We start from the raw sequence: 68,685 nt of genomic DNA, 5'->3' as shown, positions 1-68,685 counted from the left end.
TTGATAGGTGATAATATAAATATTATCAAATAATAACAAATAGGCTGGGCGCAGTAGCTCATGCCTGTAATGCCAGTATTTTGGGAGGCCGAGGTGGGCGTATCACCTGAGGTCAGGAGTTCGAGACCAGCCTGGTCAACATGGTGAAACCCCCTTCTGTACTAAAAATACAAAAATTAGCCAGGCATGATGGTGTGCACCTGTAATACCAGCTACTCAGGAGGCTGAAGCAGGAGAATCGCTTGAACCCAGGAGGCGGAGGTTGCAGTGAGCCAAGATCGCACCATTGCACTCCAGCCTGGGTGACAGAGCCAGTCTCCGTCTCAAAAAAAAAAAAAAAGTTCCATCCCAATAACACTTCAAAAACACTTTTGAGTTCTGACTTTATTTCTTCTTATTTTCAATGGAATTCCTTCTACTGTTTTCACATTTACCATTCACGGATATTTGGACAGAATTACACGGCCACAGGCCAACCACTATGACCGTGATTCCCTTTCTAAGAATGAGGAAGGGGGGCCGGGCGTGGTGGCTCATGCCTGTAATACCAGCATTTTGGGAGGCCAAGGCGGGCACATTACCTGAGGTCAGGAGTTCGAGACCAGCCTGGCCAACATGGAGAAACCCCGTCTCTACCAAAAATACAAAAAATTAGCCGGACGTGGTGGTGTACACCTATAATCCCAGCTACTCAGGAAGCTGAGGCAGAAGAATCGCTTGAACACAGGAGACGGAGGTTGCAGTGAGCCGAGATTGCACCACTGTACTCCACCCTGGGTGACAGAGCAAGACTCTGTCTCAAAAAAAAAAAAAAGAAAGAAAAGAAAAGAAAATGACTTAATGGGTACAATGCACATTATTTGGGTGATGGATACCCTGGAAGTCCTGATTTCATCACTATGCAATCTGTACATGCAACAAAATTACACTTGTACCCCGTAAATGTTTACAAAGTTTTTTAAAAATATAGAAAAATGAAAGGCAAAAGTAAGCATGCTTTCTTAAAAATAAAAAGTAGTCAGACTGAGCCTGACATTACTAAGGGTTCTAATATTGATTATTATTATTTACTTATTTATTTTTTGAGATGGAGTTTCACTCTTGTCACCCAGGCTGGAGTGCAGTGGCACAATCTTGGCTCACTGCAACCTCTGCCTCCCAGGTTCAAGCGATTCTCCTGCCTCAGCTTCCTGAGTAGCTGGGATTATAGGCCTCTGCCACCACGCCTAGCTATTTTTGTATTTTTAGTAGAGATGGGGTTTCACCATGTTGGCCAGGCTGGTCTCAAACTCCTGACCGCAGGTGATCCGCCTGCCTCGGCCTCCCAAAGGGCTGGGATTACAGGTGTGAGCCACCGTGCCCGGCCTAATATTGATTATTAATGATTGTTATCATAATTGTTATTTTCATTATTGGTGTGTTGTTATATTTATATGTACAAAACAGCACCAATGGAGAACCCACATTCTTTTCAGGAACATATGAAAAATCTACAAAAATTGACCACTTCTTAATCCACCAAGAAGGTCTCAAAATATTCCAAAGATTTAATATAATGAAACCATATTTCGTGACTGCAAAAATTACATAAAAGACCAAAAATTAAACTTTTAAAAAACACACATTTTTAAAACAACAACAAAAATCTGCGTAACTTTTGAGTGACTGTTAAAAAAAACACAGAAGTTGTGACATATTTAGAAATGAACAGACAATGTTATTCATATCGAAACTTAGATGCAATAAAAATCACACTTAAAGTGAAATGTGTATTGTTTTAAGCACATTTTTTTGTTTGTTTTAGAAATTATGAAGTTTGGGGCCGAGCGCGGTGGCTCACGCCTGTAGTCCCAGCACTTTGGGAGGCCGAGGTGGGCGGATCACAAGGTCAGGAGATCGAGACCATCCTGGCTAACACGATGAAACCCCAAACCCCGTCTCTACTAAAAAAATTTGCCAGGCATGGTGGCAGGTGCCTGTAGTCCCAGCTACTCGGGAGGCTGAGGCAGGAGAATCGCTTGAACCCGGGAGGCAGAGGTTGCAGTGAACTGATATCACGCCACCATACTCCAGCCTGGGCGACAGAGACTCCATCTCAAAAAAAAAAAAAAAGAAATTACGAAGTTTGGAGAATTAATCACTGAACATGCAACTTGAGGAGCTGGAATGAAAAAAAAGAAGTAAAGGGCAGAGAGGAGGAAGCCAGCCAGCAGTAACGCAAGGGAGAGAGAAAAAATGCCTCCCTAAGGGCTCGCCGCACTCACCAAGCTGCATTATCTCAACAGAAAAGGAAAATAAAGACCTCAAAGGTGGGAGAAAAAACACAATGGTGTACTAAGTTTCTATTATCATAATTACATCAGACTTCTCATCAGTCAGTCTGGAATTTAGAAGACCAAGGAGAAATATATTTGAAAATACCCCATGGGCCGGGCTCCTGACTGTAATCCCAGCACTTTGGAAGGCAGATGCGGGCGGATCACCTGAGGCCAGGAGTTCGAGACCAGCCTGGCCAACATGGTAAAACCCTGTTTCTACTAAAAATACAAAAAAATTAGCTGGACCTGGTGGCTGGCCCCCATCATTTCAGCTCGGGGGGCTGAGTAGGAGAATTGCTTCAACCTGGGAGGTGGAGATTGCAGTGAGCGGAGATCATGCCACTGCACTCCAGCATGGGCAACAGAGTGACACTTGTCTCAAAAAAAAAGAAAAAGAAAATAGCCTATGTACTTCTATGGAGAGATCCCAGAGTGTATTCTTAGGGATTAAACGACATCAGGATGGTGTCTATATTGTGCCAAGAATTGGGGGAATCAGAATATGCATTCATATTGACTCATATTGACCCAGAAACAAACACTGGAAGGATTAATATGAGAAAGTTAAAATTGTGGCTCTCCCACATTTTCTTCCCCATCCACCCACCTGGACAAGCTGCAGTCCTAGAAGTCGCCTCGACTGCTCCTCTTTCTCACCCTCTCCCTTGTTCTACCTTCAGAATCTGTCCTCATGCAGACACGGCTTGCCAGCACCACGGCGCCAGGCTTACCCTCTCTCCCCTCGTCCAGGGAACATCCCCTAGCTGGTCTCTCCACGCTCATTTCTTGCTACTCAGCTGCCCCTCTCCATATTGTAACCAGAATGATCTTTTTTTTTTTTTTTTTTTTTTTTTTTGAGACGGAGTCTCGCTCTGTCGCCCAGGCTGCAGTGCAGTGGTGCGATCTTGGCTCACTGCAACCTCCGCTTCCTGGGTTCAAGCGATTCTCCTGCTTCAGCCTCCCAAGTAGCTGGGATTACAGGCACCCACCACCACGCCTGGCTAATTTATTTGTATTTTTAGTAGAGATGGGGTTTCACCATGTTGGCCAGGATGGTCTCGATATTTTGACCTCGTGACCCGCCCGCCTCGGTCTCCCAAAGTGCTGGGATTACAGGCGTGAGCCCCTGCGCCCGGCCCCAGAGTGATCCTTTAAAAGCATAAATCGGATTATGTTTTGTTACCATTGAAATCTCCAGTGACTTCACAGTGCACATGGCCCAAAACCCAAACTCTGGGACACTTACTCATCTTTCCAATTTCACGTTGGTCCCTGTGCCCCTCACTCCCTGCCCTCAGGCCACATGACATTCCTGCTGTTCCTTGAAGACACCAGGTCCCTTCCTGCCTCGGGGCGCTGCGTCTCTGTCTGGATGCACCGACCTCCTGCTTCGCACCACAGTCTCCAGGTCTCTGCTCAGCATCATCTCAGCAAGAAGAGCCTTCCCAGACCACTGTGTTGAAAGAAGTCCACTCTCCCTGACACCCATCCCTTCGCTAAGATTTGTCTTCATTTCCTCTTGACGTTCATCCTCCTTTCTAATTATCCACTCATTGACTTGTATGCTGTCCCTCTCCTGCCGTTAGAATGGAGACTTCACTTGGCCAGGAACCTCTTCTGTCTTGATCATCATTTTACCACTGGTACTTAGGGCCTGGCACATAATAGATGCTCAGCAAACACTTGTAGAATGAAGAGCAGTGAATTAGGAACATATTGTCCACCACTTAATGGACACTTAAATATTAAATAAACAATGCCCTGCTCCCCACCCGCCCAGTGCAATGGAATACTGTGTGGTCATTAAAAATGATGGTGCTGTTTAACTTTCATTGACATGGAAGATGCTGAGGATTTTGTTGAGTGAACAAAACAGGAAAAAAAACATGTATATAGAGGCCACATGTAAGTTAAATTACGTATGCATATTTACACACATGTTTATGGAAGGAGAGATTTGTAGGAAAATATTAATCAAGATGTTTGTAGCAATTAATATTAGGTCAAGGGAGTTTAAATGGCTCTTCGTTTTTTGAGGTGTTTTTATTTGGATTTTTAAATTGAGTATGTGTTAGCCTTATAACTGAAAAAAATTAAATTATTTATACCTGAGGGAAAAAAATAAAATGAAATAAAAGTGCCCCCTTTAAGGAGCTGAGAGTATTGGCTTAGAAAGAATAGCCAAGGTATCGAGATCTCTTTCCTATGACTGATACCTCCTCATTTTTCCCTCCTGAGTTTCAGTCACGCAAGATGAGGAAGGCCTACAGTCTCCTGTGCAGCTTAGTGTGTGCAGGGAATTAGACTGCCTTGTACCCTTACAAATTTGCTAAGATAGATCTTATGTTAAGTGCACTTGTCATCATAAATTGATAGATGATAATATAAATATTATCAAATAATAACAAATAGGCCGGGCGCAGTGGCTCATGCCTGTAATGCCAGTATTTTGGGAAGCCGAGGTGGGCAGATCACCTGAGGTCAGGAGTTCGAGACCAGCCTGGCCAACATGGTGAAACCCCGTCTGTACTAAAAATACAAAAATTAGCCAGGCATGATGGTGCGTGCCTATAATATCAGCTACTCAGGAGGCTGAAGCAGGAGAATCGCTTGAACCCAGGAGGCGGAGGTTGCAGTGAGCAGAGATCGCACCATTGCACTCCAGCCTCGGCAACAGAGCGAGTCTCCGTCTAAAAAAAAAAAAAAAAAAAAAACACAAAACAAAAAAAACACCTATCCCAATAACACTTCAAAAACACTTTTGAGTTCTGACTTTATTTCTTCTTGTTTTCTTATTTTCAATGGAATTCATTCTACTGTTTTCACATTTACCATTCACGGATATTTGGACAGAATTACACGGCCACAGGTCAGCCACTATGACCATGATTCCCTTTCTAAGAATGAGGAAGGATGTGGTCAGTGAGGTTTTTTCATATTATTTTACTGCTTTGCAAGATGACACTTTTTGTTCATTTTATTTCTTACATTTATTATTTCAGATGCTATTGTGAATGTATAAACTGATTATCCATTTATGTATGCATGCATGTATGTATTTATCTATTAATTTTGAGATGGAGTCTGGCTCTAAGCTGGAGAAGTTTTTCTTTTTTTTTTTTTTCTAGTATAGATCAGGTTTCCCCATCTTTGCCAGGCTAGTCTCGAACTCCTGACCTCAGGTAATCCACCTGCCTTGGCCTCCCAAAGTGCTGAGACTACTGGCATGAGCCACCGCACTTGGCCTCTCCATTTAATTATATATTTAACTTCTCCTCAGCATCTTTTGTAATTTTTAGTATCCACATCTTTCACTTCTTTTATTACATTTCTTCCCATTCATATTATTATTTTGGAGGCTTTGTAGATGAAATTGCTCTCCTCATTTCATTTTTAAATTATTGTTCATTAGTATACAGACACATGATTGATTTTGGTGAATATATCTCCTATCCTGCTAGGAATGTGTTGTAGTTTTCAACTCCAGAGCTTCCATTTAGTTTTATGGTTTTCTTTTTTTTTTTTTTGAGACTGAATCTTGCTCTGTCTCCCAGGCTGGAGTGCAGTGGCGCGATCTCAGCTCACTGCAAGCTCTGCCTCCCGGGTTCATGCCATTCTCCTGCCTCAGCCTCCCAAGTAGCTGGGACTACAGGCGCCCGCCACCACGCCCGGCTAATTTTTTTGTATTTTTAGTAGAGACGGGGTTTCACCGTGTTAGCCAGGATGGTCTCGATCTCCTGACCTCGTGATCCGCCCGCCTTGGCCTCCCAAAGTGCTGGGATTACAGGCGTGAGCCACCGCACCCGGCCTTAGTTTTATGTTTTAATAATTTCACAGGATAGCATTGTGCTCACTGGTCACTTCATGTAATTAATATTTCTATTAGCCGGGAGTGATAGCACATGCCTGTAATCCCAGCTACTCAGAAGGCTGAGGTAGGAGAATTGCTTGAACCCGGGAGGCGGCAGTTGCGGTGAGCTGAGATTGCACCATTGTAAGCCAGCCTGGGCAACAAGAGCGAAATTCTGACACACACACACACACACACACACACACAAATCCTAACCTCGTGGATTTATTGGGGTCTGGATTGCCATCCTTCAGATTTCTTGCTCTAGCCTAATGACTCTGTTGTTGTTCATTGCAAGTTTTATTTTTTATTTTATTTACTTTTTAGCAGCTTTATTTAGCTATAATTGTTCTACTAAAAAACCCTCTCACTTAATGAACACAATTAGATGAATTTGGACACATGCAATAACCCCTTGGAAGACATTCGCGTGCATGCGTTGTTAGCTTTCTACTTCTCACAAGAACGTATTTCAGGCATTTCCACTCCACGCTACACATGGGGAAATAGAGGCTCACAGAGGAGAAAGGACGTGGTTCAGGTCACACCTGTCCCTTGTCCTCCAGGCTGAGGAGCAGAGAGACCACCCACCTTGGGGCTGCAAGGGTTTGACACGTGTCTTCAGCGCCCTCTTGTGGTCTCAGTGGAGAAACTCCCTGTTTAGTTCATTTCTTTTCCATCTGTCATTCATTTTTCTTATTCAGTATTTGTTGGTCCTCTCCTGTGCTCTAGAGGTCCATCAATATACAAAACAAACATCCTTGCCATCGAGGAGCTTTTTTTTTTTTTTTTTTTGAGACGGAGTCTTGCTCTGTCTCCCAGGCTGGAGTGCAGGGGCGCGATCTCGGCTCACTGCAAGCCCCGCCTCCCCAGTTCACTCCATTCTCCTGCCTCAGCCTCCCTAGTAAGCTCCATCTTGGCGCGCGCCACTACGCCCAGCTAATTATTGTATTTTTAGTAGAGATGAGGTTTCACCATGTTGGCCAAGGTGGTCTTGAACTCCTGACCTCGTGATCTGCCCGCCTCGGCCTCCCAAAGTGCTGGGATTACAGGCTTGAGATACCGCGCCCGGCTGTTTAAAAAAAAAAAAAAAATTATACTTGGCCTGGTTTTGAGACCACAAGAAAGGGACGGTGCATCTCCTACTCCAAGCTTCTGGGACACACCTCTCTCTTCCTCCCTCTTGGCTTTCCCAGGCTGCTGCCAGGATATCATCCAGAGTTCCTTTCTCTTTTATCTCTCCATCGTTGCTGTTCTTGGCCGCTTTCTCCCAGGCCTCTGCCCTTCCCGCTGTTCCATCCAGAACCAGCCACATAATTGGTGAGGTCTATTGCAAATGAGAACTCGAGGTCCCTTCTTCAAAACGTAAGGAATTTCAAATTGGTGACAGCTGAACATTAACAGAAGTGTGGCGGCCGGGCGCGATGTCTCATTCCTGTGATCCCAGCACTTTGGGAGGCCAAGGCGGGCCGATCACCTGAGGTTAGGAGTTTGAGACCAGCCTGGCCAATATGGTGAAACCCCATCTACTAAAAATAGAAAAATTAGCCGGCATGGTGGCACACACCTATAATCTCAGCTACTCAAGAGGCTGAGGCAGGAGAATGGTTTCAACCCAGGAGGCGGAGAATGCAGTGAGCTGAGATCGCACCATTGCACTCCAGCCTGGATGACAGAGCAAGTCTGCATCTCAAACAAACAAAATTCCATCCCAATAACCCTTCAAAAACACTTTTGCGTTCTGACTTTATTTCTTCTTGTTTTCTTATTTTCAATGGAATTCACTCTACTATTTTCACATTTACCATTCAGGGATATTTGGACAGAATTACACGGCCACAGGTCAACCACTATGACCATGATTCCCTTTCTAAGAATGAGGAAGGATGTGGTAAGTGAGGTTTTTTCATATTATGTTACTGCTTTGCAAGATGACACTTTTTGTTAATTTTTATTTCTTATATTTATTATTTTGGATGCTACTGTGAATGTACGAACTGTTTCTCCATTTTTGTATGTATGTATGTATTTATTTATTTTGAGATGGAGTCTGGCTCTGTCATCCAGGCTGGAGTGCAGTGGCGCTCTCTCGGCTCACTGCAACCTGTGCCTCCCAGGTTTAAGTGATTCTCCTGCCTCAGCCTCCTGAGTAGCTGGGATTACAGGTGCGCACCACCATGCCTGGCTAATTTTTGTTTGTTTGTTTTTTAGTGGAGACCAGTTTCCCCATGTAGGCCAGGCTGATCTCCACCTCCTGACCTCAAGTAACCTGCCTGCCTTGGCCTCCCAAAATGCTGAGATTAGAGGCGTGAGCCACCATGCTCGGCCTCTCCATTTATTTAGATCTTTAACTTCTCAGCATCTTTTGTAATTTTTAGTATATACGTCCTTTATTTCTTTTATTAAATTTCTTCCCACTCATTTTATTACTTTGGAGGCTTCGTAAATAAAATTCCTCTCCTCACTTCATTTTTAAATGATTGTTCATTAGTATACAGACACATGATTGATTTTGCTGAATATGTCTCCCATCCTGCTAGGAATGTATTGCACTTTTCAACCAGAGCATCCATTTAGTTTTAGGTTTTAATAATGTCACAGGATAGCACTGTGCTCACTGGTCGCTTCATGTAATTAATATTTCTATTAGCCGGGTGTGATGGCACATGCCTGTAATCCCAGCTACTCGAAAGCCTGGGGTAGGAGAATGGCTTGAACCCAGGAGGCAGAGGTTGAGGTTAGCCGAGATCGTGCCATCGCACTCCAGCCTGGGCAACAAGAGTGAAACTCCGTCTCAAAAAAAAAAAATACACACACACACACACACACAACTTCGTGGATTTATTGGGCTCTGGATTGCTCTCCTTCAGATTTCTTTCTCTAGCCTAATGGCTCTGTTGTTGTTCAGTGCAAGTTTTATTCTTTATTTTATTTACATTTTAGCAGCTTTATTTAGCTGTAATTGTTCTACTAAAAAACCCTCTCACTTAATATACACAATTAGATGAATTTGGACCTATGCAATAACCCCTTGGAAGACATTCACGTGCATGCATTGTTGGCTTTTTGCTTCTCACAGGAACATATTTCAGGCATTTCCATCTCCACGCTACACATGGGGAAATAGAGGCTCACAGAGGAGAAAGGACGTGGTTCAGGTCACACCTGTCCCTGGTCCTCCAGGCTGAGGAGCAGAGAGACCACCCACCTTGGGGCTTCAAGGGTTTGACACGTGTCTTCAGCGCCCTCTTGTGGTCTCAGTGGAGAAACTCCCTGTTTAGTTCATTTCTTTTCCATCTGTCATTCATTTTTCTCATTCAGTATTTGTTGGTCCTGTCCTGTGTGCCAGACACTGTTTGAGGCTCTAGCGGTCCATCAACATACAAAACATCCTTGCCATCGAGGAGCTTATATTCTTTTTTTTTTTTTGAGATGGTGTCTCGCTCGTTTCCCCAGCTGGAGTGCAGTGGCGCGATCTCGGCTCACTGCAACCTCCGCCTCCCGGGTTCAAGCGATTCTCCTACCTCAGCCTCCCAAGTAGCTGGGATTACAGGCATGCACCACCACGCCCGGCTAATTTTTTGTATTTTTAGTAGAGATGGGGTTTCATCGCATTAGCCAGGATGGTCTCCATCTCCTGACCTCATGATCTGCCCACCTCTGCCTCCCAAAGTGCCGGGGATGACAGGCCTGACCCACAACGCCCAGCCGAGGAGCCTATATTCTTGCAGAAGGAGACAGACAGTAACCCTTGGGCATAATAAGCACATTCACAGCCTACTAGAAGGTGAAAATGATTTGGATAAATGAGAAAGTGCAGCAGTGGTCCAGCGGTCTGGAGTGTGCAAAGGTCAGCAGTGTGGTGGATGCAGACTGAGAGCCAGGCAAAGGGCAGTGGCCATGAGTACCCTGAGTGAGCTGGAAGGAAACACGAATCACTCCAAGTAGAACACCCCTTCACTGAGGATTCTTCTTCCCAAACTTCCTCTAGAAAGCTGAGCTGCCTCTCACCACAGGGAAGGCTCAGCGCATTAGACTTCGAGCATCCTCAGCAATTCCCTGCCCACCTCTTTCTAGGAGTCAGGATTCCTCCATCCTGATCTAGACCAGCATCTGGTGACCCCTAAAAACTTGTCCTGGAAGCCTCACAAGGCTCTTCACACTCACAGTTTGTGATATGATGACCGCAGAGTTGTGCAGTGCACAACCTACACAGCTGGACATGATGGGCCTGGTGCTCTTCCTCTGTGCTCCCACTGCGCTCTGTGCTGACTATGTCATTCCACTGGGTGGTGCCATGTCAACTTCTCTCCTCTCCTCTCAATACCCTGTAAGCTCTTTAAGGATAAGATAGGATCAAAGTTCCATCCATGTCCCTGCTACTCAGAAGAGGGGCTGAAACATTTAAAAGGGAAACGTTAGAACCCCCTCAATAGCACTAGACTTAAGAAAACAAATTGCTGGGTAGTGATGATTCGATTGCTGTAAAAGTCTGAATAATTACAAAAAGATTCTAGGAACTGGTGTATAATTATGTAGGGGCGCTGGCAGTATATAGTCACTGAAATCAGCTAAGGAATCATGGTGCAGTCTCAGGAACCAGCTGAGCACAGTGGCTCAGGTCTGTAATCCCCGGACTTTGGGAAGCTGAGACGGGTGGATTGCTTGAGTCCAGGAGTTCAAGACCAGCCTGGGCAACATGGCGAAACCCCATCTCTACACAAAGTTAGCTGGGCATGCTGGCACACACCTGTAGTCCCAGCTACTCAGGAGGCTGCGGCAGGAGAATTGCTTGAACCCGGGAGGCAGAGGTTGCAGTGAGCTGAGATTGTGCCACTGCACTCCAGCCTGGGTGATACAGTGAGCCTCTGTCTCAAAAAAAAAAAAAAAAAAAAAAAAAGAAAGTTGGGAATGTATCCAGATGAACCAAAAAACCTAAAACCTTTCTTTGACCTTCCCTGTTCTTCCAGATACCTTCTCTCTCTCTCTTTCCCTTCACAGAGGACACCCTGGGTTATCTGCTGACACTCTGCCCTTCCCAACCTCCAATCTCTCTCTCTCTGGCCTTCTCCACTGCAATCTCACCTCTCCCTGCTCACCCCATTTGCGTCTGCTCTCACCCAGGCCCCCAGTGAACTCTGGATTCTTACTGAGTCCAGTGGATCTCTCTCCCTCTTTTTTTTTTTTTTTTTAAATCATACTTGGCCTGCTTTTGAGACCACAAGGAAGGGACGGTGCATCTCCCACTCCAGGCTTCTGGGACACACCTCTCTCTTCCTCCCTCTTGGCTTTCCCAGGCTGCTGCCAGGATATCATCCAGAGTTCCTTTCCCTTTTATCTCTCCATCGTTGCTGTTCTTGGCCGCTTTCTCCCAGGCCTCTGCCCTTCCCGCTGTTCCATCCAGAACCAGCCACATAATTGGTGAGGTCTATTGCAAATGAGAACTCGAGGTCCCTTCTTCAAAACGTAAGAAATTTCAAATTGGTGACAGCTGAGCATTACAAGAAATGTGGTGGCCGGGCACGGTGTCTCATTCCCATGATCCCAGCACTTTGGGAGGCCAAGGCGGGCCGATAACCTGAGGTTAGGAGTTCGAGACCAGCCTGGCCAAACGGTGAAACCCCATTTACTAAAAACACAAAAATTAGCCAGGCGTGGTGGCGCATGCCTGTAATTGCAGCGACTCAGGAGGCTGAGGCAGGAGAATCGCTTGAACCTGGGAGGTGGAGGTTTCAGTGAGCTGAGATCTCGCCATTGGCACTCCAGCCTGAGCAACAGATAGAGACTCTGTCTAAAAAACAAGCAAAAAGGCCGGGCGCGGTGGCTCACGCCTGTAATTCCAGCACTTTGGGAGACCGAGGTGGGCGGATCACCTGAGGTCAGGAGTTCAAGACCAGACTGGCCAACATAGTGAAACCCCGTCTCTACTAAAAATACAAAAAGTAGCTGGGCGTAGTGGCTGGCACCTGTAGTCCCAGCTCCTCGGGAGGCTGAGGCAGGAGAATTGCCAGAACCCGGGAGGTGGAGCTTGCAGTGAGCCAAATCTTGCCTTTGACACTCCAGCCTGAGCAACAGAGTAAGGCTTTGTCTCAAAAACGAACGAAAAAAGAAAAGCGCAGGGCCCTCCGAGCACGGGTCACTGGGCAACCCATGAAGCTGGCCCTGCTTTGGCCCTGCCCCCTCCCAGGACCTGACCTCCGTGGGGCACTGTGGTAGCACAATAGCCCCACCCACCCCCGCACATGCAAGATGTCCACGCACAAATCCCTGGGACCCCTGACTAAGTCTGCAGATGCACTTAAAATTGTGGATCTTACATCAGGGAGATTATCCTGGCGTGATGGTTAGTAGTTGTTGTTTTGGTTTTTTTGTTTTTTGTTTTTTGTTTTTTGTTTTTTTTGAGTCTCGGTCTGTCGCCCAGGCTGGAGTGCAACGGCGCGATCTCCGCTCACTGCAAGCTCCGCCTCCCGGGTTCACACCATTCTCCTGCCTCAGCCTCCCGAGTAGCTGGGACTACAGGCACCTGCCACCACGCCCAGCTAATTTGTTTGTATTTTTAGTAGAGACGAGGTTTCACCGTGTTAGCCAGGATGGTCTCGATCTTCTGACCTCTTGATCCGCCTGCCTCCGCCTCCCTGGGATTACACACGTGACAAATAGATCTCTTATATACATATCTCGTTTTCTTTCTTTCTTCCTTTTTTTTTTTTTTTTTTTAGAGCGAGTCTTGCTCTGTTGTCCAGGCTGGAGTGCAGTGGCTCGATCTGGGCTCACTGCAACCTCCGCCTCCTGCGTTCAAGCTAGTGTCCTGCCTCAGCCTCCCGAGTACCTGAGACTACAGGCACACACCACTGCGCCAAGCTGATTTTTGTATTTTTTTAGTAGAGTCAGCGTTTCACCATGTTGGCCAGGCTGGTCTTGAGCTCCTGACCTCAAGTGATCCACCCGCCTTGGCCTCCCAAAGTGCTGGGATTACAGGTGTGAGCCACTGCACCTGGCCTTTATATATATATCTTAACGTATGTACATAATACGTGTAATGAACCACTGGCACATGCTACACACGGATGAACCTGCTTATGTGAAGGAAGTCAGATAGGTAAGGCTGTACAATGTGTGATTCCATTTATGCGAATGTCCAGAAGAGGTAATCCATAGAATCAGAAAACAGGGGAGTGGTTTCCAGGGGCTGCAGAGAGCGGGGCATGGGAGTGACTGCTTAATAGGGTTTTCTTTTGGGGTGGTGAAAATGTTTGGGAACTTGATAGAAAGGATGGCTACACAATTACCAGTGTACCAGTTAGGTACGTTCCATTGGGAATGTACTAAATGTCACTGAACTGTACACCTTAAGATGGTTAATTCTGGCCAGGTGCAGCGGCTCACACCTATAATCCCAGCACTTTGGAAGCCGAGGCAGGCGGACAACCTGAGGTCGGCAGTTCGAGACCAGCCTGACCAACATGGAGAAACCCCGTCTCTACTAAAAATACAAAATTAGCTGGGTGTGGTGGCAAGCACCCATAATCCCAGCTACTTGAGAGGCTGAGGCAGGAGAATCGCTTGAACCCGGGTGGTGGAAGTTGCGGTGAGCCGAGATCACGCCATTGCACTCCAGCCTGGGCAACAAGAACAAAACTCCGTCTCAATTTAAAAAAAAAAGATGGTTAATTTTATGTTATGTGAATTTTACATCAATAAAAAATAATAAAAGTCTGTAACACACACACACATATATATATATATATATATATATATAGTTTTTCTGATTACTGAGTTTCTGGTGACCACTGCCCCCTCCCCTCTTAAATTTTGCTGTGGGTGCTGAGTCCTGACCTGCTTCACTCCATCCCCTGCAGAAACCCCAGAGGGAACTTTCTAACACCTGGATCTTTCCCTGCCATTCCTCTGCGGTTCCCCCACACCTGCAGGGCAAACTGAAGCTCCCAGTGGCTTTCAAGCTGGCTTCTCCAGGCAAATCAAACTCCACCTGGCGTCTGAGAACCCTCTGCCCCACCCAGCTTCCCCACTCTGCTCCGATATCCATCCTCCTCTCCTGGGCTCCATCAACTCTCATTCATCCTTAAGACCCAGCTCAAGGCTGCTTCCTGTTATCGCAAATTGACTATCTTCTCTCCAGCACTACAACCCCAGCCCCAGCTAGGGGTAAAACCACTGACCTAGCCTCCCACCTGGGCCTCCCCTTTCTCTCACTGAGCTGCCTCCTACCTGGGCTTCCCTCTCCCTCTCCCTCTGACCCTGACCCAGCCTCCCACCTGGGCCTCCACCTCCGTCCCACAGACCTAGACTCCCACCTGGGCCTCCACCTCCGTCCCACTGACCCAGCCTCCCATCTGGGCCTCCACCTCCCTCCCACTGACCCAGCCTCCCATCTGGGCCTCCACCTCCCTCCCACTGACCCAGCCTCCCACCTGGGCCTCTACCTCCGTCCCACAGACCTAGACTCCCACCTGGGCTTCCCACCTTCTTCCCACTGACCCAGCCTCCCATCTGGGCCTCCACCTCCCTCCCACTGACCCAGCCTCCCACCTGGGCCTCCACCTCCATCCCACAGACCTAGACTCCCACCTGGGCTTCCACCTCCGTCCCACAGACCTAGACTCCCACCTGGGCCTCCACCTCCGTCCCACAGACCTAGACTCCCACCTGGGCTTCCCACCTTCTTCCCACTGAGCTGCATCCTGCCTTGGGACTCTGCTCTCCCCCTCTGCTCTCTCTCCCTGCCCACACTGCCCTGAAGGAATTGCCCTAACACTCAAACCTCACTCTCTTGTCATCAATAGACACGGGTGCTTAGAATGAGATATGACCTTTCTATGAGGTAGTGGCTTCAGCCGCAGCAAAGCCAGAGCTGCCCCTCTCAGACACCCTCCATGCTCTTCATCCTCCTGCTGCTTTCACTGTCTGACCTCCTTCTCTTCTCTCTTTCTCTCTCTCTCTCCCTCTCTCTCTCTCCATACAGCTGCAATCTGGAAGAAATTACTCTTCTAAACAGCCAGACTTCCCCCGTTTCAGGAAATTCCAAGCTGCGCAGGGGAGGGGCCAGGCTGGGGGCGCGCCCTGTCCAGCCCCACCCCCTCTGCCAGTTCCCCCTGCACACTCAGTCCTGGCCTCCTCCGCCCCCACACTCCGCCCAGAGGGGCCTCAGCTTTTCCACCACTGCTTTCTAGCCCTTTAAATCCTAGAGGCAAACTTTTGGGGGATAAGAAAGGCTGGGAGGGGACTGTGCCAAAACCCTCTCTGCCTGGGGACTGGGCGGTGATTCCGCTTCTGCCTGGGCTCCTGCCATGGCCCCCGAGAGGGGCTGACACTTTAGCTCCCGGTGCAGGTAAAGGGGCCTTATGCCAGGGCTTGCCGGGGGGGGCTGGACTCCTAGGTGTGAGGGAGGAGGGGCTGGGGATCTGGACTCCAGGGTCCGAGGGAGGATGGGCTGGGCCTGGACTCCTGGGTCCGAGGGAGGAGGGACTGGGCCTGGACTCCTGGGTCTTAGGGAGGAGGGGCTGGGGCCTGGGCTCCTGGGTCCGAGGGAGGAGGGGCTGGGGTCTGGACTCCTGGGTCCGAGGGAGGAGGGACTGGGGGCCTGGGCTCCTGGGTCTGAGGGAGGAGGGGCTGGGGGCCTGGGCTCCTGGGTCTGAGGGAGGAGGGGCTGGGGTCTGGACTCCTGGGTCCGAGGGAGGAGGGGCTGGGGGCCTGGACTCCTGGGTCTTAGGGAGGAGGGGCTGGGGCCTGGGCTCCTGGGTCCGAGGGAGGAGGGGCTGGGGTCTGGACTCCTGGGTCTGAGGGAGGAGGGGCTGGGGTCTGGACTCCTGGGTCTGAGGGAGGAGGGGCTGGGGGCCTGGACTCCTGGGTCTTAGGGAGGAGGGGCTGGGGCCTGGGCTCCTGGGTCCGAGGGAGGAGGGGCTGGGGTCTGGACTCCTGGGTCCGAGGGAGGAGGGGCTGGGGGCCTGGGCTCCTGGGTCTGAGGGAGGAGGGACTGGGGCCCTTGGCTTTTGGGTCTGAGGAAGAAGGGGCTGGGGGCCCCTGACTTTCGGGTCTGGGGTGGGATTAAGCAAGCTAAGAGCTAGGACGCCTGGGACCTGAGGGCGAAGGAGGAGGTGGCCCTACGGACCCGGATGCCTGGCTCCTGAATCTCCCTCCAGGTTCCGCATGACACTTTCCTTACCAGGTGAGAACCCGCCCGGAGGAAGAAGGGAGGCGCGGGCCGGGGATTAGGAGGCGGAGGCGGACTCGGAGCCAGGGAACCAGGGGTCCGGGCTAGAGCCGGAGTCGTGAGCGCGCGCCTGCCCCGCTCTGGGAGGACCGCGAGGTAAGGCGCGGGGGGGACAGGGGTCCTGGGTCCCGGTCGGGAGGGAAGAGGGGCAGAAAGCACACGAGACGGCGGCCGCTGAATTCCCGGCCGCAGCCACGTGGCTGCAGGAAGCGCGCAGTGAAGCCCTCGCCGGGCCGGGGGTCTCCCCATCTGGGGTCCCCCGACCCCGCTTCACCGCAGCTCCCACGGGTCTGAGAACCAGTCGGGCCGGATCTAGAGCGGGTTGTTATTTCCGTCCTGGCGGGGCCGGGACTGAGAGAGGACAGAGGTGAACCAGCTGTGCCCGCCACCCTGCAGCTGGAGCCGTGGCCCTGCCCCAGCAGGAAAGAGAGGGGTGGGCGGAGGCGGGGGGAGAACGCGCGGCCCGGGCCTCCCCGGGCTGCACGGTCGCGCCCCGCTTTCTGCCTGTTCCACGTTGGTCACAAACAACAGCCCCTCTGTCCTGAGCCCTGGCAGCGTGAGGGACTTTTTCCAAGCATGACCTCATTGCTTTAAACACAATTCAACCAAAGGGAGGTCAGAGGCTTATTTAAGAGGACACCCAGGCTGGCAGAAGTGAAGCGACTTACCCAGGGTCTCAGAGCTAGGGCGCAGAGGTGGCAATCGAAAACGACTTCCAACTCGTTGTTCTGGTCTGGACTGGAGAGGAAAAAAGACAATCAAGGGTGTCAGAGGAAATCTTTCGCCTTCATATCAAATCAGAACATTATTATTCTTTTTCTCATGGGGTGGCATGCCCATAGTCTCCTGTGGGGAGCTAGAGTTCGTCTGGATTCCAGATCTGGTGCGCAGCATTCGCTACTGTGTGACCCAGGGCAAGTTACTTAACCTCTCTGTGTCTCAGCCATCATGCATCTGTAAAATGGGATTGTCCTGAAGATTAAATAAATTAGTTCCTTCATGGGGAGGCACTCAGGCTGGTGCCTGGCCCAGGATAAGCACTTGGGAAATAAAATTTCGGCACCCTGAGTGTAGTCTTTCTTTCTTTCTTTCTTTCCTTCTTTCTTTTTCCTTCCTTCCTTCCTTCCTTTCTCCTTCCTTCCTTTTCTTTCTTTTCTTTCTTTCTTTCCTTCCTTCTTCTTTCTTTCCTTCCTTCCTTCCTTTTTTCCTTTTTTCCCTCCCTCCCCTCCCTCCTTTCCTTTCCTTCCTTTCCTTCTCTCTCTCTCTCTCTCTCTCTCTCTCTCTCTCTCCTTTTCTTTTCTTTTCTTCTTGAGACAGGGTCTCATTCTGTTGCCCAGGCTGAAGTGCGGTGGGACGATCATAGCTCACTGCAGCCTCAAACTCCTGGGCTCAAGGCATCTTCCCTTTTCAGCCTCCCAAGTAGCTGGAACTGTAGGTGCATGACACAGCACGTGGCTAATTTTTTATTTTTATTTTTGTAGAGAGGTCATCTCACTTTGTTGCCCATTCTGGTCTTAAACTCCTGGGCTCAAGTGATCCTGCTGTCTCGGCCTCCCAAAGAGCTGGGATTGTAGGTGTGAGCCACGGTGCCCAGCCACAAACAAGAGTTCCAACCCCTGTTTTTCGAGAAGTAAACTGAGCTTTAGGTTGAGGAAGCCAGTTTGGGATCGCACAAGAAGGAAATGGCAAAATTTGAGCCCAGATGTGTTTGATGTCAGAAACCAAGACTTTACGTGTGTTGCCAGGTGCTGAAAAGTGGTGGCAACTGATAGGGCAATGGAAGGGGGATGCAAGATGCATGCTGGGAGCTGGGTCTGACCAAAGGCAGGGGCTGGGAGCTGTCCAGGAGTCAAGAGGCAGCAGAGAGTGGAGGGAGCCAGCTCTGGACACTGGAGTTCCCCAGAGCTGGCTTTGTGATCTTGGTCAGTCACCTCCTGTCTTGGATCACCCATTTCCTTCTCCGGAACACTGGGAGAATGATCCAAGGTGTGACTCCATTGAACGTATGTTAATTGAACATTCCCTGTGTGCTGGGCACTGTGCCAAGACTTGCAGGAACATATCATTCCACCAGTTCTTGCAAAAGGACTGGGAAGTATTATATTAATATCATGCCATTTTCAAGATAAGGAAATGAGGTCAGAAAGGTCAAGTAAGTTGCTCAAAGCCACACAGCGATCGGCACAGCCAGATTCAAACCTGTGCAATGGGCTTTCTGAATTCCACTTTTTCACCTCTGACTCACTGCAGAGCAAGTGCTGAGATCATAGGCTCTTTTAGCAGCTAGAGAGGATTTTTTTTTTAACTGTGGATCCAGAAGATACATTAATGAGCTGAGTTCAACATTTAAAAATAAAATAGATTACAATAGAAAATATGAGAGTAGGGGCCGGGTGCGATGGCTCATGCCTGTAATCCCAGCACTTTGGGAGGCCGAGGCAGGCAGATCACGAGGTCAGGAGTCCGAGACTAGCCTGGCCAACATGGTGAAACCCCATCTCTATTATAAAATACAAAAATTAGCCAGGTGTGGTGGTGTGCACCTATAATCCCAGCTACTCGGGAGGCTGAGGCAGGAGAATCACTTGAACCTGGGAGGCGGAGGTTGCAGTGAGCCGAGATCGCGCCATTGCACTCTTGCCTGGGTGACAGAGCAAGACTCCATCAAAAAAGAAAAGAAAAGAAAGAAGGAAAGAAGGAAAGAAAGAAAAAGAAAGAAAGAGAAAGAAAGAAGGAAGGAAGGAAAGAGAGAGAAAGAAAGAAAGAAGGAAGGAAGGAAAGAAAGAAAGAAAAAAAGAAAGAAGGAAGAGAGAGGAAGGAAGGAATCAGAGTATCTACCACGTTGTAAGACAAGTATTGGCCGGGCTTACTGGCACACACCTGTAATCTCAGCACTTTGGAAGGCCAAGGCGGGCAGATTGCTTGAGCTCAGGAGTTTGAGACCAGCCTGGGCAACATGGCGAAACCCCATCTCTAAAACAAAAAACAACAAAAATAACGCTGCATGGTAGCATGAGCCTATAGTCCCAGCTATTCAGGAGTCTGAGGTGGGAGGATCACTTGAGTCTGGGAGGCGGAGGTTGCAGTGAGCCAAGATCTCACCACCGCACTCCAGCTGGGTGACAGAGTGAGACCCTGTCTCAAAACAAGACAAATCTTGTTTCTTAAAATTTTTGTTTCCCTTATGGGGAAGGAGAGAGTGGAGATTGTGTGCTAGGTAACGATAAAAATATATTCATCTAGGTTGAGGTCAGAGAAATTTGATAAATGCTGCAGAGGTAGTAAAGCAAAACTGGTTTCCCCATGGAAATCAATGTAAAGTGTGTGTGTGTGTGGTGTGTGTGTGTGTGTGTGTGTGTGTGTGTGTGTGTGTGTGTGTAGGCCAGTTTTCAGAATCTAGCCATCTACAATTATTTTAAATCCCTTTGGCTTTCATTTTCCTCCATATTATCACCAATACTTCCCAGGGTGCCTGTTACTATGAAAACAACGTCAGCAGCTTTGTCTTTCTCATAGTATTCTATCCAACCTAATTTTTGTTCCACAATTATTGTTAGGGAAATATTTTCCCCCCAACGCTAGCACTACCAATTGGTTAGCACTATTACAAGTATAGTTTTCTTTGATCAGACTTTTCTATGTATCCTGAAAGGAAGGTAGTGTTATTTATCTTACAGACAGAAAAGCAGACAGGGAAATAAAGTAATTTATTCCAATTCATACAGCTGGCAAAGGGTAGGGCTTCAACTGAAATAGGTTTTTATTATTGCGATAACAGTGACTGTTAAAACAAAAGTACAAGGTCATCAAAGTCCCTCCCAGAAGTTCCACATAAAACACGCAATGACCAGGATATGGGCAGAGGTTGTGGCTGCGTTTCTATTTCACATTGAATTTAGGCCGAGCGTGGTGGCTCATGCCTGTATTCCCAACACTTTGGGAGGCCAAAGCAGGCGGATCACCTGAAGTCATGAGTTTGAGACCAGCCTGGCCAACACAGTGAAACCTCATCTCTACTAAAAATACAAAAATTTGCCGGGCATGGCAGTGCACGCCTGTAATTCCAGCTACCCAGGAGGCTGAGGCAGGAGAATCGCTTGAACCCCAGCCTGGGCAACAGAACAAGACTCCGTCTCAAAAAAAAAAAAAAAAAAGAATTTGATGCAGCTATGGGCAATAAAGCACCTAGTTGACAATGCAGATGCTGCCAGCTTCAAATTTAGGCAATTCTTCCCATTTTTTAACATACGGCTTTTTTTTTTTTTTTTTTTTTTTTTTTAGACAGAGTCAAACTCTGTCACCCAGGCTGGAGTGCAATGGCACAATCTCACCTCACCGCAACTTCCGCCTCCCAAGTTCAAGCGATTCTCCTGCCTAAGCCTCTCAAGTAGCTGGGATTACAGGCATGCACCACCACAACCAGCTAATTTTGTATTTTTTTTTTTTAGTAGAGAAGGGGTTTCACCATGTTGGCCAGGCTGGTCGCGAAGTCCTGACCTCAGGTGAGCCACCCGCTTCAGCCTCCCAAAGTGCTGGGATTACAGGTGTGAGCCACCGCGCCTGGCTAGGGAATTTATATTATTATTATTTTAGAAAACATAAGACATCATATTGTTAGGTTGTAGTCTTTCAAGATCAGGTACAGTTGGCCAGGCACAGTGGCTCATGCCTGTAATCCCAGCACTTTGGGAGGCCGAGGCGGGCAGATCACAAGGTCAGGAGTTCGAGACCAGCCTGACCAACATGGTGAAACCCCGTCTCTACTAAAAATACAAAAATTAGCGTCTCAAAAAAAAAAAAAAAAAAATCAGGTACAGTTGCCCCTTGGTAGCAGTGATGGGATTGGTTCTGGGAACCCTATGGATACCCAAATCTGCAGATGTTTAAGTCTCTTATATAAATGCCCTAGTATTTGCATATAACCTATGTACATCCTCTCTTACACTTTAAATCATCTCTAGATTACCTATAATGCATAATACAATGTAAATGCTTTGCAAATAATTGTTATATTGTTTGAAACTTGTACTCGTTTTTTATTACTGTATTTTTTTCCCCAATATTTTTTATCAGCAGTTGATTGAATCTGCTGATGCGGAACCCACAGATACCAAGGGCTGTAATTCAAATCATAAAATGCACCCTAAGCAAAGCCCGCCTGGGCCTCTTCCTCGTGTGCGTGGTGGGCTCTAGGCAGGATCTGCTTTGCTTAAGGGACAGAGTCAGCCCTGTCTTCAAAACAGGAGCCTGGGAATTTCCATCTTTGACAAGCTGGAGTTTTCTTTTTCTTTTTATTGAGACAGGGTTTCACTCCTGTTGCCCAGGCTGGAGTGCAGTGGCCAATACAGTGACACAATCTCGGCTCCTTGCAACCTCCCCCTCCAGGGTTCAAGCGATTCTCCTACTTTAGCTGGGATTACAGGCGTGAGCCACCATGCCCCGCTAATTTTTGCATTTTTTATAGAGATGGGGTTTCGCCATGTTGCTCAGGCTGGTCTGGAACTCCTGGCCTCAAGCAATCCGCCCGCCTCGGCCTCCCAAGGTGCTGGGATTACAGGAGTGAGCCACCGCACCGGGGCCAACAAGCTGGAGTTTTCTATCAGTCAAGTCTGGGAAGCACTCTGAAGGGTTTATGAAATATTTGTTACTTGGCCTCTAGGAAGGCTCAAGTATTCGCTCTTAGGAGGATCAGCATAGCGTGGTGTTCGTGGGCATTCTGGAGTCAGGTTAGGCAAACCTTGATCCAAATGTGAGCTCAGCAGCTGTGCCCATGGGACCTCCTGGAGTCTCATCTTACCCCATCTGTGAAACGGGAGGCCGGGCGCGGTGGCTCACGCCTGTAATCCCAGCACTTTGGGAGGCTGAGGCGGGCTGATCACCTGAGGTCAGGAGTTCAAGACCAGCCTGGCCAACATTGTGAATCCCCGTGTCTACAAAAATACAAAAATTGGCTGGGTGTGGTGGCGGGTGCCTGTAATCCCAGCTGCTCGGGAGGCTGAGGAGGAAGAATCGCCTGAACCCAGGAGGCAGAGGTTGCGGTGAGCCGGGATGGCGCCATTGAACTCCAGCATGGGCGACAGAGCGAGACTCCGTCTCAAAAACAAAAAACAAAAAAAAAAAAACGGGAACCGTCCCCCATCGTCTTTTGAGCAGTCGCGTGGCTGCGAGCCCCGGGCTGGGGCCGCGCTGACCCTCCCGTGCCCCTCGCAGATGCCCGTGCTGAAGCAGCTGGGCCCCGCGCAGCCCAAGAAGCGGCCTGATCGCGGCGCCCTGTCCATCTCCGCGCCGCTCGGCGACTTCCGGCACACGCTGCACGTGGGGCGCGGCGGCGACGCCTTCGGGGACACCTCGTTCCTGAGCCGCCACGGCGGCGGGCCGCCCCCCGAGCCCCGGGCGCCCCCCGCGGGGGCCCCGCGCTCCCCGCCGCCGCCCGCCGTCCCGCAGCCCGCAGCGCCCTCGCCTGCCGACCCGCTGCTGTCCTTCCACCTGGATCTGGGGCCCTCCATGCTGGACGCGGTGCTGGGCGTCATGGACGCGGCGCGCCCGGAGGCGGCTGCCGCCAAGCGCGACGCGGAACCCCGCCCCGGGACGCAGCCCCCCCAGGCCCGCTGCCGCCCCAGCGCGGACCTCGAGCTGGACGACGTCATCGGCCTCTAGGTTCCCTCATTCCCCGCGCCCTTCCCGCCCGGCACCCCACTTCTGTATACATAAACGGCCAAGGTGTGTGCCCGGGCTCTGACTTTTCACTTTGCACGTGGAAGGGGATGAATGATAGGGTCCTGGCGCCTCTGAGAGCCGGAGGTGTCACCGGGAGGCCTGGTCCGAGTCGGATGATTGCCCTCGGGTGGGGGTGCGGCTCCTTTAAGAGAGCCCGAGGAAGTGGCCAGGCGGTGCCCCTTGCAGAGGCGGCCGCTTCCGCAATCCAGTTCATCAAATACTGAGCGCCACCGCCGGCCGGACGTGGTCCTAGGGCCGGGCCAGACTCAGCCACCGCGGGGTCAGCCGAGGCGGGGCTGCAGAGTGCTACAGCCCCGGGAGTCGTTCTGGCCCTGAACGCCTCAGGTGGACTCCGACCGGGCGGAGCCGCCGTTTACTCTGGGAGCGGCTGCAGAGAGAAGTGCCTGAGAACCCTTTTAGAGCAGTAGGGGCCTGGTCTCTGTGGGGGAAGGGTCCGCAGGCATCTCGGTTCTTTAAGGTCCCGGAGGGATGGGGCCGAACATGCAAATGATTTGGACTGAGGGGCCAGGTTCTCTTGTTTCCCAGAGGGGCGGGGCTGCAAATGTAAATCACTTGGACTGAGGGCGGGTCCAGGTTCTCTAAAGACGTCCCCCTCAGGGGCGGGGCACACAGGTAAATCAGAAAGGGGCGGGGCACCACATGTAAATCACCTAAAAAGGGGCCAGGCACACGTGAATCACCTGAAAACGGACAGAGCACACACGTAAACCACCCGGAAAGAGGCAGCACAAAAGTATCACTGGGAAAGGGCCAGGGCACGCATGTAAATCACCCGGAAGGGGGCGGGACACATGTAAATCACTTGAGAAGGGGAGAGGCACACATGTAAATCACCTAAAAGGGGTAGGGCACTCGTAAATCACCAGGAAAGGGGCGGGGAATTACATGTAAATTACCCTGAAAGGAGCGGGAGCTCATGTAAATCACTTGGGAAAGGGAGAGGCATACATGAAAATCACCTAAAAGGGGCGGGGCACTCGTAAATCACTAGGAAAGGGGCGGGGCACCACATGTAAATCACCGGGAACGGGGCGGGGTACTACATGTAAATCACCTAAAGGGCGAGGCACACGTAATCATCCTGAAAGGGGCGGGGCATTACATGTAAATCACCCGGAAAGAGGCCGCACACATGAATCACCGGGAAAGGGGCGGGGCCAGGCGCCCAAGAGCTCCGGGAGACCGAGACGGCCGCAGCCTTTAGGCAGCTTGCTTTCCTGGCTCTGGGGGAGGGCGCAGCCGGCAAGTCCCAGAGCAGCGGTGTCTGGCTCTCCACGAAGGAGGGACTGGGCCAGAGTCCTCGCGAGAGCCCGCGGCGTGGTCCCCTGAGCTGGGCCGGAGCGCGGGCCGCTGACTGTCTGGTGAGGCTCGGTGCATCCAAGGGGAGCCGCCCTCCGTGCGGGGCGACCTGGTCTGCGCGGCGGGCGTGCCAGTTCCCCGCACCCATGTCAGCGGCCAGAGAGCCGGAGTTGCCGCAGGAAGCCCCCACCACGGAACCCGCGCCCCCGCCGGCCTGCCGCTTTTTCCTGGAAGGCCGCTGCCGCTTCGGCGCCCGCTGCCGCCAGCCCCACCCTGGGGCGCCGGCGCCGCCTGGCGGCGAGGCGCAGCCGGAGGCCGGGGCCAAGAAGCCGCCGCTGCGCACAGCCGCGGACGTCATCCAGCGCATCCGCTGGGACCCGCGCCTCGACCCCGCCGACTTCTCGGTGGGCTACGTCGACCGCTTTCTGGGCGTGCGCGAGGAGCCCTTCAGCGCCTTTTGCTGGGACCAGCCGCTGGCGGCGCTCGGGCCGGGCGTGCTGGCAGTGCCCCAGCACCGCGTACGCTTCTTCCGCTTCCGCGGCCGCCTTGTGTGGGACCGCGCCTCGCGCACCGACCTCGTCTTTGGCTCTGGCTCGGCGGCGGGACGCGGGCCCACCATCCTGGACGCACCGAACACCGAGGGCGCCCACAGGGCGGAGGATGTCGAGTGGACACTGGCGGGGACAGGTCAGGAGGCCCAGGCTGCCCCCAAGCGAGAGAGCACAAGGCCGCTCTGCACAGGGCACCAGGAACCAGGCGTGGAGGAACCCGGAGAGCTGGAGGCGGCCCAGGAGAGGGCGCTGGGCACAGCTGCTGTGACTGAGGGGGCACTGAAGCCAACAGCAGCCGCCAGGACCACATTGCTGGGGGGCAAGGAAGCACAGGCCCTGGGAGTCCCGGGGGGCTCCGCTGAGGAGACAGAAGCCAAGTGGGGTCCTGGGGCCTGGCCCGAGGACAAAGGGGCCCGCCTTAGTATTGCAGCGCCTTGCCAACCGCGCCCCACACATTTTGTGGCCCTCATGGTGACCGAGACTGGGCTACAAGCAGAAGTGACCAAGGCCCAGGAATACCTGGTCCACGTGGCCCCACACTGCGCCAACTTCCTAGTGCCCACCCAGAACCTACACCTGACCCTGGCCCTGCTGCGACTGGCAGGCGCTGGGGAGGAGGCGGCTGCCATCGGAGCTCTGAGACGGGCCCTCTTGGCCCCGGGGCTAAATGCACCCCCTCGGCTGAGCTTTAGGAAGCTGGTCCTCCTGGGCCCGCATGTGCTCTGTGCCCCACCCTCTCCCACACTGGATGGCATGGCACAAGTGCTGAGCCAGAGGCTGGAAGCCGAGGGGCTGAGTACACTACAGTCTCCAGGGCAGCTGCACCCCCACCTCACCGTGGCCAAGGTGCCCCATGGTTCCCAGGTGCACCTCCCCAAGCTGGAGTTCACCCTCAGCCAGGAAGTGGGGTGCCAGCCCCTGCAGACACTCTGGCTGTGCCGTATAGGGAGGACAGGGGGGCCTTTCCAGCCCCTGGCTGAGATCCCCCTGGAGTGACACCCCCAGACCTCTGAAGGAGACAATGGATGCAAACAGCCCACACAGGAAAGACAAAGCGGGAGCGTGCGCGCTCTCTCTCTCTCTCTCTCTTTAATTTTGGTTTCTCTCAAGCTTCCAAATGGTGCTCAGTGCTCCAAGGAAAGGAAGGAAGGAAGGAAAGGGAGGGGAGAGGAGGGGAAGGGGAGGCAGAGGAGGAACATCTGGAAAAAAAGCAGCCTGACAGTCCAGCTGTTTGCAAACTCATAGCACATCCTCCAGTTACATGGCAGAAGAGGGAGGGAGGGAGGGCCAAAAAGAAAAGGGAGAGGAGGAAGAAAAGTAACTTAAATAAACACACACACAAAGAAAAGAGAAGGCAACATGACGTGAGCTGGTGATCCATGAAGGCAGGGAGGGAGGGGAACCATTTTACCTGTGCTGAACCAAGGGAGGAATGCGGAGAAGAGGGAGGGAAGGGGAAAAAAAAATCAGAAGAAACATTGGGGATAGAGGGAGGAGGGGACACGGAGACAACTTTATACAACTTGAGACGAGGCGGCCCGGCCGGCGTGTCCTCAGTGCGGTGTGGCGGCGGAGGATCTGGTGCTGGTGGTGCTGGCACTTCAGGGTGGGGGGCCGAGGACGGGCACAGTCTCTAAGCAGCTCCCCTCACCCCAAACACGGAGGCCCCAAGGGGCTGGGAACAAGAGTCTGTGGCGAAGCAGGTGAGGCAGCGGGCGGTGGGCGGGCTTGCTGGATGCCCCCGCCGCAGGCGGGCACGGGCTGGACGGCCTGTCTTCTTTCCACTGGCCCCCCGGCATGGGATGGGCCAGGGCGCCGGGTCGGGTACCGGAGTGCAAGCTCGAAAGAGAGAGAGAGAAAACACTGAGACAGCATTAGTGGAGTGAAAGGCGGACACAGATGAGCCTGCAGACCATGCCCCCAACCCTCCGCTGCCCATCCCCTCCTCCCCAATCCCATCCCTCTGAGGCAAAAAATAAAAACGTAGAAAAATCTCTGTACAGACTCCCCGGTGGGAAAACGGGGGCAGGGACGGTGGCTCTTCCTGGAGCCCACTCCCCACAAATAAATTTACAACCCAAGTCCACGGCTCAAAAACAGAATCCGAAAAGGCAGCGCTGGGGGCTGCAGCCCCTGCCCCCGCCCCTCCTCGCTGGGTGCTCAGAAGGCTGACAGCTGCGCCAGGCTGAGGCGGCAGTCGATGCTGGAGTTGTCCGGGCCCGTGTAGGCCAGGCCCAGGGGCTCTAGGAAGGCCCGGCAGGCGGCCTCGCCCTCGAAGGCCAGCTCGGCCTGCAGGTAGGAGACTGGCAGCGCAGGGCGGAAGCTATGGAGACAAGAGGAGAAGGTGATGAGGCGGGCGGGCGGGCGGGCAGGGGAGGGCCCCACGAGCGGGGAAGCCCCCCCATTCGGGTACCCACAGGATTTCCTCAGCACAGTGCCTGCTGGCTTCCCCACCCGCCTCCCAGCCTCCCCACCTCAGGGGCTCGGGGGGGCCCGGGGTGGGGTTAGTGGCCCCAGTCCCCAGCTGTGCCCCCCCTCGCCCTCACTTACCTGTGCAGGGGGCCAGGGAGGAGAGGGGACAGGAAGGGAAGGGCCCAGCGGGCTCCTCCACTGGCTCAGGGGCAGGGGCCAGATGGAGGGAGCAGCACGCGGCAGGGGATGGGGATGGCAGGGCTGCCAGGGCCACCGTGGGGACCCAGCCCTTGCTGCTTCCCCTGCCCTGCATTGCAGTGTCTTTGGGAAGCCAGGCACAGGGGTGCCAGCCTTAGCACTCACCACTACACACTTCCGGCTGCTAAGAGACATTACTGACTGAGCATCTAGCACGAGCCAGGTCCTCAGAGCTCCCTGAACCCTCTTCCACAGGGTGCAGCCCTACCCTTTCCACACACACAGCAGGCCAAGGCACCGAGTGAGGGGCACTAAGTCCTATAACCCGCTTCTGCTCCAAAGCCAGAGCTTTCATGGAGGCCCTGGGATCAGAGCCCACTCCGTCTCCCAGTCTCAGCTGGCAGGGCAGGGTCAGCCTCCTTGGGGGGAAGGTGCTGACACAATGAGGTCAATGACAGACTAGGGCCCCACCCACGAGGGGCACTCATGGCTATGTTCCCAACCAAGGCCAATTAGGTATCAACAAGGACACTCGCCCAACCACACGCCCCTGTGTAGCACAGAAGCTTGAGAGCCACCATTCATGGGGCCCATCATGGCAGCAGACTAAGCAGCCTCCTGCCTCCCCTTCCTTCTAACTTCCCAAGCTGGTCATGGAGCTCTGTGCACGACACCCCACATCCTCGTCTGCTCCTGTGACTCCTGCCCTGGCTCAGCCTCTCCCTGAAGTTGGCTTGACCCACACTAGATTCCAGAATAAGTCTCCTAACCTCCAGGCTGACAGTCCCTCCCTAGCTCCAAACTATGCTGTGACGATAACCTCACACGGAGGGGCCACCTGGCCAGGCACTCAAGGCCTCCATGCTGTGACGATAAGCTCACACGGAGGGCCACCTGGCCAGGCACTCAAGGCCTCTCCAGTCTACCGGTCGACCTCTTCGACCAGAATTCCTCCACCTTGGCAAGACTGAGCTCTAGGGCCCAATGGCAGTGGCAGGGCAGCATCCCTGGCCTCCACTCACTAGATGCCAAGAACATCCCCTTGCTGTGACAAACGAAAACCTCTCTTGACATTGCCCAATGTCGCCTGGGCACTTCAATCACCAGACAGAACCATGCGTCTAAACATCAGTCAAGCAACTCATCCCTACCCACAGCAAGCCAGGCGCAATGTCTAGTGAACGAAGGACACTGCAGGGGCATGGCCTGACCAGGGGCCTCTGGCACTGTGCCCAGTGTGGCCTCAACATAGGTGTCTCCCTAAGCGTTTCTGGTGCTCTCAAAGGAGCTGAGTGGGACTGGGCCTTGTCCTGTTAGACCAGAGGCTGTCTAGATGGTCTCTGTGGTGGGAGCACAGCGACAAGCTGAGAAAGCAGAGACCTCAGAGTTCTGAGGAAGCCCAGGGCAAGGAGTGAACTAGGGGGTCCAGGCAGGAGAGAACGGGAGGAAGAGACGCACAGACCGGGTGGAGAAGAGGCCCCAGAGGCAGTGAGCTGGGAACAGTGGGGAGAGGGGGAGGAGTGACCCAGAACACAGAGGTGACCAACAAGGAGAGCAAGAGGAACTGGAGAGGGGAGGGCTGAATGGAGAAAGATGATGGGGAAGGACGGACCAGGACAAGGGTTGGGGACTGGGGGAGGCCTGCGGCCAGGAGCTGGTCTGAGGGGCGGTGTGAGGCGGAAGGATAGGAAGAGCAAGGGCAGAAGGGAGCTTGGCACCACATACGTTTTGATCATGGCCTTGAGGGCGACCTTGCGTTCCCGATCTGCAAACTTGTCCACGAGGTAGCCAGACATGCAGGGTGCGTGGCAGTAGAGCCGGAAAAAGCGGTGGTAGTTGCCCAGGGCCCAGGCTGTCCTTAATGCCAAGGCGTGGGCCACGCAAGGATCTGCCTTCAGTTCTCGTGTGAGGTATGCCAGCTCCGTGGTGATGTCTAGCACCGAGACAAAGAGGGTGAAGTCAGCAGGGCTCAAGCCTGGGTACCACGGCCTCCGTCCTGGGGACTGGGCCTCACCTCCCGAGTTCTTGGTGAAGATGTAATAGAGGATTCGGTAGGCAGTAAACTCGCCCACATTGCCAGGCAAGTTCTCAGCATACAGCGACTTGAGCTGCGTCTGGCACTGGTTAAACTCTTCATGGTCACCCTGGAAGGCAGAGGCACAGAGGGAGGAGAGCAGAGTGAGGGTGCTGAGGGCAGAACAGCAGCAGGAAAGGGGCTGGGGAGGCCCGCAGAGGCCAGCTCACCTTCTCCAAGGCGATCCGGGCATGGGTCTCGTACACCTCCACCGTGAACTCGGTGCGGATGCCCTGCACCTGGGGTGGCGGGGCGAGAACAAGAGTCACAAGCAGCGGGAGGCAGGACTGGCTGAGGCCAGGCCCCTCCCAGCGCGAGCCTCACCGTCAGATCCTGCCGGATCGACTTCATCTGCTCGCAGGCAAACGCATAGTCCTGCTTCTCTTTCCAGTGGGACTTGACCATGCACAGCGACTTTTTCAAAACCTGGAAAAGGGAACTGAATTAACACTAGGAGTACAACTCAGGTAGGGTGGCCAAGGGCTTCCACTTATTTGGTGGGAGAGTTGCAACATTTAAAAAAAAAAAAAGGCCAGGCGCAGTGGCTCACGCCTGTAATCCCAGCACTTTGGGAGGCCGAGGCGTGTGGATCATCTGAGGTCAGGAGTTTGAGACCAACCTGGCCAACATGGCAAAACCCCATCTCTACTAAAAATACAAAAATCAGCCAGGCGTAGTGGCGGATGCCTGTAATCCCAGCCACTAGGGAGGCTGAGGCAGGAGAATCGCTTGAAGCCAGGGAGCAGAGGCTGCGGTGAGCCAAGATCGCGCCATTGCACTCCAGCTTGGGCGACAGAGCAAGATTCTCTTCCAAAAAAAGAAAAAAAACCCCACAAGACATGGGTTAAGAGTGGCCACCTCCACACCCATTTCCTTATAAGCACATGGCTGTTCACGTGTTCTGCAGAACAGTGACTACACCAAACACTGGAAGCACAGCCCCACATGCCCCACAGACCACGGGCCTGGAAGAAGGCTTTATGCTCCGTGTCACCTAAGCCAGGGACCACGGCCCAGAGGTCAAGCGATTCGCCGGCCAAGCTGCACACCCGCCACGCAGGGCTCCAGGGCAGCAGTGTGCCTTTGCGCTCTTCTCAGAACGCCGACCAGCCGAGGCGTCTCTGGCCGAGCTTCCCCTGCCATACCAGAGTCCCCGTGTGGCCTCTACCACCCTCCTCTCTGGGTCGGCTCCCCCAAGTCCTGAGCCAGCACGGCCTCACAGAGCAGAACTGCCCTGCCGGGCACTTACTGCCACAGGGCGCACGGTGGACGGGTCGGGGGCACAGGTGAGGCGCAGGTAGTGCTTGGTGATGTCAGGGCAGGTGCCCACGATCTGCAGCTCCTGCCAGTCAGGGTCAGCCCCGCTGCTCTCCAGGCTGCTCATCTGCAGCACCAGGGGCTCGAGGCGCAGGCGGCGGGAGTGACCGTGCTGGAAGCGGGCTGCCCGCTTCTGCTTCTTCAGCTCTCGCTCCGGGTCCTCACACTCCAGCGCCGCCATCTTCTTTCGACTGCGCTTAGTGGGAGCCAGATCGTGCCTAGGAAGGGATGAGGGGCCGTGAGCGGGACAGGTGTCTCCAGCCACCCTTCAGCCTCGCCTCTTTGGCAGCTGGCTGTCCACCTGTCTGGCCCTCTTCCTCCTTCTCCCATGGGTCCCCAGTACCCTCCTCCACCCTGGCCCGTGTCTCAAGCCCTCACAGTCTCACCTCTTCCCACGCTGCGCCCTGCCTCGGCCCCGATCCATATGGGCCCCTCGACCGCCCCGGCCCTTAGGGGGCGGGTTCCTGCGGCCCACAGGGTGACACTCATTCCCTGAGTAGGAACTGTCGGAGTCTGAGTGGGAATCACTGCAGGAAGAAGCAGGAGGGTCAGGCCTGAAACGCCTCCCCCGCCCACACACAACCCCAGCCGGGAGCCTCAGTACCTTCTGCGGAAGTGGCGCGTCGGGGACCTGGAGGAGGAGCGGGAGCGGGAGTCTGTGCTGGAAGAAGAGCTGTTGTCCTTCATGAAGACGTTGCGGTTGCCAAACTTGGTGAAGCTGTTGCCCCGGGCTCGACCAGCACCCCCGGCCCCGGGCGTCCCTCGCTGGGACGGGGCACCCCCGCCCCTTGTCGCCGAGCCTGCCCCTCTAGGAGGGTGAAGGCTGCTAGCGGCCTCCCACCGCTTCTTCTTAGGGCTCTCAGCCACAGGCTCCCGGGTCAGCCTGAGAATACAGCAGGGCAGGGCGTCACCAACCCCGCCAGACACCAGCAGGACGGCCAACACCACCTCCCTCAATGTACCGACCCACCTCCAAAAGGAAAGGCACTTACCAGGCGGCTCAGCTATTACAGTGCAAAAATGAGATGCAAACCCAGGCTTTCCGTGTCCAGAGGGTGCGCTTAACCACTGAGCAACGCACACCTCTCCGGCATCCATGGTCCCCACCCCACCCCACCGGCTTCCCTCCAACCAGGACTTCATTCCCCCAGGATCCAACTTTCCGGTTCATTTCTCTTTGGAGCTCCTGGTACCTGGGACCCCCAACTCTCCTACCTCCATACCCAGCCCATGCCTCTCACAGCACCACCCTCCCACCTATGTTCCCCACCCAGACTAACCCCGGCAAGGGCTCCCGGCTCCAGTCAATGGTATAGGCCGAGCCGTCCTGCAGCCGCGCCTGCAGCACCTCCTTGAGCAGCTTTTCCGTGCGGTCCTTGTCCTCCTCCGACTCACAGGCGGTGAAGCAGCGCTCCACGTACTCTTTCATGTCCTGGGGCCAGTCATCGGGTTTCCCAGACAGGTTCCCCCGGGCAGAGGACCCGCTGCGGGAGGACAGATGAGGGGCTCAGCTGGAGAGGATCCCAAACTCAAAAGACCATCCCCACCACCACTCTGAGCTGACACACAGCGGGACACAGTCCCCATGTTTTCCTTCTGTCTCCTTCAGTGCTCACAGCAACCCCCAAGGGAGGGTCCTTCTGCCCTTTTCAGAGGCGCACACTGAGGCTCAGGGTGGGCAGCTGGCCAGTGGGACTGGACCACAGACGCTGAGTGCAGAGTGTGGGGCTGCGACGGGGCAAGGGGGCAGACGTCACCTGTGGTTCTGAGCTTTCTCAGGGTTGGGCTGGGGGCCAAAGCCGCTGTGCTGGCCCTCTGCGTTGGAGCCAAAGCTCTGGGTGGTGACAGCAAAGGGTCGCTTCTGGATGTTGAACTTGAGACCTCCAGTCCCAGGGGCTGCTGTGAGGGCAGCGAAAGCTATGGTTAGGCCCTTCCCCAGCACATCCAGGGGTCCCCAGGGGACGGGAGGAAGTGGAAATGCAGGGAGGAGCAGTCAGGTTCTAGAGGAGGGCTCCAGCACACACGTGCCTGGTCCAGAGCAGCCCCACCCCCAGCCTGGCGATCACAACACCCAGAAACAAGGAGCAGCACACACCATGGGCCTCACACCCAGGAGCTCTATGAGGGCCCAACCGCTCGGACCTCCACGTAGCTCTGCCAACTTACGCTTCATGCGGTTCCATAGCTGTTGGCCCTTCTTGGGCTTGGGAGGTTCAGTGTAGGTGTGTGGCCCATAGGCCTGGCCCGTGGCGGGCCCCGCCTGGCTGTGCTGTGTGGCTGGAGCTGTCCCAGGCTGAGGGCCACTGTTCAGCGTGTGAGCCCCATGCGGGGGATTTGAGGGCTGAGGGGGCTGAGCCGACGGCAGCTGCTGAGGGGCAGCCTGGTAGGACATGCTCTCATCCATGCCGGGGACTGGGGGCTGCAGAAGGAAGCAGGCGCTGAGCACAGGAGGCAGATTCTGGGGCTGGCTAGTGGCACTTAGCCCTCACTGTGAGGACACGGTGGTCACAGCACTCAGCACTCAACTCTCCCGTGACCTTCCCAAATGTGCTCATTTGAGTCCTCAGTAACTCCCTGAGGTTAACATCTGTTAACAACCCTTTTCACAGCTGACAAGGCTCCAGCTCAGAGACTAAGCAACTTCCCAGGGCCCTAAGCTATGAAGCGGCAGCTGGCAGCGTTTCAATGCTGGAGTAACAGCCACCGACAACACACCCACTCCAGCGCTACCATCTGAGCACAAGACACACATGAGCACACACACTCATGAAGCCCGAGGATGAGGCTACCATCCTTCCCGCTTTCGAGAGCTGACTGAGATGCATAAGTAATTACATCAGGGGTGGGATAGCTGGGATTCAAACCCAGGTCTACCTGCCTCCTATGCACTAGCCCGGCCATTTCTCCAAGCTGCACCTTAAATGCAAAACCCAACCCGTGTGTGCACGCCTGTGGGTGACCATGCTAGGGAAAAAGATGAGATGTCTTTCAGCATCTCAGCCCTGGCCTTGGCTCAGCCTTAAACCCACCCTAGGTTCAAACACTATGCTTTGTCCTCCTAATTTTCAGGTCAGGAGTTGCTTGGAAGAAAAAAAGCAGCTTAAGGAGCACAAGCCATTCCTCATTGACAGCTCATTCAAAAATCTACATTTCCTCTGCTTGAGCAGGGTATGGTAGCTGGGCTAGGATGTTACCTGGTTCAGAGTCCCTTGGTGTTGGGGTGCGGATGGCTGCTGGGGTGTGGCTGAGCCATAGGAGCCGGCCATCCCATACTGGGAAGGGGAGCCGTAGCTCTGGTACATGCTCTGCAAAGGCGCAGGGAGGGAGGGTTTAGTGGGAGGCCTACCCTTTCCGCTTCCCCAGCCTGCTCAGGAACTACACCAGCCATGGCCCTCTACCAATTCCTCACCCCTTTCTCTCTACACTATATTAATGCACCACATCCTCTCATATATTAAGAAAAGAAAAACCTCTATCAGTCCCACATCTCACTTAGCTAGTTCTCAGAAGAATATAATCAACAATACTGAGTGCCAACTCTTCTAAGCACTACGACAGAACAATAAAAAGGAAAACCCATGCTGTAATGAAGCTTGTGCTGGAATTACACGCCCAGCTGGAGACGTCGACATGTAATATATCCAGCAATAAGGATCATGAAACAATAAGATGGCAAAGAAAGGGAGAGGGACAGGCTGCAAGGCAGGAATGTTACTTTCCATCAGTGTGTCAGGTAGAGGCTCTCTGAAGGCAGCATCTGAGCAGAGACCTCCAAGAGGCGGCAACACAGGCAGCACTGCAGCCAGGGCACAGAGAGAGCGGGCCTGGCGCGTGCGGGCATCAAGGAGGTCTCTGCTTTGATGGCCATGGCAGAATGAGCATGAGGAGAGAAGGGACCAGAACCGGGTATGTAGGACCTTGTGGCTCATGGCGGGGACCTAGGAATTTACCTCCTGGGCAAGTTAGAGGGTTTCTGAGCAGTTATCACTGCGGATCTCCAGTCCATCCACCACCCGGCCCCATCCCATCAGACTCCACCTCGCCCCGCCCCAGCCCGCCCCGTCCCAGCAGACTCCACCTCGCCCCGCCCCACCCCGCCCCGTCCCGTCCCAGCAGACTCCACCTCGCCCCGCCCCAGCCCGCCCCGTCCCAGCAGACTCCACCTCGCCCCGCCCCAGCCCGCCCCGCCCCGTCCCGTCCCAGCAGACTCCACCTTGCCCCGCCCCACCCCGCCCCGTCCCAGCAGACTCCACCTCGCCCCGCCCCAGCCCACCCCGTCCCAGCAGACTCCACCTCGCCCCGCCCCGCCCCGCCGGCTGGGCACTCACCATGGGGTAGTAGTAGCTGTAGGGGTAGGCATAGTTGTACTGCTGGTACCACTGGTAGTACTGCTGCTGCTGCAAAGCTGAGGCTTCTGCCTGGGACACGTACTGTGGAAACAGAGAGGCACATGTGCCGTCAGCAGCCCAAATCCACAGGCACACGGCCCCCAAAGGGCAAGCCTGTTTACTGGTGGCCAATTGCCAAGGGATGAAACTGGGTCCACGTATCTGCAAAGTGAGCCACTGTCTCCACCATGAGACTCACGCACGTTAGAGACCAGGGGCACGGGCATGGCCTCCCTCTTCAGAACCACATCACACCCTAGATTCCTCAAGGAAACAGAACTTTTCCCTGTTCAGATTTACATACCCTGGAACGTCTTTTTATGCTTCCCCTCAGAGCACCCCGTCTGAATAATACAAGAGGACGCCAGACTGTGTCCCTCCCACAACCTCTGGCTCAGGGTACCGCAGCCCCATGCGGCCTTGTCACCTGTGCGCTGGCCACAGGCCCATTGCTGCTGGACTTCGCAGAGCTGCCGGCAGCTCCTGACTTGCTGATGCTGGCCAGGGCCTGGCGGGCCTTCTCCCACTCGGGGTTCTCGTGCATCGGTGTCTCCATGCCATTCTCTCGGCCTGCCCCAGCCACCATGCTGTACTGAGAAGACCTGCAGAGAGAGAGGACATCAAGTCACACCTGTTCTCCCCACTGTACACACGTGGGCAAGTTGGGAGGCAAATTCCAGCCCCTGGATCCCATATCTAACTGTTACTACCAATCTAAGCCTCAGTTTTCTAATCTGTACTATGCTGATAAAGGGTTTCTGCTTCAGAGTCTGCTGGGAGAGATAAATGAGATCACCTACTTAAGGTACTTATCCCAGAGCCTGGCACACAGCAGTTGTTAAAACCAAACAAATAAACAATTAACAGAACCCACAGAACTGAACACAGGCCCTGACACCTCCTAGGGCTATGTCTTTCATGAATCAATGAATTCTGTCTGACATCACCCCAGTCGGCAGGTTATCACACTATTTTGAGAAAAAATAAGGAATCAGCAGAAAAACAAATAAATGACTGTGTATTGAGTGTTGGGAACCTGCCTCCTAATTACATTTGCTTGAATGAATCATCACAATTCTGCAAAGCAAGCGCTGTACTGTGAAAAATGAAAGCTCAGAGAGGTGAAGGCTTGCCCCTCTCCACACCACAACCAACTGCTTCCCTGTGTTTGCCTCACCACCACCCCCACCCACAGGGATTGTGGCATCACTTCCCCTAAGGCCACGGGAGGTCCCACCCCAGAGGACAGCACTGGGTCTTGCTTCCTCTTTCCCTCCCGACTGGCCTCCGTCCCTCTCGCCTCACTAACCAATCTGTGCTACGTTGATCACCCACGTTGGCCGCCATCTGGACCTTGGGGTATAAGGGGTGGACCTCGGGAGCCAGACTGCTTTTTCACTGTCTATGAGAAAAAGAATGAGTTAGGGAAACTTAAGGGGGAGCTAAAAACATGTCACAAAGTGGTGAAGAAAAGTAGATGGACTCACGAGAAGCCAGGCAGAAAAGGGGAGGCTGACAGAGAAGCCACTGGGATCAAGGATCTGAAGAGTTCTGGGTGTGGACTAAAAAGGCTGGAGTATGAGGGGAAGCCCCTGGCCCCTTTGCAGAGCTCCAGGTGGAAAACCAAGGATTTGGAAACAGGGAAGCCAGAACAGACTTCCCAAAGGGAAAAAGGGTCTGAAATCCATGTGATGAAAGGTCCAGAGGGTAGGGGTGCTGCCATAAAGGGGAAAAGGTCTAAAAAAAATTCTAGGGGCCAGGCGCGGTGACTCACGCCTGTAATCCCAGCACTTTGAGAGGCCAAGGCGGGCGGGTCACCTGAGGTCGGGAGATCGAGACCAGCCTAACCAACATGGAGTAACCCCATCTCTACTAAAAATACAAAATTAGCCGGGCATGGTGGCATATGCCTGTAATCCCAGCTACTCGGGAGGCCGAGGCAGGAGAATCGCTTGAACACAGGAGGCAGAGGGCAGTGAGCTGAGACTGTGCCATTGCTCTCCAGCCTGGGCAACAAGAGTGAAACTCTGTCTCAAAAAAAAAAAAAAAAAAAGAATTCTAGGGAATACGGGTTGTGAAAGGAACCTGAACCAAGAGGATGGATGCTATAATGAGAAGTCTGAGGGAACCCTTAAGGCTGAGAGGGTAGAAAGGTTTCCGAGAACTCTGTGAAAAGGGAGGCCTTTCAGGGAGCATCGAGGGGGCTGGAAGAATACTGGAGAAGAAAATGTTGAGAGGAAAAAGGGATTTTCCGGAAGTTACCCCTGGAAGCAAGTAGTCGTTGAGCGTTCCTGAGGAGAATGCCAACGTGAACCCCAACGTGAAGAAATGGGTTCTTAGCACTGATTTCAAAAAGGTCTCCGAAGGGCAGTAAAGAGACCTACGTGGGAGTCCTCAGTGGGACTACCCCTGCCTGCTTCCACAGGAGGCTCCCGGAAGCAGGGGTAGGGCTGGGAGAGAAAAGGGATCACCTTGGTTGGGTGTCTGGACGTAAAGCTTTGGGAATGCCAAAGAAGACCCAAAACATGTTCGACGAATTAAGAGTGGGGTAGAGAGAACTGGAAGAAAAGGGGAGTGTCTCCGGAGGAAGGATTTAGAAGCCTAAACTCCCGAGAGAGAATAACTGATAAGTAGGATAATTAATCCCGCAGGAGAACCGGAATTCTCACAAGTTGACGGGATAGGAACGGGAGTCTGGAGCTGGGGAAAAGCCCTAGAAACGCTAGAAACGCAAAGGCTTAACTTAAACAGGACACAAGGCGTGGGTGGAGACGAGGGATCGTGGCGGGGACACAGGAAGAGGAGCTCCAGGGCAGAAGGGACATTAGAGGTAAGATCAGGAGTTGGGGGCTGGAGAGAGGACTCCCGGACTGGTCTCAAGAACAGGGACAGGCACCAGACGCGAGGCCTGAGGTCCCGGGAGCACCTGGCCGTCCCGCAGGCTGGGCGAAGGCAAAGGAGGACGCCGGGTGGAGGAGGCCGCCCGGATCCCCACGACTAGCCACGGAGCCACTGCCCAGGCCGCGCCTGCGCACCACGCCCCAGAAAGACGCGCTGGAGCCGCCGGTCGCCCGGGGCAACACTCGGTCAACGGCGAGTGAGGGGCGCCCCGGGGCCCCGAGAACTCCGAGGGAGACGGACGCAGAGTAGAAGACGACGGCGCACGCGCGCTAGAGCCCGAACACGCGCAACCAGGCCCGGTGCGCAGGCGCAGTGGCTGCCCCTGCCCCGCCACACCCTGTCGACGCTCGCGCGCGGCGTCTGCTGCTGCGACGGCCGAGAAGGCCTCAGGGCTCGCGGGGCGCAAGACCGAAAGGAGATGCTATCCCCGCCAGCCTGCTCGCCCGCCGCTCCCCTTACCAACCAGGACCCTTCGCTGCAGGGACAGGCCAACAACCACCCAGGCGATTAGCAACACGGCCACGACACCGCTCGGCCACCCGGCTGGCTCTGGTCTTCTTTAGCTTCGACGTCCTGACCGCGGCGTCCTGACGTCACGCGGCGGCCTTGCACCGCCTCCCTCGGCCCTGCACAGCCAATGAACGCCACGAGCTACGCTTGAGCCCGCCCTCCTGCCCACGCACTTACGCATGAGCGATTTAAGGCAGGCCGGAAGTCTGGGTGGGGACGGTGGCCCCGAGGGGACAAGCGTGGCCGCATTAGCTCTTTGTGCCTCCCACGCAGCCTTATTTTTTTGTTGTTGTTTTCTTGTTGTTGTTGTTGTTCTCGGAGACGGAGTCTTGCTCTTGCTCTGTCGTCGCCCACGATAGAGTAAAGTGGCGTGATCTCTGCTCACTGCAACCTCCGCCTCCCGGGTTCAAACAATTCTGCCTCAGCCTCCGGAGTAGCTGGGATTACAGGCGCGCGCCACTATGCCCGGCTAATTTTTGTGTTTTTAGTAGAGACGGGGTTTCACGATGTTGGCCAGGCTGGTCTCGAACTCCTGACCTCGTGATCCCTCCGTCTCGGCTTCCCAGAGTGCTGGGATTACGGGCGTGAGCCACCGTGCCCGGCCGCAGCCTTGTTTTAACTGAGTCAGTGGGAGCCTTTACTGTTCCTAAATGTAAACTGGCGTGACAGGAGTTCCGGGATTGTCCACAGCACGGTGATGTGGAAACCCTGGGGAGAGAATGATAAAGTTAAAGAAAGTGGGTGAGGAACAGCTCCACCCGGAAGAGCGGGCTTCCCTAGTAAATGAATCTGGAAGGGCGCAGTGGAGGGGGCACGGCGAGTTCAGGTGGCCCGAGGCTGGAAGCTGACGCGGTTGGAGGGGGATGGGTGTAGCAGTTGGCAGTGGCGCTGGGGTGGAAGTGTGTGGGGTCACAGATGTGTAAGGGTGGGCGCGGAGCAGACCCCCAAAGGTCCCTGAGGTCAGGCTGAGGCATTGGACCAAATCTGTACATAGGCATTTCTCTGAACTCCGCGCCACCTTTTGAGTGCCATCTGTTTCCGTCCAGGACTCGATACAACTATCCAGTCCGCTGCAGGGACCGGTCACTGTGTCACAGTAAGTGGTAGGGTTTAAGAGGCAGTTTTCCTCCTCATGTTCTACCATTACGAACTTTTAGCTTGAAAAGTACATACCATTTTCATAACTACGTATTATTTTGTTAGTGCTAGCATAGTAGATGTTTTTCCGTTATTTTACTGTGGGGGGGGTTGTTTTGTTTTGTTTTGTTTTTGTTTTTGTTTCTTTTTGGCACTAAACTTTTTGTTCTGGAATAATTTTGGATTTATTCAAAACGTTGCAAAGGCCGGGCTCGCTGGCTCACGCTTGTAATCCCAACACTTTGGGAGGCCGAGATGGGTGGATCACCTGAGGTCAGGAGTTCAAGATCAGCCTGGCCAACATGGTGAAGTCCCGCCTCTACTAAAAATACAAAAATTAGCTGGGCGTGGTGGCGCGTGCACCTGTAATCCCGGCTACTCGGGAGGCTGAGGCAGGAGAATCGCTTGAACCCAGGAGGCCGAGGTTGCAGTGAGCCGAGGTTACGCCATTGCACTCCAGCCTGGGCAACAAGAGTGAAACTCTTGTCTCAAAAAAAAAAAAAAAAAAAAAAAAGTTGCAAAGATCATACGCAGTCCAGCATGTTTTATGCCCAGTTTCTTCTGATGCTGTCATCAGAAGCATCAACAAAAGTGGTTTGTCATAGATACTGACATGATGCATTACTGTAACTAAAACCCAGACTTTACTGGGATTTCACCACCTTTTCCTCCAATGTTTTCTTTACATGCCAGAGTACAAGCCAGGACCCACGTTCCATTTAGCTTCCTTTTACCTGTTGTATTTAGGGCGGGTTTCTTGTAGATAGCATGTAGTTGGATCTTGCTTTTTTTTGCCCAAGCGAACAGTCTCCGCCTTTTAAAAGAAGTGTTTATAACTGTACTTTTATTTTTTATGTCTTATTCTTTTAGCATTCTGTACACAGACACAGCGATAAAATGAAATGACTGGAACTTAAATGTCAAAACTCTTTACAATTAAGCCCACAATTAGATACATTTATCTTACATGTAAGGGAAAAAAAGAATTATGAAAACAGGACAAATTATATCACAAAAGAACCCCAAAATAGAAAAAATACCTAAGAAATGTGTCTAACCATGACAAGTACTGTTCTCTTGGTGTCTTCACATCTTGTCTTCTGTGTACTTAAGTACAAAACATTGTTACCTCTGATTAATGCACACTGTACTTATTTTTCTGTTGTCCAGTTACATATTTGGTTGGTTCCAGGGCTGTGTTCATGTAGCCATCCAGGCAAACCAGCACCCCTCCCTTAATCCACTTCAGAATTTTATCCCAACTGTCTGATGATTTGCTCTAAGAAGTCACTAGCGGGTTGCTTTTTTAAAAAAATCTATTATTATTACTATTTTTTGAGACGGCTCTGTCACCCAGGCTGGAGTGCAGTAGCACAATCTCAGCTCACTGCAACCTTTGCCTCCCAGGTTCAAGCAATTCTCATGCCTCAGCCTTCCAGTAGCTGGGATTACAGGCATGCACCACCATGCCCAGCTAATTTTTGTATTTTTTGTGGAGACACGGTTTCACAGTATCTCGAATTCCTGACCTCAGGTGACCCGCCCACTTCCGCCTCCCAAAGTGCTGGGATTACAGGCATGAGCCACCGCGCCTGGCCAGTAGGGGGTTGCTTCTGAAAACTTATTTTAATAATCTTGGGTGGGCCAGGCGCGGTGGCTCATGCGTGTAATCCTAGCACTTTGGGAGGCCGAGGCATGTGGATCACCTGAGCTTAGGAGTCAAGACCAGCCTGGCCAACATGGCGAAACCCTGTCTCTACTAAAAATGCAAAAAAATTAGCCGGGCGTGGTGGTGCATGCCTGTAATCCCAGCTACTCAGGAGGCTGAGGCAGGAGAATCTCTAGAACCCTGGGGGCAGAGGTTGCAGTGAGCGGAGATCGTGCCATTGCTCTCCAGCCTGGGAGACAGAGCGAAACTCTGTTTCAAAAAATAATAATCTTGGGTGGCAGGAAACCTAAGTCATAATCCCAGCTCTTTTACTTAACCAGCGGTATGACTTGGGAAACTCGTTTCCCTTCTCTTGGCTCCAGATTCCTCATCTTGCAGCTGGGATCCAGAGCTCTCACTCCAGGAGCCCAGTCACAGCAAAAACCAAAACTGTACTTTTTTTTTTTTTCTTTTTGGAGACAGGGTCTCTTATTCTGTCACCCAGGCTGGAGTGCAGTGACACGATCTCTATCTCAGCCCACAGCAGCTTCAACCTCCCAGGCTCAAGTGATCCTCCTGCCTCAGCTATGCAGTGTATGGTATTTTGTTACAACAACCAGAATGTAGTAAGACGTTTATTGAAGGATATCTTGGTTCCTTCCAAGTTTTTGGCAGTGATAAATAAAGCTGCCATAAACGTGCACGTGCAGATTTCTTTGTGGGCACAAGTTTTCAACCCATCTGTGTAAATACTGGGGAGCACTGCTGCTGGTTCATATTCTAAGAGTATGTTTAGGATTATGAGAGACTGCCACACTGTCCTCCAAAGTAGCTGTACCATTCTGCATTGCCAACACCAATGAAGGAGAGTTTCTGTTGCTCCACATTTCTGCCAGCATTTGGTGGTGCCAGCATTTTGGATTTGGCATTCTAATAGGTATGTAGTGGTGTTTTTTTTTTGTTTTTTTTTTTTTGAGACAGAGTCTCGCTCTGTCTTCCAGGCTGGAGTGCAGTGGCATGGTCTCGGCTCACTGCAACCTCCGCCTCCTGGGTTCAAGCAATTCTCCTGCCTCAGCCTCCCGAGTAGCTGGGACTACAGGCGTGCACCACCTCGCCCAGCTAATTTTTGTATTTTCAGTAGAAACGGGGTTTCACCGTGTTGGCCAGGATTGTCTCGATCTCTTGACCTCGTGATCCACCTGCCTCGGCCTTCCAAAGTGCTGGGATTACAGGCGTGAGCCACTGCGTCCAGCCAGTGGTGTCTTGTTTTAACGGACAGTTCCCTAATGACATATGGTGAACATCTTTTCCTGTGTTTATTTACCATCTGTATTAGGGTTCTCCAGAGGGCCAGAACTAACAGGATATATGTATATATTGAAAGGGAGTATATTAGGGAGAATTGGCTCACAGGATCATCAGGCAAAGTCCCCCTATAGGCCATCTGCAAGCTGAGGAAGGAAGAAGCCAGTCATGTCTCAAAGTCCAAAAGCCTCAAAAGTAGGGAAGCTAACGGCGCAGCCTTCAGTCTGTGGCAGAAGGCCCAAGAGTCCCCGACAAACCACTGGTGGAAGTTCAAGAGTCCAAAGGCCAAAGAACCTGGAGTCTAATCTCCAAAGACAGGAAGCATCCAGCACAGGAGAAAGATGAAAGCCAGGAGACTCAGCAAGCCAGCCCCTCCCACCTTCTGCCTATTCTAGCCACACTGGCAGCTAACTGGATGGTGCCCACCCACATTGAGAGTGGGTCTTCCTCTCCCAGTCCACTGACTCAAATATCAGTCTCCCCTGGCAACACCCTCACAGACACACCCAGAAACAATCCTTTTTTTTTTTTTTTTTGAGACCGAGTCTCACTCTGTCACCCAGGCTGGAGTGCAGTGGCACCATCTCGGCTCACTCCAACCTCCGCCTCCCGAGTTCAAGCAATTCTTCTGCCTCAGCCTCCCGAGTAGCTGGGACTACGGGCATGTGCCATCATGCCGGCTAATTTCTGTATTTTTAGTAGAGACAGGGTTTCACCATATTGGCCAGGCTGGTCTCAAATTCCTGCCTGCCTTGGCCTCCCAAAGTGCTGGGATTACAGGTGTTAGCCACCATGCCTGGTCCCTTTTCCTGTTTTTTAATCAGATTGTTTTCCTGTTAACTGAGTTTTAAGAGCCCTTTATAAATCCTGGATAACAGTCCTTTATGAGATAGGTCTCTTGCAAATAGTTTCTCCCAGGCCGCAGCTTTTCTCATTATATTAAAAATGTTTTTCAAAGAGCAGAGGGGTCTTTGTTTTTTTTTTTTTTTGAGATGGAGTCTCGCTCTGTCGCCCAGTCTGGAGTGCGTGGCTTGATCTCGGCTCCCTGCAAGCTCTGCCTCCTGGATTCACACCATTCTCCTGCCTCAACCTCCCAAGTAGCTAGGACTACAGGTGCCTGCCACCACACCTGGCTAATTTTTTGTATTTTTAGTAGAGACGGGGCTTCACCGTGTTAGCCAGGATGGTCTTGATCTCCTGACCTTGTGATCCGCCCACCTCTGCCTCCCAAAGTGCTGGGATTACAGGCGTGAGCCACCACGCCTGGCCTAGCAGAGGATTTTTTTTTATTATTATTTTAGTAAAGTCAAGCTTGTAAGTTTCTTTCGTGGATCATGCCTTTGATGTTGTATCAAAAAAATTATCATGGCCAGGTGCGGTGGCTCACAGCTGTAATCCCAGTATTTTGGGAAGCCGAGGTGAGTGGATCACTTGAGGCCAGGAGTTTGAGACCAGCCTGGCCAACGTGGCAAAATCCCATCTCTACTAAAAATACAAAAATTAGCCGGGTGTGGTGGCACACACCTGTAATTCCAGCTACTCAGGAGGCTGAGGCAGGAGAATCACTTGAACCCAGGAGGCAGAGGTTGCAGTGAGCCAAGATTCTGCCAGTGCACTCCAGCCTGGGCGACAGAGTGAGACTCTTGTCTCAAAAAAAAAAAAAAATTCACAAAACCCAGTCATCTAGATTTTCTCCTATGTTATCTTCTAGGAGTTTTATAGTTTTGCATTTAACATTCAGCTCTATGATCCATTTTGAGTTAATTTTTGTGAAGAGACTAAGGTCTGTGTATAGATTTGATTGATTGATTGATTGATGATTGATTGATTGATTGATTGATTTTTGGCATGTTGATGTCCAGTTGTTCTAGCACCATTTGTGGAGAGAAGTTTGGAAGTTTGAGCATTTTTTTATGATACTGTTCTTTTTTTTTTTTTTTAAACGGAGTCTCACTCTGTCATGCAGGCTGGAGTGCAGTGGCATGGTCTCGACTCACTGCAGCCTACACCTCCCAGGTTCAAGCAATTCTACTGCCTCAGCCTCCCGAGTAGCTGGAATTACAGGCATGCACCACCACACCCAGCTCCTTTTTGCATTTTTAGTAGAGACAGGGTTTCACTGTATTGGCCAGGCTGGTCTTGAACTCCTGACCTCGGGATCTGCCTGCCTCGGCCTCCCGAAGTGCTGGGATTACAGGTGTGAGCCATCACGCCCAGCCTTATGATACTGTTCTATCTCTGCTCTGTGCCCACCACCACACCCAGCTAATTTTTGTATTTTTTGGTAGAGACGGGGTTTCACCATGTTGGCCAGGCTGGTCTCGAACTCCTGACCTCAGGTGATACGCCTGCCTCAGCCTCCCAAAATGCTGGGATTACAGGTGTGAGCCACTGCGCCTGGCCTTGTCTTCACTTTTGTTTTTTTTGTTGTTGTTGTTGTTGTTTTTGAGACGGAGTCTCACTCTGTCGCCCAGGCTGGAGTGCAGTGGCGCAATCTCGGCTCACTGCAATCTCCGCCTCCCGGGTTCACACCATTCTCCTGCCTCAGCCTCCCAAGTAGCTGGGACTACAGGCGCCCACCACCACATCCGGCTAATTTTTTGTATTTTTCGTAGAGACGGGGTTTCACTGTGTTAGCCAGGATGGTCTTGATCTCCTGATCTCGTGATCCACCTGCCTCTGCCTCCCAAAGTGCTGGGATTACAGGTGTGAGCCACCGTGCCCGGCCCACTTTTGAAAAACAGTTTCAGTGAGTATCGAATTCTAGTTGACTACTTTTTTCTTTTGCTACTTTAAGAATTTTCTTACACTGCTTTCTCACATTGTTTCCAGTGAGAAATCTAGGGTCATCCTAATTTTTGTTCCTCTGTTTATAAAATCTTTTTGTTTTTCTTCTGGCTGTTCTCAAGATTTTCTCTTCATTACTGGTCTTAAGAAATTTGATTATGATGTATCTTGGTTTATCTTTCTGTTTCTTCTGCTTGGGGTGCGTTGAGTTTCTTGGATCTTTGGTTTTATAGTTTGTATCAAATTTGGGAAATTTGGGGTTATTATTTCTTTAAACACTTTCTCTGTTCCTTTCTCTCTCCTTATGGGTCTCCAGTTACACATATATTAGAATGTCCCACAGCTCACCAGTGTTCTTTCCATTTAAAAAAAAAAAATTCATTCCTTTTGGGGCAGGGCGTGGTGGCTCATGCCTGTAATCCCAGCACTTTGGCAGGCCAAGGCAGTAGGATCACTTGAGCCCAGGAGTTTGAGACCACCCTGGGCAACATGGCGAGACCTCATCTCTACAGAAAATTTTTAAAAATTAGCCAAGCATGGTGGCATGCGCCTGTAGTCCCAGCTACTCGAGAGGCTAAAGTGGGAGGATCGCTTGAGCCGGAGAGGTTGAGGCTGCAGTGAGTCATGATCCCGCCAGTGCACTCCAGCCTAGGTGACAGAGTGAGACCCTGTCTACAAAATTTTTAAAAAAAATCATTTTTTAAATGTTTCATTTGGACAGTTTCTAATGTTGTCTTCCAGTCCTTTTTTTTTTTTTTTTTCCTGCAGTGTCTAATCCGCTGTTCTAGGGCTGGGTGCAGTGGCTCACACCTGTAATCCCAGCACTTTGGGAGGCTGAGGCTGGCAGATCATTTGAGGTCAGGAGTTTGTGACCAGCCTGGCCAACATGGTGAAAGCCCGTCTCTACTAAAAATACAAAAATTGGCTGGGTGTGGTGGCACGCACCTGTAATCCCAGCTACTTGGGAGGCTGAGGCATGAGAATTGCTTGAACCTGGGAGGCGGAAGTTGCAATGAGCCTGGATCACGCCACTGCACTACAGCCTTGGCGCAACAGAACAAGACTCTGCCCAAAAAAACAAAAACAAAAATCTGCTATTCTAGCTAGTGCATTATTTATTTCAGACATTGTAATTTCTATGTGTTGATACCCACTTTGGGTTTTTTTGTGTCTTCCGTATCTGTAAAGAACTTTTTGAACGTATGGAGTACAGTGTAATAGTTGTTTTAATGTTCTTACCCACTAATTCTAACTTCCGGGCCCATTTCAGTTGAATGATTTTTATCCTCATGATGTGCCCTATTTTCCTGCTTTTTGCATATTTGGTGACTTTGTTATTGGATACTAGACAATGTCAGTATTACCTCGTCGGGCGCTCCTTACTTTTGTACGCCTGTAAATATTCTTGAGCTTTGTTTGAGAATGCAGTCACATTACTTGGAAGCAGCTTGATCCTTTCAGGTTTTACTTTTAAGATTCCTCAGGCGGGGCCAGAACAGTGTTTCACAGGTTAGGGCTGCTTATTCCCCACAGCTGATGTAAGACCCTCCTCCGTGTTCTACCCAGTGTTCCTTCAGTTATGAGGTTCTTCTGGCAGGAACAGCGCCTTGTCAAGCCCCGTGTGAGTCCCCAGAACTCAGGCGCTATTTCCTTCAGTCCCTCCAGGTGGTTCTTTCCCTGGCATTCTAGTCCATTCAGGCTGCACTAACAGAGGACCATGGACTGGTGGCTCAAAAACAACAAACACTTATTTCTCACAGTTTTGGAGGCTGGAAGTCCAAAATAATTTATTTTTATTTTTATTTATTTTTTGAGATGGAGTCTTGCTCTGCTGCCCAGGCTGGAGTGCAACGGCGCAATCTTCGCTCACTGCAACCTGCACCTCCCGGGTTCAAGAGATGGAGTCTCGCTCTGCTGCCCAGGCTGGAGTGCAATGGCGCGATCTTGGCTCACTGCAACCTCCGCCTCCCGGGTTCAAGAGATTCCCCTGCCTCAGCCTCCCGAGTAGCTGGGACTACAGCCACCCACCACGACACCCGGCGAATTTGTGTATATTTAGTAGAGACAGGGTTTCACCATGTTGACAAAGCTGGTCTCGAACACCTGAGTTCAGGTGATCTACCCGCCTCGGTCTCCCAAAGTGCTGGGATTGCTGGGATAACAGGCGTGAGTCACCACGCCCGGGGAAATTTTTTGTATTTTTAGTAGAGACGGGGTTTCACCGTGTTGGTCAGGCTGGTCTTGAACCCCTAACCTCGGGCAATCTGCCCAGCTCGGCCTCCCAAAGTGCTAGGATTACAGGCATAAGCCATCGTGCCTGGCCCATAACTACATTCTCAAAACAAAGCTCAAAAACAAAGCTCAGACTCTCTGCTTTGTCTGCTCTGCTCACGGAGTCCTCCCAGCTCCGCCTCAGTCTTCCCTCCCTGTCCCGTGGCCTAGAAACTTGTAACAGGACCCAGCGGCAATTTTACGGCTTGCCTTGATGTTTCCCATCCCTCAGGGATCACTTTCTTGTTAGAGTCTTGACCACTGTTGTTTTCTTGTATTTACTCTATTTTTGGGGGGTCGTTGCAGCAAGGAGAGCAAGTCCAGTCTCTGTGACTCCATCCTGGTCGGATTGGAAGCCCCCATAGGTAACATTCTAAAAATAACCACTGGATTTTCCTTTTGTAAAGGTTGGGTAAAATGCCTTTTTTTTTTTGAGACAGAGTCTCACTCTGTTGCCCAGGCCGGAGTGCAGTGGTGCGATCCCGGCTTACTGCAACCTCCACATCCCAGGTTCAAGTGATTCTTCTGCCTCAGCCTTCTGAGTAGCTGGGATTGCAGGCGCCCGCCACCATGACCAGCTAATTTTTGTATTTTTAGTAGAGACGGGGTTTCACCGTGTTGGCCACGCTGGTCTCAAACTCCTGACCTCAGGTGATCGCCTGCCTCGGCCTCCCGCAGTGCTGGGATTACAGGCGTGAGCCACAGCGCCCGGCCAACTTCTTGATGAAAGATCACCCCCAGGCTCATTGGCATGGGAGATCAAGCAGCTGAGTCTCAAGGTACTTTGCAGCCGCCCAACAGTCAGCGGATGCCTGTGCTTGGGAAATGGGCTCAGGGGCACTAGAGGGCAGTGTTTGAGAGGAAAGAAGTCAGCATAGCAGCAGGGCCGGGCCTGGGGCAGACAGCCCACATGGTCAGGAAAAAGTGAGTGAACGCATGTGGCCCCCAGAACCCCTCCCTGAAATTGCAGTTGATTTTTATTCCCACCCTCAGGCCCACATATTTAAAGCTTCCTCTGAACACTCCTTGTAGTGCACAAAATACAAATGATTGACAGGCACAGAGCAGCGGCAGGCCCCACGCTGGACACCAGCATCTGGCACTGTGGGTCACCAAGCACCAACTCGATCCCCTCGGAGCCAGGGGTGTGTTGAGATTCAGGATTTTTCAGTTGCAAAGGCAATATGATCTCTGCTCTGCAGGGCACACGGCACCCTCAGTGCTCAGCACAGCAGTGTGCAGCAGCCTGGGTAACTTCTCTGCAGGGAAGTATGTGAACGTTCACACCAAGCGGGTCAGTCATGTCTGTAAGTCATCTCCCACCAACGCAGGTCAGGTTTTCCTGCCCAGTGAGCTTGGGGATGGCTTGACTTCGAAGCTCTTTGGGTCTGTGAATTTTGGAATTTTGGATTTGTGATACCCATTTGATCAAAGAGGCAACCAAGGTCTAACGGGTCAAGTGACTTTCCCACATCCGTGAAGGTCGTGAGAAGCAGGACCAGGATGGTGACCTGGGGTGTCTTGAATGATAAGCTGGGCCCTTCACTGTGCAGGCCCCTCTCCGTCAGTCCACTCTGCTGCTGCTCTCTGCCACACCCTGCTCTGATAGCTCCTCTCTGCCAGGCTTTTCCCTCACATCCTCAACTCAGCCAAGAGCTGGTTTCTTCCAGAGAGCCCTGCTGTGCAGTGATTTATTGGACTTCTCTTTTTTTGGATGTTTGTTTTCAGGGTTTAGCTGACCAAAGTGGTATCGTCGTAACAGGCAGCTCTAAATATAAATCTTCAGAGGCCTGTGGGTCTTTTTCTGTAAATCAGTTCCCAAAAGCAGGATTGTTGGGGCATGGGGTGTATGCAGTTTTGATCTGATCACATACAAGCGCATTTTTTTTTTCAAGGGATAGTGGCAGTTCACAGCCTCAGGAGAAGTGTTCTGAGTGCCTGTTCCTCCAGGTCCTCGCCTGCCCAGGACGTCACCACTCTTGTTAATTTCATTGTATCTAGGTAGTGAAAAAGTGTAGTTTCTCATTCTTTCAAATTGCATTTCCCAATTATTAGAGTTTGAATCTTTTTGTCTGTTTACTGATGTTGGAATTTTTACTTTATTGAGTATTCAACTCAGTTGATTACTTTTAAATGGGTTGTCTTTTTCTTAGTTTATGAAAGCTTTTGTAGATTATATCTTTTAAGAATAACATATTTCTGCATCATAACTGTTAACATACACACACACACGCACGCACGCACGCACGCACACACTCACTGTTCCCCAGTCTTATCAATTTGCCATTTGACTTTATGGTATTTTTTTCGACCTATAATTTGTCAAATAAGCTATCTTTTCCTTTCTGGTTTTATGATCTCCTGCTTAAACTCCTCCCTCCCCACTTTCCCTACCCAGATACACGACATGCAGACAATATACAAATATTCTCCTAATTTCTCTGTCATTTTTTTTTTTCTTTTTTTTTTCTGAGATGGAGTCTCGCTTGATCTCCCAGGCTGGAGTGCAGTGCTGCAACTTCCACCTCCTGGGTTCAACCAATTCTCCTGCCTCAGCCTCCCGAGTAGCTGGGCTCACAGGCCTGTGCCACCACGCCCGGCTAGTTTTGTTGTTTTTTGTTTTCTTTTTAAGTAGAGACAGGGTTCCACCATGTTGGCCACTCTGCTCTCAAACTCCTGGCCTCAAGGGATCCACCCACCTTAGCCTCTCAAAATGCTGGGATTACAGTCATGAGCCACCACAGCCAGCCTCTCTCTTGTTTTTTTGTCTTTTTTTTAAGAGACAGGGTCTTGCTCTGTTGCCCAGGCGAGAGTGCAGTGGCACGATCACAGCTCACTGCCGCCTCGAAACAGGCTCAAGCAAGGAGTCTCAGCCTCCCGAGCAGCTGGAACCACAGGCATGCACCACCATACCCACCCTCCTAATTTCTCTAGAAATGCTTCTGTGCCTTTACTTGCATACATCTAGATCTTCCACCCATCTTATCTATAGAAGTTTTGGGCCAGATGGAGAGCCGATATGTCACTACTGCTGCTAAACCAACCATCCTTTCCACACTGACTTGAAATCTGTCTTCTGTCATGCATGTATACACACACACACACACACACAGACACACACACACTTAGATCTATTTCTAGGCCATCTATTCTGTACCAGAGATGCCTGTGTCTTCCTGTGTCAGGACACGTGTAGTACTTTTAGAATCAGAAGAAAGCGTTCTTTTTGTTTTTGATTTTTTTTTTAAAGAACAATGTCTTTGGACCCCTTGCCGAGCCTGGACAGGCACAGAAACTCCTGGCAGCTGGGAGGCCACGGGAGAGAGGACAGCAGGGAGGATGTCCCAGCCCTGGCCAGGAGGCCGAATCAAGGGAGAGGACAAATAAGGAGGACCCAGCTGCTTGTAAAATAGTCTTCCCTTTTATTTTAAATCAACCCTTTTCCAAGTTAGTGCCACAAGTTGAGATCAGGGGGTCAGAGCCCACTGGGACGTGGCAGGGGCAGCAGGGGGACTCATGTCCCCCGCCCCCAGCTTAGTCCCTCCAAGGATGGGACTGGCAGCCAGGGATGAAGGGTGCGAGGCTGTCTGCCCCCTCCCCTGCCAGCCCTACTCCCTAGTCTGCCCCCTCAGCTACTCCCAAGGCCAAGGACAGAGACGGGGGCACAGTGGCCAAGGGCAGGGAGGCGGTCCTGTGCGGGCTGTCCGTGGCCAAGAGTGTTAGTGGTCAGAGCCCAGGCAGGCTGGGTTAGTGGGGTCTCCTCCGGCAGCCAGGGAAGGAACTGCGGAGAGAGGGAGAGACAGGGCAGTGATGCAGGCTGGAGGGCCTGCCCGGCGCGATCCACCCAGCAGGAAGCACGCAGCCCATGCCTGGAGCAGCTCAGAGGGCAGGAGGGGAGGGCAGAGGCCAGGCTGTGGGAGCTGGGGTGGCCCTTGGAAGCTCACCGAAGAGGGGAGCCAGGCTCCAGTCCAGCCGGGAGGAGGGGCTCAGATAGACGACTGCCACTGCACAAAGCGCTTGGATTCCTGCTGGGAGATTCGGGGTGGGGCGGGGAGAGGAGGGAATGGAGTGGGAATTGGCTTTGTACTGTGGGACCCCAGCCCCTCCTCCCTCAGGAGTCCGGGCCCCAGCCCCTCCTCCCTCAGACCCAGGAGTCCGGGCCCCGGCCCCTCCTCCCTCAGACCCAGGAGTCCGGGCCCCGGCCCCTCCTCCCTCAGACCCAGGCATCCAGTACCTGAGGGTTGAAAGGGTCGTCATCGTCTGTGTCATCGTAGTCGTCACTGGGGTTTGATGCGGGGCATGGCAGAGAGGCGGGATGGGGACCCATCAGGAGGCTGCACCCCCCTCCCCCCGCCACCGTGGTCCCCAGGTGCTGCCCCTCCTCTTCCCTCCCCAGGACCCTACCCTCCCCCGCTCCTGACCTGGGTGGGAAGAGGGCCCAGGCTCGGGGCAGGCTGCAGAGGGCAGTGGCCAGCGCTCCTGCGGACAGCAGGGAGAAGAGCAGCAGGAAGAGCAGGCCTTCCAGGGCGTCTTCGCACAGGCCCCGCAGGGCTGCGCCATAGTCCTGAGGGGAGGGCGTCATCAGGCAGTGTCCCCCCCACCCCCTCCCCCACCAGCACACGCTGTGCACACCAGTCTGACCGTCCTCCCGGCTGTGGTACTGCACACGTCAGCTGACCACTCTGTGCCTCAGTTTCCCCTGTCAAAAGGCAGTTCTGAGAATACAGTGGGTACAGTGGGGTCATTGGTGTGATAGGCCTGGCACTCAGGAATTAATTGCACAGCCTCCAGACTTGGCTTCTCCTGAGCTGTACCCCCCTTGTCATTGCAGGCCCCTATCTCCCTTTCACATGGGTCCTCCCCAATCAGCACCCCACATCCAGAACCAGTCCAGCATCTCCCACCAGCCCTGGACCCTCTCCTCCATCTTCATCTACCCAGGAACCTGAGAACTGCTACTCCCGTTTCCCTTCTCCCTCCCGGCAGCGGCACCTCCTGCAAGAACATCCTCCCCTGTACCAAGTGGCAGGCCAGCCACTGCCAGCTCCGCCTTGGTCCAGGGGTGAGAGCTTCATAACCTGGGCCCTGCTGACATTTTGAGCCAGATCATTCTCTGTGGTGACGGCGCTGCCCTTTGTGTTGTGGGGTGCTGAGCAGCCCCACTCAGCTCCACCCACCAGATGCCAGGAGCACCCCCTCCCGCAGTGTGACAACCAACAGCAACTCGGCACCCGGCCAAGTGTCCCTGGGGGCAGAACTCCTCACCCAGCCAAGTGTCCCTGGGGGCAGAATCACTGGCCTAGAGCACATGGAACAGCACGTAGAAGAACCAACCAGTGGCTCAGGATGACACTGCACACACAATACACACTCAACCTGCCAACAAATGCTGGCTCTGATGACTGTCGTCCCAAGAAATCAGCAGAAACGGCCTTCACCGAGTGCTATCCCAAGAAATCAGCAGAACGGCCTTCACCGAGTGCTAAGCACCTGCATGGCATATGCATTCAGTGGGGGTTGACACAGCCTGCTCTTCCCCAGGCGCTGCCCCCAGTACCAGGAAACTTCAGTAAACAGGACCGAGAAGGTCATCTCAGAGGCTGGTGTGCAACGAGGTAGGAGGGCGGGGGTCAGTGCAGGGCAGGGGTAGGTTGGGTGACCCCACCAGCAGGGATGGGTCCTCCAGGAAGGAGCCAGGCAGAGGGCTGTGCAGAGGAAGCTGGGAGGGGCTGAGGCCAGAGGCAGACATATCCAGGACTGACTACCTAGGCCCTCGTAGGTCAGGGCGAGGAAAAGGGATTTTAATCCATGTCCAAGGGGAATCACTGAGCGTTTTAAGCAGAGGAAGAACTTGATCGGATTGTGTTTTAAAAGGATCACCCGGCTGGCTGGCTGGCTGTTGCATGGAGGACAGATGGGGGTCGGCGAGGGGGAACAGGGAAGAGGCCCCTCTGATCGTGGTGGCTAGGATGCGGGGACCAGGGCACAGCGGCGGTGGTAGGAACAGTGGTGGGAGTCCAGATAGCTTTCAGAGGAAGGGCCAACAGAACTTGTTCTGAGAATGGTTGTGGGAGGTAAGAGCCTGAGTTTCTGGCAGGAGCACCTGGTTGAGGTGGGGTGTCTGTTACTAAGCCAGTGAAGGTGGGGGTAGGGACCTGTCGGGGCAATGGAGGCTCTGTTTTGAGAGTATTGGTACATGCACACTGTCCTTCATCCTCACAACAGCCCTGCCAGGCAGACACTGACCCTCTCACGCTGCCGCCTCTTGCAATGGTGGAAAGAAGTTGCAGCCCAGAGAGGGCAAGCTACTAGCCCAGAGTCACACTCTCTGGAAGGGGCAAAAGCGATATTGGAGCTGATTCTCTTCAGCTCCAGAGCCCACCCTCCTTCCTCCTCATCCCTGATGTCCCTTATTGTTGATTTTTTTTTTTTTAAATAGAGATGGGGTTTCACCATGTTGGCCAGGCTGGTCTTGAACTCCTGAGCTGAAGGAGTTCTGATCTGCCCCACTGGGCCTCCCAAAGTGCTGGGTTTATAGGCACGAGGCACCCATGCCCAGCCTCCTCCTTTTTTTTTTTTTTTTTTTTTTGAGATGGATTCTCTCTCTGTCACCCCGGCTGGAGTACAGTGGCGCGATCTCAGCTCACTGCAACCTCCACCGCCTGGGTTCAAGCAATTCTCGTGCCTCAGCCTCCTGAGTAGCTGGGATTACAGGGTTGCGCCACCACGCCCGGCTAGTTTTTTTGTATTTTTAGTAGAGATGGGATTTTGCCATGTTGGCCAGGCTGGTCTCAAACTCCTGACCTCAGGTGATCTGCCCACCTTGGATTACAGGCGTGAGCCACAGTGCCTGGCCCTGCCACTTATTCTTGATTTTAATCTGTGAAGACCTTGATGCCCTGACAGGGGAGATGGAGACCCAGGGTCTCATGGTGCAGTGGTAGGGAAGGGTAGAGTGATCTGTCCTCCTCCTTCCCTTCCCTCCCTCCACAAAGGAGTCTGGGAGCCTGTATTCCAGCCCAGTTTCTGCCTAGGCCACAGAAAAGTGCCTGGACCCCAGTTTATCTTTATGCAAAAGATCAGGGCAGCCCTGGACTGAGTGGGGGCCCAGCCTTTCTCAGCTCAATAGTCGGCAATTCTGAGCATGGCTTCAGTGCTTACTCCCCACTCCCTTTTTGGAATGCCAGTTCCAGAAGGGTGGGGGGCAGTGGGAGCCACGGAAGGGGTCTCTCTGAGCCGGACCAGGGAAAGCTCAGATCCATGTGATGGTGTAGACGAATCCCTCTTGGGTAGGGTTGCCAGATCAAATTCAGGACTTCCTGTTAAATTTGAATATCGGATGCCCAATACATAATTTTCTAGTATAAGTATCTCCCCAGCATTGCACCGGGCATACTTATAGCAGAGTGGTTTGCTGTTTGCTGAATCTGGCAGCCCTATTCTAGGGTCCATGTGGGGACAGATGGGGAGGGGGCCACGCTTCCTTCTCCAGGGGTGAGAACAAGGCCTCAGCGGCAGCAGGGACATTGGGCATGGAGAGCAGATGGATGAAGACATTTCAGAAGCAGACAAGACTGGGCAACTGCCTGGCTGTTGGGGGCAGAGGGCGGGGCCCTCCGGAAGGTCCCTCTCTCCTCAGTGTGCACGGGCCAGCTGGCCGTGTGACCTTGGGAAAGTCCCTCAACTCTGCACCTCATCTTCTAAATCTGTTAGGTGGGATAATCATAGTTCCTTCTTCATAGCATTATTATGAGGCATCGATGAGTTGCCACCTGTGAAACGCAACAGGGTCAGGTACTTGGTGAGGCTATGCACATGTGAGGTCTTTGATGGGAAGACTGGCCAGGGAAAGGCATCCTTGGGTGTGTGTTTTAGAACAGCTCTTACTGGTTTTGTTTGTTTGTGACAGAGTTTCGCTCTTGTTGCCCAGGCTGGAGTGTAGTGGCGCAATCTTGGCTCACTGCAACCTCTGCCTGGCGGATTCAAGCGATTCTCCTGCCTCAGCCTCCCGAGTAGTTGGGATTATAGGCGCCCACCACCACGCCCGGCTAACTTTTTCTATTTTTAGTAGAGATGGGGTTTCACCATGTTGGCCAGGCTGGTCTTGAACTCCTGACCTCAGGTGATCCACCCACCTGGGCCTCCCAAAGTGCTGGGATTACAGGTGTGAGCCTCCGCGCCCCGCCAGCTCCTACTGTTTTATAAGGGGAATTTTTTTTTTTTCAATCCTCACAGCCATCCAGTGGAAAAACAAACAAACAAAAACCTCGTCCTTCCTCACGGTACGGGTGGGAAGCAGAGTCAGCCATGCTCACCTGTCCATGGCCATGCAGCCTGCGGCAGAGCCCAAACTGGAGCCTGCAGGACACCAGATATCTTTCCTCCTGGGCGCCCTGCCCGCGCCTGCCTGTCCAGTGTATGAACAGCACACGCCGCAGGGGAGCTGGACAGGTGCCCACTCTTGCAATCCCAGGTTTATAAGTGAGGGAACTAACTGAGGTGCAGAGATGTTAGGTGACTTGCCCTTGGCCAAGAGCTAGGACTGGAACCCGGGCAGTCTTGCTCCAGAACTCACTGAGCGGCAGCCTCTAGGAGGGAGGGAGAGGCAGGAGGAGGGAGGGAGAGGCAGGAGGACGGAGAGAGGAGAGAAGACAAGGAAGGAAAAGGTGGCAGGAATGGACGGGGAGGGTGGGATGGGGACCCAGCGGGGAGTGCGGGATTGGGGGGGAAAGGGAGGGAGGAGGGAAGGAATATGGATAATGCTTGATAGGTAGACCACAGGTTATAAATAGGTAGAGAATAGATATAGGACAGATAAATCATATAAACAGAGGATACAGAGATATCCTCAGGCGCAATGGCAGGGGTCCAAGGAGAAGAAGGAGGTAGTTCTGTGGGTCGAGGCAGAGGCTCCCAGTGGGAGAAGAAATCGGGAGAAGGAAGGGGTTCACCTTGTGCAGGCCGCGGCAGTGTAGCAGTGCCACCAACTGGTGGAAATTTCCTTCTGTCACATTCAGAGTCTCCTCCAAGGACAGCAGAGGCTTCTGCGGGGCGAGGAGAGGTCGTTTTCCCACGAACTTTTCAGGCCCGCCCATCGCCCTGGCCCCGCCCTGCGGCCCCGCCCACAACATAAGGCCCCGCCTAGCTCTGCAGCCCCGCCCACAACCCAGGGCCCGCCCACAACCCAGGGCCCGCCCACACACGGCCAACCGGTCTAGTTATGTGGGTCCCACCTACGCCCCACAGCTCCATCCCGCCCCGTCCGCCTTCCCCTTGGCGTCTGCGTGTCTGGGGAGCGGCCACCCACCGACCTGCGCTGAAGGGAACTGAGGCACAGCTTCTCGCTCCAGGCCCAGCAGCTGGGAGTGGATGTTGGCCAGAGCTCGCTGGGACAGAGTCAGCCTCTGCAGAAAGAGAAAGGGAGGGAGGAGGACCCAGGAGTATACGCCCCCAGCCCGGCCCTCTCTCCTCTCCTCCGGACACAGCACTCGGGCCCCTGGCCTGCATCCTCCCCGGAACCCAGGAGTCCAGGCCCCAGCCCCAGCCCCGCCCCCTCCCTTCAGAGTCCAGATTTCTGGTTCCCTCAACACCCGTTTCCCTTGCCCGCAGCCCTAACCTGTTGGAAGGGGTTGGAGACGGCCTGGTTGCAGAGGAAATAATAGCTCAGGATGTCTGAAGTGGGAGGAGGAGAGGGGAGGAGGCCATAAGCCTGGGCCCCCAGGGATCTCCCGGGGGAAGGCCGGGGACTGGGGGGTTAGCAGGGTTAGGGGCCTCAGCCCAGCCCTGGAGCCCTCCTGGAGCCAGATGGCCTTACCTTCAGAGGCCCGCCAGCCCCGCGTCCCTTCTGCTCCTGCCACAGCCAGAGCAGGCGCTGGTGGGCATCCCTATACTCCCTGGGAACCCCTGACTAAATGGTGCTCCCCAGTTTTCTCCAGGGGGCCAAACCCCCCATTCCTGACCCCCAGGAGCACCAGCATCTTTACCCTACCCTCTTTTCCAGCCCACCAGGAGAGGCGCTGCCAGCTGGAGCAGAAGGGATGAGGGTCTGGCGGGTGGCAGGGCTCCAGGAGGGCTCCGAGCTGGGGAGTGGCCAGGAGCCCTGCTTCCCTTCCAGAGGGCTGGGTCTCGCCTGGCAGGCTGCACCCCCACCCCACCCTGGTCAGGACCGGGCACAGAGGAGGCCTGAGGAAGCCAAGGCCTGCACTGCCCAACCCGGCGGACCCACCGGGCCCTTGGAAATCACCTGAGCTGAGCCCTGTTTCCTCCTGGGTCAGGTTCAGAACATAAGGGTCTGGATTGGAGCAGAAGTCACTGAGGCCCTGCGTGAGGCAGCAGAAAAGGGGCTCAAACCCAAAACTGCCCCGATTCCACACTCCCACAGCACCTAGTGCCTGGCTCCCCAGCTCCCCTCCCCACCCAGGGGTCCAGGTCCCAGCCCCTCCTCCCTCAGACTCAGGAGTCCAGGCCCCAGGCTCCTTGTCCCTCAGACCGAGGGGTTCAGACTCTCCAGCCCTTTCTCCCTCAGACTTAGGAGTCTAGGCCCCCGGCTCCTCCTCCCTCACACCCAGGAGTCCAGACCCCCAGCCCCTCCTCCTTCAGACCTAGGAATCCAGGTTTCCAGCCCCTCCTCCATTACAGTTCAAACGTCCAGGACACCAATCTGTACCCACTCAGGACCCAGGAAACCAGCCCTAAACCTCAGAGCTGTGATCGTGCCCCCCAATTCCTTTCTCTACTAAGCCATGCCATCCTGAGATCCAGAAGTTGAAGTCTCCAGGCCCCCTGAGTCCCAGAGCCCAATGGCCCGGCCCTGGCACTCACCACGGCCGTGGCTGCCTCCAGGCCCATGGAGCCCCAGCTCAGGACGAGAACCAGGAGACTCATGACTGTCATCCTAGAGTGGGGGAGGGAGGATTAGCCTGGAGTTCTTAATCTCCTAGCCTAGCCTCTTTCCACACCCCAACTCCCATCACAGCCGCCCCCCACCTCCACCCACCTCTGGAGCCTGGAGGATCAGAATTAGGGACACAAAAGTTCGGTGGTTGGGGGTAGGCCAGTGGCTGCTGACGTCCAGCTGGACATCTGGCTCCTGCCCAGATGAGCAGGGTGTGGGGTATGAGCAGGGCCCTGGGCTGGGTGGCCACAGCTTGGATCCCAGCTCCAGGACCCTGGGACAGTGACTGCTCACCTCTGGACTCACTTCCCCTGAAGGCTCCCAAGTCCACCCACAGCCTGGTCAGCCTCTGGCTCTGCCTTGTCTCCTCTGAGAATGGGAGACAGTTCCAGGGCTGAAATCTGAAAGCCTCTGGACTTTCCCGGTGGGGAGGGGTGCAGGGGGCGTGTCAGCATTGGTAGGGTGACCAACAAGCAGGAAGGGCACCCAGGAGTCCCCAAACTGAAGGCCTGGCCTCCAGTCCCAGACCTGCCCTGTGTTGGCTAGGTTTATGGGTCTGCAAGCCTTCGAGGGGTCTCTCCCACTCTCTCAGGGGCAATGGAGGCACAAGTTCAACTCCACCCCACCCCACCAGGGCCAGAGAGGATACAGGGACTCCTCCAATGGGAATGGCCTGCCTGGTTCAAATCCCAGCTCTGGCACTTCTAGCTGTGTGGCCCTGAGCAAGTGGCCCAACCTCTCTGATCTTCAGTCTCTCCCTCTGTTAAACAGGGAGAAGGGCCGGGCGTGGTAGCTTGTGCCTGTAAACCCAGTACTTTGGAAGGCTGAGGCGGGCTGATCACTTGAGGCCAGGAGTTCGAGACCAGCCTGGGCAACATAAGACTCCATCTCTACAAAAATATGCAAAACTTAGCCAGGCACGGTGGCTCATGCCTATAATCCAGGCACTTTGGGAGGCTGAGGCGGGCGGATCACCTTAGGTCAGGAGTTTGAGACCGTCCTGACCAACATGGAGAAACCCCGTCTCTACTGAAAATACAAAATTAGACAGGTGTGGTGGCATATGCCTGTAATCCCAGCTACTTGGGAGGCTGAAGCAGGAGAATCGCCTGAACCCAGGAGGCAGAGGTTGCAGTGGAGCCACTGAACTCCAGCCTGGAAAACAAGAGCCAAACTGCAGTTCATAATAATAATAATAATAATAATAATAATAATAATAATAATAACTTAGCCGGGAGTGGTGGCATAAGCCCATGGTCCCAGCTACTCTGGAGGCTGAGGTGGGGGGATCACTTGAGCCTCAGGGGACAGAGGCTGCAGTGAGCCGTGATCGTGCCACTGCACTCCAGCCTGGGCAACAAAGCAAGACCTTCTCAAAATAAAAAACAGGGAGAAAGAAGCACCTTCCTCACAGGGGGCATGAGGCGCTCCAGGGAGTACAGAGAAGAGTGTCGGGCACGTAGAGCGAGCTGTGAAGTCAGTGTGGGAGCGAGCTGTGAAGTCAGTGTGGGCCTGCGGCTCTGCCACGACACTTAAGGACGGCTCAGTCTTGGACTCGGCCACCCTCTGCCTCAGGTCCCTGACCGGCCACATGGAGCCTTATGGTAGCTCCTTCATGTGGTGGAGGCAACTGAAGGAATCAGCGTGCATGACCCTCAATAGATCATCATCCTCATCTGCTTTTTTTTTTTGAGACGGAGTCTCACTGTGTCGCCCAGGCTGGAGTGCAGTGGTGCGATCTCAGCTCACCGCAACCTCCACCTCCCGGGTTCAAGCGATTCTCCTGCCTCAGCCTCCCGAGTAGCTGGTACTACAGGCGCCCGCCACCACGCCCGGCTAATTTTTGTATTTTTAGTAGGGACGGGGTTTCACTGCGTTTGCCAGGATGGTCTCGATCTCCTGACTTCGTGATCCACCCACCTCGGCCTCCCAAAGTGCTGGGATTACAGGCGTGAGCCACCGCGCCCGGACTTTTTTTTTTTTTTTTTTTTTTGAGATGGAGTCTCACTCTGTCGCCCAGGCTGGAGTGCAATGGTGTGATTTTGGCTCACCACAACCTCCACCTCCCGGGTTCAAGTGATTCTCCTGCCTCAGCCTCCTGAGTAGCTGGGACTACAGGCGCCCGCCACTACACCCGGCTAATTTTTGTATTTTTAATAGAGACAGGGTTTCTCCATGTTGGTCAGGCTGGTCTCGAACTCCTGACCTCATGATCCACCCACCTCGGCCTCCCAAAGTGCTGGGATTACAGGCGTGAGCCACCACGCCTGGCCTCATCCTCATCTTTATTGCAAACACAATGATTATTTCTGCCATGATTCCAGCATACTTCATACTGTGAGGGCTGCCTGTTTTCAGGTCTGTCCCCGCCTCCCTTCTGAGCTGCTCTGACTCTCTTTTCTTCGTGTGTACCTGGTCCTGAAGGACCACGGTCCTCCGTGTAGGAGAGTTGTAAGACTGAGGTCCTGCCTGCCAGGAGAGTGCCAGGCAAGCACTCGGTCCCCCTACTGCCTGCACTTACACGATCACCAGCCACTTGCTCTGCTTCGCCAGGCCCAGGAGGGTGAAGAGGCAGACCAGCAGCTCCAGGAGCAGCAGGAGGACGTAGGCCAGCCACCTGGGAGGCGAGAGGGTAGGGCTGAAACCACAAACCTGCCTCCAGGCACCCCGGCGGAACAGCAACCCCCCACCAACATTCACCCTGCCTCCCAGCTCAGCCTCACATTCACCACCCTCCAAGCTCAGCTTCCTGCTGTTTACTGTGTCTGGACCACAGCTCAGCTCATCTGTGAAATAGTGTTATCAGGAGACGGGACACTGGAGCGGTTTAGAATACAGGTCCTGAGCACCTGGGACTATCCCCTGGCCGGGCCGCACACATGTGCCCTGCGACCAGGGACACGTGATGTGTCCTCTCCAAGCTCCCCGTCCCAGACCCCACCCTGCCGAGTGGAGATATTCGTTCTCAGACTGCACCAAGGATCCCATCACATCCCCGGAAGGCATGACGTCTGGAGGCAGAGGCTGCCTGGTCTCAACCCCAGCGCTTCTGCTTAACCGGCCGGGTAACTCTGTCTTGGTAACCTTAGCCTCTCGTTCCTCAGTTTCCCCACATGTAATGTGGGGAGCACAACAGCACTGGCTTGAGAATGTTGCCTCGAGTGGGATGCGTGACTAGAAGTGCTTAGGAGAGTGTCAAGCATGTGGACACACTTAGAGGTTAGCCTGAGCATGAACGAGGGAACTGAGATGTTATTTAATAGTTAATACTTGGCCGGGCGCGGTGGCTCACGCCTGTAATCCACACACTTTGGAAGGCTGAGGCGGGCAGATCACTTGAGGTCAGGAGTTTGAGACCAGCCTGGCCAACATGGTGAAACCCCGTCTTTACTAAAAATACAACAATTAGCCGGGCGTGGTGGTGCACGCCTGTAATCCCAGCTACTTGGGAGGCTGAGGCAGGGGAATCATTTGAACCCATGAGGCGGAGGTTGCAGTGAGCTGAGATTGCACCATTGCACTCCAGCCTGGGCGACAAGAGTGAGACTTAGTCGCAAAAATGAAAAAAAAAGTTAATACTTAAATATCAGCGAAGGGCCCACCACCGTGATTCAGGAGGTGCAAGCATGCAAGCCACAGTGAGAGACAGGACTAGCTGGATGTCCGAGGCAGACTAATAATCCCTAAGCCTAGCTGGGAAGGTGACTGCATCCACCTTTAAACACGGGGCTTGCAACTTAGCTCACACCCAACCAATCAGGTAGTAAAGAGAGCTCACTAAAGTGCTAATTAGGCAAAAATAGGAGGTAAAGAAATAGCCAATCATCTATCACTGGAGATCACAGGGGAAGGGACAATGATTGGGATATAAACCCAGGCATTCCAGCCGGCAACAGCTACCCCCTTTGGGTCCCCTTCCTTTGTATGGGAGTTCTGTTTTCACTCTATTACATCTTGAAACTGCACACTCTTCTGGTCCGTGTCTGTTACGGCTCAAGCTGAGCTTTCCCTCGCCGTCCATCACTGCTGTTTGCCGCCGTCGCAGACCCACCACTGACTTCCACCCCTCCGGGTCCGGCAGGGTGTCCACTGTGCTCCTGATCCAGCGAGGCAACCATCACTGCTCCCAATCGGGCTAGAGGCTCGCCATTGTTCCTGCACAGCTAAGTGCCTGGGTTCGTCCTGATCGAGCTGAACACTAGTCGCTGGGTTCCACGGTTCTCTTCTGTGACCCACGGCTTCTAATAGAGCTATAACACTCACCGCATGGCCCAAGATCCCATTCCTTGGAATCCGTGAGGCCAAGAACCCCAGGTCAGAGAACAAGAGGCTTGCCGCCATCTTGTAAGTGGCCACCACGATCTTGGGAGCTCTAGGAGCGAGGACCCCCCCGTAACAACAGCACAGTGCCCGGCACATAGTAAGTGCTCAGTTAATCCTGCCATTCTCTGCAGGCCCCACAAGCTTGGGCTTCACTCCTTACCCTCATCTCTGGCTGCTTCCCCCCAGCCTCGCAAGTGCCCCCTCCAGCAAGACTCCCTTGGGGGCCCCTGATTTGTCTGTTGAGGGACTCCCAAGTGTGGGGTGCTTTCGCAGTGGTGCAGCCGGAAGATATTTTCTAGCGATGGTGGGTCTGCCTCACCCTGGCATCACCCTTATGGCTCCCCCCACTTCCCTGCCCTCCCCCAGAAGGAGGAGCTGAGGCCCGGCTTATGCAGCCCCTGGGCCTGACCACAATGCAGGACCTGGACTTCTTCAAACCCAGGCCTGTCTCTTGCACCTGCCGCCCTGCGGGTGTGTCCTGACCTCCAGCTTTTTCAGCCCCAGTCGGCCTTCCCCGCTGGAGCGCAGCATCCCGGAAGGTCTCCCGAATCTCAGCCCCTGCCCCGTGGGCAGGGCCCCCAGCTGACATCGGATGAATGAATGAATGAATGAATGATTACTAATGGTCAAAGCAATGAGGACACCATCATGGTGGCCGCTGGGAAGGGTGGCTGCCTGGATGCTGCACAGCTCACTGCCTCCTCTCCTCCAAATGCCACCTTCTCAGGCCCCCTGATGAACTGCCAGAGTCTGTCCCACCTCATCTCCCTCTATAATTTTCTTTTTTTTTTTTTTAAGACGGAGTCTCGCTCTGTCACCCAGGCTGGAGTACAGTGGCGCGATCTCGGCTCACTGCAAGCTCCACTTCCTGGGTTCAAGCGATTCTCCTGTCTCAGCCTCCCAAGTAGCTGGGACTACAGGCACCCGCCACCACGCCCGGCTAATTTTTGTATTTTTAGTAGAGACGGGATTTCACTGTGCTAGCCAGGATGGTCTCAATCTCTTGACCTCGTGATCCGCCTGCCTCAGCCTCCCAAAGTGCTGGGATTACAGGCGTGAACCACCACGCCCAGCCCCCTCCGTAATTTTCTCCAAAGTTCTCATGGCCCAACACCTTACAGACAATGTTTTTCTCTGCGTTTGTCCCTTGCTAGCCCCCCGGAAGGACGCAGCCACGTGGCAGGGATTTCTGCCACTTGCTCACTGCCCTGCCCGCCACCTGGGCGACTGCACTTCACACCTCTGCGGTGCTCTCCCTGTGCTAATCATCCTTCTCAGCACTCAGATGCCAACTCAACAACTCGCACCAATTCAACAAGGGGGACGCTGCCCCGATTCCCATTTCACAGATGGGGAAACCAAGGCACAGGCCTGCAAAGTAACTTGATTGCGGCCGCATGGTCAGGGAGGGGCTGGCTGGCTTTCGAGCTCAGGTTCCTGACCTGTAGGTATGCTGCCTCTTTCACCAGAGGGTGCTAAATAAATAGTGCTGAACAACACTTTGAGAGGCCAAGGCGGGCAGATCACAAGGTCAGGAGTTTGAGACCAGCCTGGCTAACATGGTGAAACCCCATCTCTACTAAAAATACAAAAATTAACCGGGCGTGGTGGCGCGTGCCTGTAATGCCAGCTACTTGGGAGGCTGCGGCAGGAGAATCGCTTGAATCCAGGAGGCGGAGGTTGCAGTGAGTCGAGATCGTGCCACTGCACTCCAGCCTGGGCGACAGAGGGAGACTCCATCTCAAAAAAGAAAAAAAAAATAGTGCTGAACAAATACACATGTCACACGGATGAACAAGTAAGTGAGTGGCCTGCTGGGTTAGTCCAGGAGTGACTGAGTCCAAGAGTGACTTGCTGAATGAGTGAGTCAAGGAATGAATGCATATGTGAATAAGTGAGTGGAGTGATGTGGAGGGGGTAAGTGAGTGAATGGGCAAGGACATGGGTGTCAGGATGGCCGTGGGGTCTGGTGATCTGTCCCTCTGCAGTAGGTTTCTCAACCTCATCTTTTTTTTTTTTTTTTTTTTTTTTTTTGAGATGGAGTCTCACTCTATCGCCCAGGCTGGAGTGCAATGGCGAAATCTCAGCTCACTGCAACCTCCATTTCCCGGGTTCAAGGGATTCTCCTGCTTCAGCCTCCTAAGTAGCTGGGATTACAGACATCTGCCACCACGCCCAGCTAATTTTTGTATTTTTGGTAGAGACGGGGTTTCTCCATGTTGGCCAGGCTGGTCTCAAACTCCTGACTTCAGGTGATCCACCCACCTTGGCCTCCTAAAGTGCTGGGATTACAGGCCTGAGCCACCGCGCCTGGCCAACCTCGTCATAATTGTCATGGTGGCTGGATCATTCCCTGCCAATGGGTGGGGAGGGGGGTCTTGTGCATCGCAGGGCGTTGAACAGTCCCTGGGCTCTACCCACTGGATGCCAGCAGTGCACACACACGCTCCAGCTGTCACAACCAAAACTGCCTCCAGGCATTGCCAACTGTCCCCCCGGGGACTCCACCTGAGAGCTGCCAGCACAGAGAGCAAGAAGAGCAGCCTCTCACCTGTACTCCTCCACGAACGACACATCTTCAGCCACCTGCAGGGGGCTCAGGGGCACTCCCTGCCAGAAGGCCAGCCCCTGCAGCTGCTGGGCCACAGCCTCCGCCTGCCGCCGAGCCCCTCGGGCGGCAGCCACCAGCTCCGTGCGCGGCTCGAGCACCTCCTCCAGGGTGGTCAGCTCTGTCCTCACCGCCTCGCCCAGCCTCTCCACCGTCTCTAACACCTGGGGATAGGACAGGGGCTGAGGTCTGGAAGGACATCCTGGGGGGAGCCCACGGTCGAGGCATGGGGTTTTAGAGGTGAAGGAGGGGTGCATAGTAGCGGGTGTCTGAGATCTGGAGTCTGGGGCATCTGAGGATTGAGGAAGGGAAGGGGTTGGGGAAGGGCTCCAAGATCAAGTTCATGGAGTTCTGTGGCCTCTTTCCAGAGCTCTGGATGGTTGGTAGCTTGAGCCCAGGGTAGCGAGTCCAGCCCCAGGACTGAGATTAAGTCTGGAGCTTTAGGTCTGAAGTTTTCATCTGCCTTCCAGAATCTGGTGTTTCAAGTCTGGGTCCCATGGTCTAGGGTCTGCAGCTGGACATGGAATCTAAGGCATGAGGTGGGGCCAGGCCTCAGCCCCAGGGCCCAAAATCCTGGAGCTGATGTCGGAGCTGAAGCCTCAAGTTGGGGACCTGGGCCTCAGGGCGGGGGTCCCTGAGCTTGCTTACGGGCCAAGAATCAGGTCTGGGGCCCTGGATCTGGCCCGTGGACAGGGGCTGGTGTCCCTGGTGCTTGGTTTCTGTGTGGCTTGGGGGTTCCAAGTAAGGTCCAGGGCTGGGCCTGGGTGTGAGGTCCTCAATTTGCAGCCAGGGTAGGGAGTTGGGTGGACAGTCTGAGGTCTGGGGGTCTCAGGATGAAGCTCTGAATCTGGGTTCCTAAGCTTCAAGCCTGGGGTCTTAGCTCTGAGTTTGGATCCCTTTGTCCTTGGGTGTGGGGAGCCCCTCTGGGTATGGGTCTGGGGTCCCACTGGTTGCTGGCCCCTCACCAGGTGGTCAATGGTGCTGAGTGTGTGGTTGGCGTGCAGCAGCGCGGAGCTGAGCTGGGACACCCCATCACTGGTCTCACTGTTGCCATAGAAACCGATGCCAATGCCAGTGCTGAGCGGAGGAGGAGGGAGAGGAATCTCAGCAGGTCCCAGGACCCCAGGGGCCACCGTCCCCTCCCACCCCATCCCCTCCACCTCGCCTTCTTTTCCACCCTTCCCGTCTCTCAGCCCCAACTCATTGGTCCAGCCCGTGGGAAAAGGGCGACTTCAGCCTGGCCCCCATCGGTTGCCAAGGTAACGGGAAGGCCTCGCTCCCCCAGCGGAGGGACGTCATTGTGATGCTAATGGTGGGTGGAGTGGTGGGGGGGAGGGAGCCCCCGATTTAACTCACACCTCCCTGGAGCAGAACCCCAGTCACACCCAGCTCCGGGATGGGCCGTCTTCCCCTCCCTATGACTGACGGCCCCACACCCTTCCGCCCGCATCCTTTGCCAGGCAGGCAGCCCTCCTGGCACCTGTCCTAGGGTGCCCTAGGGTCCTTGGAGCCCGCAGTGCCGACCCTTCAGTGCTGAGACGTTCTCCGCCCCCACCTCCTGGGGGTTCCTAAGGGTACGAGGCGGGCAGCTGCCACCATCTCCTGGGGGGACACTGAGCCTGGAGCTCTCAACCTTCCCCCACCCAGGACCCAAGCGTCTGGCCAGCTGGGAGGGAAGTAAGGGAATGTGGGAGGGAGGCTGGAGGATGAGCGAGAAGCCGTGCCCCCACCCCGGCCCTGCCAACACACAGAGCTCCATTGTGGGGCCTGAATGTGGGGCCCCAGACCCCTCCCATCCCCGCCCCCGGCCGGTGTCCCGCAGTGGAGGAGGCGGGAGCCTGACACCCTCCCGGTTCCCAGCCCCGGCTGAGCCTCCACCCCCATCCCTCGGGTCGGACGCCCAGTGTCCCCGCCCCATTGTTCAGAGTCCTACAAAGCTCCTCTTGTTCCCAGGCTGTGGGGGCTGGGGCCGTGTCTCTCCCCCACTGGGCCTTTGTCCACCTCCCCTGTCTCCCCCCATGCCAGAGAGCCGGAGGAGGAAGCGTCCTGGATACAGGGCATCCCTACAGGTCCCTCCCCTTGCCCGCTGTGGGTCCAGGGCAGGCCTCTGGCCCTCTGGGACCCCCGTCTGTGGAAGAGGATAGCTGTCTATAACCTGTGGATGCTGCCCTGCCGGGGAGGGGGCTGTGCTCAGAGCTTGTTCTTGGTAGGTGGTGTGTTCACATTGGAAGCCCCCTAAGCTCCCTTTGAGGGATGTGAGGGGGTCCTACTAACCTGGGTCTGAATCTCTGTGCTGCCTCTTAAGCCACATGGCCTTGAAAGGTGACCTCCCCTCTGTCCCTGAGCCTTCCTCTTTGGAAACTGAGCCTGACACCTCTGAATCCAGCAGCGTTATTGTGAGAAGGAATTAGACCAGCTCGGGTCTGGGCACAGATGAGGTGCTCTTGGAGGGTGATTATATCTATTTATCATCCATCTCCCTGATTAGAACATAAGCTGCATGAGGGGCTCCTTGCCTGGCTTGGTCAGTATCTGGCATATAGTAAATTCTCAATAAACAGTTGTCGAATGAATGAGCTGGTGAATGACGGAATGACAGACATCACCAGTTAACGTTGGCTGAGAGTAGCTGCAAGTCAGACACTGTGCTTTCTCTCCATCTTACCCCAGCAGGAGGTGGGCGAGATGATAATGCCCGGTTTACAGATGTGGAAATTGAGGCCCAGGGAGACTATCACTCCCTTAGGTCACACAGCTATTCAATGGGAGAGCCACCAAAACCAGGCCATCTGACTGCCCCTGCGCCTTCTCACCAGATGGCTGCCTTTGATTCACTTCCTCTCCAGAACCTCACTTTCTCCATCCATCAAATGGGACAGTCCTTCCTGCTGTGTGCTGAAGTGGGCTTGCAAATGGCGGGGAGAG

The 68,685-nt window shown here is 53.6% G+C and overlaps 4 protein-coding genes across 27 annotated transcripts in view; 2 read left to right on the top strand and 2 right to left on the bottom strand.

The window, feature by feature from the left end:
- Positions 1–15,090: 15,090 nt before the first annotated feature.
- CDC42EP5 (CDC42 effector protein 5) lies at positions 15,091–23,131 on the top strand. Its single transcript, XM_054539017.2, has 3 exons — positions 15,091–15,517; positions 16,355–16,495; positions 22,610–23,131. Exon 3 carries the CDS (start codon positions 22,610–22,612, stop codon positions 23,054–23,056), a length of 447 nt encoding a protein of 148 aa, XP_054394992.1. The 5' UTR covers positions 15,091–15,517; positions 16,355–16,495; the 3' UTR covers positions 23,057–23,131.
- Positions 23,132–23,215: 84 nt separating this feature from the next.
- On the top strand, positions 23,216–26,345 carry LENG9 (leukocyte receptor cluster member 9). Its single transcript, XM_024237759.3, has one exon. The coding sequence runs from the start codon at positions 24,583–24,585 to the stop codon at positions 25,981–25,983; it is 1,401 nt and encodes a 466-aa protein (XP_024093527.2). The 5' UTR covers positions 23,216–24,582; the 3' UTR covers positions 25,984–26,345.
- Positions 26,058–38,885, bottom strand: LENG8 (leukocyte receptor cluster member 8). Of its 15 annotated transcripts, none has more exons than XM_063719679.1 (16): positions 38,737–38,885; positions 36,686–36,778; positions 35,804–35,978; positions 35,317–35,418; positions 34,183–34,293; positions 33,155–33,407; positions 32,746–32,887; positions 32,269–32,472; positions 31,593–31,871; positions 31,375–31,515; positions 30,921–31,206; positions 29,996–30,097; positions 29,842–29,910; positions 29,612–29,741; positions 29,323–29,530; positions 26,058–27,310 (listed from the first exon to the last, which is right to left on the bottom strand). In XM_063719679.1, the coding sequence occupies exons 2-16, from the start codon at positions 36,721–36,723 to the stop codon at positions 27,148–27,150; spliced, it is 2,403 nt and encodes an 800-aa protein (XP_063575749.1). In that variant the 5' UTR covers positions 36,724–36,778; positions 38,737–38,885; the 3' UTR covers positions 26,058–27,147. The 15 variants fall into 15 exon arrangements, with proteins under 15 accessions (XP_063575749.1, XP_002829787.1, XP_063575752.1 ...); XM_002829741.6 differs by having other exon boundaries at positions 38,741–38,880; XM_063719682.1 differs by having other exon boundaries at positions 32,746–32,884; positions 38,741–38,880.
- A 12,449-nt stretch (positions 38,886–51,334) lies between these two features.
- The window catches only part of TTYH1 (tweety family member 1), a 21,344-nt gene continuing 3,993 nt past the window's right edge, over positions 51,335–68,685 (bottom strand). For 2 of the 10 annotated variants that reach the window (XM_024237760.2, XM_054539016.2), the window contains exons 3-13: positions 66,726–66,837; positions 65,704–65,924; positions 61,351–61,446; positions 58,757–58,829; positions 58,179–58,254; positions 57,552–57,607; positions 57,247–57,339; positions 56,887–56,979; positions 52,357–52,499; positions 51,880–51,960; positions 51,335–51,716 (exon numbers count right to left, since the gene is read on the bottom strand). In XM_024237760.2, coding sequence (XP_024093528.1) covers positions 51,683–51,716; positions 51,880–51,960; positions 52,357–52,499; positions 56,887–56,979; positions 57,247–57,339; positions 57,552–57,607; positions 58,179–58,254; positions 58,757–58,829; positions 61,351–61,446; positions 65,704–65,924; positions 66,726–66,837 — 1,078 coding nt within the window. In that variant the 3' untranslated portion in view covers positions 51,335–51,682. Of the gene's footprint in view, positions 51,717–51,879; positions 51,964–52,169; positions 52,216–52,356; positions 52,500–56,886; positions 56,980–57,246; positions 57,340–57,551; positions 57,608–58,178; positions 58,255–58,756; positions 58,830–61,350; positions 61,447–65,703; positions 65,925–66,725; positions 66,838–68,685 lie in introns of those variants that run through there. The other 8 variants (XM_054539011.2, XM_024237761.3, XM_054539010.2 and 5 more) reach the window with 8 other exon arrangements.

Source organism: Pongo abelii, chromosome 20, assembly GCF_028885655.2.
Source record: "Pongo abelii isolate AG06213 chromosome 20, NHGRI_mPonAbe1-v2.0_pri, whole genome shotgun sequence".
In the NCBI taxonomy this organism is placed as follows: domain Eukaryota; kingdom Metazoa; phylum Chordata; class Mammalia; order Primates; family Hominidae; genus Pongo; species Pongo abelii.
The sequence above is the reverse complement of the archived record's forward strand: the minus strand, read 5'-3'. Positions and strand labels throughout refer to the sequence as shown.

Bases quoted from the DNA above. Each gene is read 5' to 3' on its own strand.
- CDC42EP5 (XM_054539017.2), top strand. From the start codon at position 22,610: ATGCCCGTGCTGAAGCAGCTGGGCCCCGCGCAGCCCAAGAAGCGGCCT.
- LENG9 (XM_024237759.3), top strand. From the start codon at position 24,583: ATGTCAGCGGCCAGAGAGCCGGAGTTGCCGCAGGAAGCCCCCACCACG.
- LENG8 (XM_024237757.3), bottom strand. From the start codon at position 36,723: ATGGCGGCCAACGTGGGTGATCAACGTAGCACAGATTG. The intron at 35,979-36,685 runs GTTAGTGAGGCG...CTCTCTCTGCAG, and splicing joins GATCAACGTAGCACAGATTG to GTCTTCTCAGTACAGCATGG. The intron at 31,207-31,374 runs GTGAGACTGTGA...ATCCCTTCCTAG, and splicing joins AGGGCGCAGCGTGGGAAGAG to GCACGATCTGGCTCCCACTA.